Source organism: Vombatus ursinus, unplaced genomic scaffold, assembly GCF_900497805.2.
Source record: "Vombatus ursinus unplaced genomic scaffold, bare-nosed wombat genome assembly UNPS02014841.1, whole genome shotgun sequence".
NCBI lineage: Eukaryota > Metazoa > Chordata > Mammalia > Diprotodontia > Vombatidae > Vombatus > Vombatus ursinus.
The window spans coordinates 22,266,531-22,338,469 of NW_020954619.1; the positions used below are offsets into that span (position 1 = coordinate 22,266,531).

At 39.1% G+C, this 71,939-nt stretch overlaps 2 protein-coding genes across 4 annotated transcripts in view; one reads left to right on the top strand and one right to left on the bottom strand.

Annotated features, from left to right (window-relative positions):
• Positions 1-11,947: 11,947 nt before the first annotated feature.
• FDFT1 (farnesyl-diphosphate farnesyltransferase 1) lies at positions 11,948-48,086 on the top strand. Of its 2 annotated transcripts, XM_027840300.1 has the most exons (8): positions 11,948-12,173; positions 22,460-22,557; positions 26,875-27,058; positions 34,610-34,738; positions 36,736-36,927; positions 38,812-38,988; positions 40,000-40,152; positions 47,211-48,086. In XM_027840300.1, the coding sequence occupies exons 1-8, from the start codon at positions 12,075-12,077 to the stop codon at positions 47,430-47,432; spliced, it is 1,254 nt and encodes a 417-aa protein (XP_027696101.1). In that variant the 5' UTR covers positions 11,948-12,074; the 3' UTR covers positions 47,433-48,086. The 2 variants fall into 2 exon arrangements, with proteins under 2 accessions (XP_027696101.1, XP_027696099.1); XM_027840298.1 differs by lacking the exon at positions 11,948-12,173 and having other exon boundaries at positions 22,051-22,557.
• Positions 48,087-50,307: 2,221 nt separating this feature from the next.
• The window catches only part of CTSB (cathepsin B), a 29,269-nt gene continuing 7,637 nt past the window's right edge, over positions 50,308-71,939 (bottom strand). Inside the window, exons 2-10 of one of the 2 annotated variants that reach the window (XM_027840301.1) lie at positions 58,753-58,903; positions 57,541-57,629; positions 56,967-57,081; positions 56,099-56,217; positions 54,368-54,453; positions 53,441-53,587; positions 52,803-52,919; positions 52,091-52,219; positions 50,308-51,517 (exon numbers count right to left, since the gene is read on the bottom strand). In XM_027840301.1, coding sequence (XP_027696102.1) covers positions 51,423-51,517; positions 52,091-52,219; positions 52,803-52,919; positions 53,441-53,587; positions 54,368-54,453; positions 56,099-56,217; positions 56,967-57,081; positions 57,541-57,629; positions 58,753-58,878 — 1,023 coding nt within the window. In that variant the 5' untranslated portion in view covers positions 58,879-58,903 and the 3' untranslated portion in view covers positions 50,308-51,422. Of the gene's footprint in view, positions 51,518-52,090; positions 52,220-52,802; positions 52,920-53,440; positions 53,588-54,367; positions 54,454-56,098; positions 56,218-56,966; positions 57,082-57,540; positions 57,630-58,752; positions 58,904-71,939 lie in introns of those variants that run through there. The other variant, XM_027840302.1, reaches the window with a different exon arrangement.

Below are 71,939 nucleotides of genomic sequence, written 5' to 3' on the forward strand. Positions count from 1 at the left end.
GTGAGATTTGAGGACTCAGAAAAGTACAACGTGTTTTGCAAATGTGAGATGGCATTGTTCCTTTACTTCGTTTAATAACAAAAACTGGAGGTGTCCTCATACCCTTTCTTGGAGAGAGTTCCTTATGATCTTATCATAGGTGACACTAGGTGTGGAGTTGAGAAGACCCGAGTTAAAATCTAGCCTCAGATACTTACTAGCTATGTGACCCTGGACAAGTCACTTAACTTTGTTTGCTTCAGTTTCCTCAGCTGTAAAATGTGAATGATAGTGCTTACCTTGCAGGGTTGTGAGGATCAAATAAGATCATATGACCTGTTATTCTGCCCTATCAAAAAGAAAATGCTTTTCCTTCAAATTATTCTCCAAAGTTTAAAAAAAAAAAGGGGGGGGGTGTGTGACCCAGTAGATAAAGGTCTGGCCCCAGAAGAAGTAAGACCTAGGATCAAGGATAGCCTGCCCATTACACAGACTGGCATTGTGATCCTTGGCAAGTTACTTAAATATTTCAGTGCCCTAGACAACCATCTCAAGGGAAGTGTAGGATAATAGAAACTGGATTTGGAGTCAAGTTTCAAAGATCTAGAGCTGAAATGGATCTCAAGAAGGCATCTAGGTTAACCCCATCTTTTTTTTGTATATGTAAAATTTTTCTTTTCCTTTTTTCTTTTTTCAACTACATGTAAACAAAAATTTTTAACTTTTTAAGTTTTGAGTTCCACATTCTCTCCCTTCCCTCTTTCCTCCTTGAGAAGGCAAGCAATTTGATATAGGTTATACATGTACAGTCATGGTAAAACGTTTCCATGTTAGCCATGAAGCAACGGAAGACACAGACAAATCCAAGAACATTAAAGTTTTTTAATTTTTTTTTTAATTTTTAACATGTGTTTTTAAAACTTTGAGTTAAAAATTTTCTCTCTTCCTCCCTCCCCATCCACCCTCATTGAAAAGGCAAGCATCTCAATACAGATTATAGATGTGTAGTCATGCAAAACCCTTCCATAGTAGTCCTGTTGTGAAAAACTAAGTATATTTCCCTTCATCCTATCCTACCCCCCATTTATTCTATTCTCTCTTTTGACCCTGTCCCTCCTCAGAAGTGTTTGCTTTTGATTATTCCCCCCCCCAATCTGCCCTTCCCTCATCAATCCCCTGCTCTCCTGTCCCCTTCCCCCCTTATTTTCCTGTAGGGTAAGACAGATTTCCATACCCCATTGTGTATGTTATTCCCTCCTTAAGCCAAATCCTATGAGAATAAGATTCACTCATTCCCTCTCACCTTTCCCTATTTCCCCTCCGCTGTAAAAGCCTTTTCTTATCTGTTTCATGTGAGATATTTTACCCCATTCTACTTCTCCCTTTCTCCTTCTCCCAGTATAATCCTCTCTCACCCCTTAATTTTATTTTCCTGATATCATCCCTTCATCTTCAACTCACCCTATGCCCTCTATCTATCTAGCTATACATACAATTTTTTCCCTCCCACTACCCTAATACTGACAAAGGTCTCATGAGTTACAAATATCATCTTTCCCTGCAGGAATGTAAACAGTTCAACCTTAATAAGTCTCTCATGACTTCTCTTTCCTGTTCACCTCTGCTATATTTTACTTAAGTCTTGTATTTGAAGGTCAAATTTTCTATTCAGCTCTGGTCTTTTCCACCGGAATGCTTGAAAGTTCCCTGTTTCACTGAATGACCATTTTTTACCCTGAAGGATTATACTCAGTTTTGCTGGGTAGGTGATTCTTAGTTGTAGTCCTATCTCCTTTGCCCTCCGGAATATCACACTCCATGCCCTCTGGATCCTTATTGTAGACGCTGCTAAATCTTGTTATCTTGATTGTGTTTCCACAATACTTGAATTGTTTCTTTCTGGCTGCCTGCAATATTTTCTCCTTGACCTGGGAATTCTGGAATTTGGCTACAACATTCCTAGGAGTTTTCCTTTGGGGATCTCTTTCAGGAAGTGATCAGTGGATTCTTTCCATTTATATTTTGCCCTGTGGATCTAAAATATCAGGGCAGTTTTCCTTGATAATTTCTTGAAAGATGATGTCTAGGCCCTTTTTTTGATCATGGCTTTCAGATAGTCCAATAATTTTTAAGTTCTGTCTCCTGGATCTATTTTCCAGGTTAGTTGTTTTTCCAATGAGATATTTCACATTTCTCTTCTATTTTTTCATTCCTTTGGATTAGTGTTACATTGCCTTGATTTCTCAAATTGTCACTAGCTTCCAATTTCTCCATTCTAATTTTTAAGGAAGTATTTTCTTCAGTAAGCTTTTGGATTTCCTTTTCCATTTGGCCAATTTTGCTTTTTAGGGCATTCTTCTCCTCATTGGCTTTTTGGGACCTCTTTTGCTGTTTGGGTTAGGCTATTTTTTAAGGTGTTATTTTCTTCAGTATTTTTTTGGGTCCCCTTTAACATCACTCTCAGTTTTTCCTCTACATTTCTTACTTGCTTCTCAAAATCCTTTTTGAGTTCTTCCATGGCCTGGGACCAATTCATATTTTTCTTGGAGGGTTTAGATGTAGGAGCTTTGACTTCGTTGTCTTCTTTTGGTTCTATGTTTTGATCTTCTTTGTCACCAAAGTAAGATAATATAGTCTGACTCTTTCTGCACTGCTTGCTCATGATCCCAGCCAATTACTTGAGTTATAAACTCTTTGTTAAGGTAGGAGTCTGTTTCCAGTGTGGAGAATGTATTGTCCCAAGCTTCAGGGGTTTTGTGCAGCTGTTTTCAGAGATACTTCTAGGGACCTGTAAATTTTCAGTTCTTTCAAGGTGGTATGATCAAGGGCGAGGTATTTACTCCTTTCCTGGCCTGTGCTGTGGTCTATGAGCATTCACTCTTTTCTGTCTTGGAACTGTGAGGAGGGTTTCCTCTCCACAGCCACTACAAGCTCTACCATGCCGTGCTCCTCCTCACCCCAGGACTGCCACCTAGAATTGACCCAGATCCAAGTACGGGGCAAGAGAGAGAATCCTGCACGAGCAGAGAGATCCCTGCAATCCCCTCTCTGATCAGCCACTTGATTCCCCCCTCAGTCTGTGGGCTAGAAGCTCAGGAGGCAGTCGCTGCTTCGGGGCTGCGCTCGGGAATGGGGCTGGAACACCACTGTGCTTCTCTTTCAGCACTGCAGAAACAGACTTTTCCCACTGACCTTCTAAGTTGTCTTTGGCATTCATGGGTTAAGAAGTCTAGAAACTGTCACAGCTGCCTGCAATTCAGTCCTCTGAGGCCTGCTCCAGGTTCGCTGCAGCCTGCGCGCCCACACCAAACTGCGCTCCTGTCCCCGCCCAGCGTGATATACCTTTCTGATCAACCATCCAGGATGTCTTTGGCTGGAAATTTGTTTCACTCTGTCTTTTTGTGGGTTCTGCTGCTTTAGAATTTGTTTAGAGTCATTTTTTATAGGTATTTGGAAGGGTTTGGAGGAGAGCTCAAGCAAGTCACTGCTTTTACTCTACTATCTTGGCTCTGACCCCCCCCAATATTAAAGTTTAAAAAGTATGCTTCAGTCTTCATTCAGACTCTATCAGTTCTTTCTCCGGTGATGGGTAGCATTTTATAACATAAGTCCCTTGGAATTGCCTTGAATTGTTGTATTTCTGAGAATAGCGAAGTCATTCACAGTTGATTATCATGCAGTATTGCTATTGCTGTGTACAATGTTCCTCTAGTTCTGCTCACTTCACTTTGTATCAGTTCATGTAAGCCTTCTCAGGGTTTTCTGAAAGCATTCTGCTCATCATTTCTTATAATACAATAGTATTATATCACAATCATATACCACAACTTGTTCAGCCATTCCCCACTTGATGGACATATCCTCAATTTCCAATTCTTTGCCACTGTAAAAAGAGATACTGTAAATATGTTTGTACAGATAGGTTCTTTTCCTTTTTCTTTAATTTTTTTTTGGAGTAGACACCTAATAGTGATATTACTAGGTCAAAGAGCATGCAAAGTTTTATAGCCCTTTGGGCATAGTTTCAAATTGCTCTCTAGAATGGTTGGATTGAACTATGCCCAAGGGGCTATAAAAATGTGTATACCCTTTGACCCAGCAACAGCACTTATAGGGCTGTATCCCAAAGAGATCATTAAAATGGGAAAAGGACCCACATGTACAAAAATATTTATAGCAGCTCTTCCTGTGTTAGCAAAGAATTGGAAATTGAGGGGATGCCTATCCATTGGGGAATGGCTGACCAAGTTGTGATATGTGAATGTAATGGAATACTATTGTGCTATAAGAAATGATAGCAGGCAGATGTCAGAAAAACCTGGAAAGACTTGTATGGACTGATGCTGAGTGAAGTTAGCAGAACCAGGAGAACGTCATACACAGTAACAGCCACATTGTGTGATGACTACTTTGATAGACCTAGTCCTTCTCAGCAATGCAAGGATCTAAGAGATCTCCAAAAGTCTCATGATGGAAAATGCTATCCATATCCAGAGAATGAACTATGGAGTTTGAATGCAGATCGCAGCACGCTATTTGCTCTTTTTTTTTTCTTCTGTTTTGTTTTTCTTTCTTGTGGTTCCTCCTATTGGTTCTAATTCTTCTATATAACATGACTAATGTGAAAATATGTTTAATAGGAGTACATATGTAGAGCCTATATCAGATTGCATGCCGACTTGGAGAGAGAGGGGGAGAAAATTTAAAACTCAATGTTATGGAAGTTAATGTTGAAAACTAACAATAAATTAATACAAATGAAATTTTTAAAATTACTTCAAAAATAGATTAAAAAATAGAATGGTTGAATCAGTTTACAACTTTACAAACATTAATGTCCAGTTTTCCCACATCTTCTCCAATCTTTGTCATTTTTCTTTTTTGTTACATTAGCCTGCATCAGATAGGTGTGAGGTGGTGCCTCAGAGTTGTTTTAATTTGCATTTCTCCAGTAGTAATTTAGAGTATTTTTTTATATGATCATCTGAAAACTGCCTGTTCATATCCTTTGACCATTTATCAATTGTGGAATGATTTATATTATAAATTTGACTCAGTTCTCTATTTGAGAAATGAGGCCTTTATCAGGGAAGCTTGCTGTAAAAAAAAATTTTCCCCAGTTTTCTGCTTCCCTTCTGGTCTTGGCCGCATTGGTTTTATTTGTACAAAACCTTTTTAATTTCATGTAATCAAATTATCCATTTTATATCCTGTAATGTTCTCTATCTTTTGTTTGATCATAAATAAATTTTTTCCTTATTCATAAATCTGACAGGTAGAATATTCCATGCTTCCATAATTTGCTTATGCTATCACCCTTTCTATCTAAATCATTTTAACCTTATCTTGGTATATGTATGAGATTTTGGTCTATACCTAGTTTCAGCCAAGCTGCTTTCCAGTTTTCCCAGCCATTTTTGTCAAATAATGATTTCTTGTCCCAAAATCTTCAATCTGTGTTTGTCAAACATTAGATTACTATGATCATTTACTACTGTATATTGTGTACCTAATTTATTCCACTGATCCACCACTCTGTTTCTTAGTCCACATTGTTGTGATGATTTCTGCTTTATAATACAGTTTGAGATATGGTACTGCTAAGCCACTTCACATTTTTTTCATTGATTCCTTTGATATTCTTGACCTTTTGTTCTTTCAGATAAATTTTATTATTTTTTTCTAGCTCCATAAAATAAAGTTTGGTAATTTGGTTATGGCACTAAATAAGTGAATTAATTTAAGCAGAATTGTCATTTTTATCATGTTGGCTTGGCCTACCTATGACCAATTAATATTTCTCTAATTGTTTAAATGTGACTTGTGTGAAATGTTTTTTCCCCACTTAAGAGTATTTTATTTTTCCAATTACAGGTAAAGATAGTTTTCAACATTCACTTATATTATATTAAACATATTTCCACATTAGTCATGTTGTGAAAGAAGAATCAAAACAAAAGAGAAAAACCATGAGAAAGAAAAAAAGAGAGAAAACAGTATGCTTTAATTTGCATTCAGACTCCATAGTTCTTTCTCTGGATGTGGATAGTATTTTTTATCATGAGTCTTTGGAATTGTCTTACTTAGATCATTGTATTGCTGAGAAAAGCTAAGTTTATCAAAGTTGTTCATTGCACAATGTTGCTGCTACTGTGTATGACGTTCTTCTGGTTACTTCACTCAGCATCAGTTCATGTAAATCCAGGTTTGTGAGAAGTGCTTTGCAATTGTGTTTATATAGTTTCTGGGTTTGTCTTAGCAAGTAGATTCCCCAATATTTTATGTTGTCTGAAGTTATTTTAAATGGAATTTTTCTTTTATTTCTTCTTGCTGGATTTTTTGGGTAATATATAAAAATGCTGATGATTTATGTATAACCCCATCATTTCAGAGATGAATGAGTCCAAGGGAGGTTAAGCGAATTGCCCAATCGATCTTGGAGGCATATTTGATCAAACCCAAAACCTGTAGGCCACAGGTTTCCTCATCTGCAAAAGGAGAGGAGTTGATGTCTTAGAAGGTTCCTTCTAGCCCTAAATCTTTGATCCTGTGACTATAAATTGTATAATAGTTGCACATAGTATGGTAGAAGGGAAGAGAGAAAGTAGGAAAGGCTTTGAGCAGAAGATGGCTCCTTGCACCCTTGAAACTAAGGATTCTAAATGGAAAATGTGAAGGAATGCATTCCTTGCATGAGGAGAAACCTGTGTTAAGACATAGAAACTATCCTCTCTCTGCTTCCTTTCAAAGCCTGTGTACTAGATATATCCAACTAGATTTTTCAACAGGTATCGCAAACTCAAGTCCAAAATAAAACTCATATTCCCAGCCCTCTCCCTTCCTCCTCAAAGCAAAAGAAAACAATAAATCAACCTGTTGCTTATAGTAAGCTTTCCTGTTTCTGTTAGAAAGCAACACCCTTCCAAATGCTCAGGTTTATAATCCCGTCTTTATTCTTTACTTCCTCTCTCCACCTCCTTCACCCCTCCCATATCCAATCAGTTGCCAAGTCTTCTGGAATCTACCTCTGCAACGTCTCTTGCATCTACTTAGTCACCACCCTAGTTTTGATTATCACTTTGAACCTGTACTAATGCAACAGCCTGTTGGTCTCTGCCTGAAATCTTTTTCCCAGATTGATTCTTCATACAATTTGCCAAAGTGATATTCCAATAACATCCCACAGTATCACTCCCCTGCTCAAATTCCAGTGATTCATTATTTCCAGAATCAAGTACAAACTTGAGCTTTTGAGTTAAAAGCCTTTCCCAACCTGGCTTCAATTTTTCTTTCCAGGGTTATCATGTGTTGCTCCCCTTCATTTACTCTTCAGTCCAACTAAACTAGCCTTTTTGCTGTTCTACACACATTACATCTTTTTCACTTTGCACAAACTCTCATCCAGGCCTTGAAAGTGTACTCCCCGAGACACTCTCTCTTAACCTTTGGCTTTTGGATTGGAATCCTTAATTTTTTTCAAACTGAGCTCAAGTGCTGCCTACTAGAGGCATTTCCCTAGCTGTAAGTGCCTTCCCGTGTCCCTAACTCTTAACTGTTCCTGCTCTAACATTTTATTATTCTCTTTGGGGAATAAGTGAATCTTTAGGGCCACCTGTTGATTGGCATTATCATTCTTTGAAGGACAAGAAGCTGTCAAGTGCTCAGCCTGTTCAGTTTCTCTTTCTGTTGGAAGGAACTCATTCCTTTAGCTTAGCTCCAAGGCACAAGTATCTTTCTTCCCTTTCTTTCTTGTCACACTTTGCATATTCCTGAAGTAAAGAAGTCCTGTTTGCCGTTTTTTTTCCCTTGTTTTTACCAGTAACCCCTTCAACTTTTGTTAAAGAACAATTTACCTAGAAATTGAGGAGACTTTCCTCTAGTCTATTTACCTTCTTTTTAAAAAGGGAGACTAGCCTGTACTTTGGGCATAGAGCATTTACTTGTCAGTGGAAGATAGTCATTGCAAAATCTGTACAAGCTGTTCTTTGACCTCTTTAAATGACTTGCCCGTGGTCACATAGCTTTTAAGTATTAACAGGATTTCAGCTTGGCTCTTGCTGACTACAGGCCTACCTCCCTACCCAGTGAACCACTTAGTTGCCTCAAATACAGACTCTAAAGACCTTCACAGACTTTCCATAGATTGGGGATGACCCCAATCTGCCATTCCAATATTATTTTACATTATTATTATTGTTATTGTTATTATTATTATTATTTTACAAATGGAAGCAATGATACTTTCAGGAAGAGAGATTTTCAAATCCTCTGTTGCTTCTACCATAAGCTCTTGAGTCCAATGATAAACCTTGATTGCTGTAATGAGTATTGCTTACATTCATATAGCACTGTAATTTTACAAAGTAATTTTTAAAAATTACTTTTAAAAATTAATCCTGCAAGGTAGGTAGTACAAGTGTTATTTTTCTCATTTTTACAGATGAGGAGAGTGGGACTTGGAAATTTTAAGTGGCTTGCCAATTGTGACACAGGAAAGAAGTATCAGAGCCTGCACTCAGACCCACATCTCTTTTAGCCAAAGAAACTAATTCAGTCTTTTGACTGCATTTAGAGAAGATGTCTGCAACAATGGAAGGAACAGTCTCACTCTACTTGTTCCTAGTGATAACACCTCTATGATACTGTGTTCAGTTCTTGGTGCCACATTTTAGGAAAGATATTGACAAAAGAATGTGTTCAGAGTGGGATGAACAGATGGTAAAGATTCAGCAGGGCTTGCGGTTATGTGTATTAGTTAAATGACCTGGGTACATTTAGCATTGAACAAAGAAGACTTTAAGTGTCCAGATTTAAGGTACATAATAGCTGTCTTCAATTGTCTTAAGAGCTATCTTCTGAAAGAGTTATTATACTTGCTGTACGTGCTGAAGGCTGAGCTAGAGGCAGTGGGTGGAAATTGAAGTTAGGTTCAATGTAGTAGAAAATTGCCTAATAAAAGCAGAAGAAATTGTCTGGAAGTTTTCTTGCTTTCTTACCCATTTTTGTCTATCAGTATAATGAACTCTTCTTCCGGTTAAGGAAACTGCCTATGCAGATCAGCCCCTTTGTTGCTTCATCCTTAGAAAGGTGCCTAGGGCACTAAGAGGCTAACTGACTTGCCCAGTGACTTCTTTAAATCACACTGAAATTGTGCTGGTTTAACTGGAGGTTTGGAAAAAAAGATGTCAATGTGGCCTTCTAACAGTTCCTGGAGTTCTCCTAGTTGACATTTCTGCCATGCTTTTCCTATCTCCCAGGGACAAGCCACCATTGGCTATAAATAGCCAAACTAGCTAAAAGGCATTTACAGGTAGGGTAGGGAGAAAGAAGAGGAAACATTCTAAGAAATGAAATGAAGTAGAGAAATGTTTGCTGGACTGTGGCTAGAAGCTAGAGAAGTGGGATTGTTGGTTTGAAGGTAATCTCCGAGAGTGGTGGGTGGTGTCTGGGTGCATTTAAGGTCTCAGGTTTGCTGCGGCCAGTATATTTGAATGTTGGCTTGAGAAGTGCTCATTAGAAGCAATTCCCGGGCTCAGATAATAAATAACTATTCAGAACTAGGGACCATACAAACATTTGTACAAGGAGGCTCTACTTAGTACTCAAAGATGTTCTGGGAATGCTTTTGGTTGCTGCAGAAAGATGGTCTGTAGGGGCAGCTAGGCGGCACAGTGGATAGAGCACTGGCCCTGAAGTCAGGAGGACCTGAGTTCAAATCCAGCCTCAGACCAAACACTTGACACTTACTAGCTGTGTGACCCAGGGCAAGTCACTTAACCCCAATTGCCTCAACAAAAAAAAAAAAAGGAAGATGGTCTGTTTGGATTTCTTAGCCTGTGAACTTACATAGTGCAAGGAAGAGTAGTTTGTGTCAGACAAAAAGGGATTTTATGCATAGGGCCCCCTTATATACTTCTTCCCTTCAGAAACTCTTTGATCCAGCCAAACTGGCCTTGCTGATACTCATTAATGACATTCGAGCTTTGGCTCAATCATTGCCTTTGCACAGGCTGTGACTCCATAGCTGGAATGCACTTCCCTCTTAACTTCCCCTTCTTAGGTATCCCCATAGTTTCCTTCAAAGCTCCGATCAAACACCATCTCCTTTATGTCCTTTCTTGATCATTCTCCTCCATCTGCTGACGACTCTCCTCTTCTCCCCATTACTTATATTTATTTTGTGTCTGATCCATAATAAAGGCTAAAAAATGCCTAAAAATATATTTTCTCTGTATTTGTATATTTTTGCATATATGCACATTGTACATAATCTGTTCAAATTAAATATATATAGAAAAACACATTTGTATACATACATATATACATATGAACAATTTATATATAAATATATAAAGAATGTATATGAATACACACATACACTTTAGTGGCTTGACGGCTAGTCTTGGAATAAGAAAATCAGTTCAAATCCTACCTGCAATCCCCAACATGACTCTTGGCAAATCACAACCTTTCAGTGTACTAGGGAACTTTTTAATACTAGAAATTTAACAGCAATTGGCCGTCTGCGCTGAGGAAGTGGCCTCTGCTGGGATTTTCATTAAAAAAAAAATGCCAGAAAACTAGAAACAAAGTAGATAGATGCCCATGGATTAAGTAATGACTAAACAAATTGTGGTACTGTGAATGTAATGGAATATTATATTATGCTGTAAGAAATTATGTATGTGATGAATACAGAGAGGCATGGAAGGATCTCTATGAACTGATGCACAGTGAAGTAAGCAAAGCCAAGAAAACAACATATACAGAAACTACAGCGTAAATGTTAAGAACCATCGCAAAACAACAAAAAAGTATTTCAAAGAAAGCACACAGAATAATTTTGACTGCAAATAAGAGATATGAGAAGAGTCCACGGGTATGGAACATTGCATATAATTTTAGATTTTTTTTCCTTTTAAAGAAGTCTTTGTTATGAGAGATGGCTCTCCGGGAGGGGCTAGAGAAGGGCTACAGGGTCGAATCTAGACGTGAAAACAAAAGGTAACAAGTATTTAAAAAAACAGATTTCGTTTATACCCATTTGGCCTCTACTGCTATGCCTACGTCTCCCCTCACATACTGCCTTTGAGGGCCGGGCCCGTGTTGATTTTGGGCTTTTGTCTCCCGCGGCACCCAGCAGTCACCGTTCCGACTCCTAGCGGGAGCTGAATCAATGCCGCGTGACTCGGGGCTGCCTGGAGACACTGGCCACGAACGGCGGTGCTCATCGCTCCACCGATGCATTACGTAGCGGCAGTGCGGGGAAAGGCAGGGAGGGGGCTGGGGGAGCATCACCATTGAGCAACAACCGGCGGCAGGCTGGGAAATCGCTCCAGCTTTCAGAGGTTCAGGGTTACCCCGAGGCCCGGCTCAGGGCGGTCCTGATTCGGACGTCCCACCCCCGTCATCACCCCGGGAAAAGAGGGGGCCGGGAACTCGTTAACGCCCTCACCCTGGGAAAGAGGAGCTTTAGCGCCGTTCTTCGGGCAGCCCGAACCGGCTTACTTGGCGGGCGGAGCCAAGGCCAGGGGGTGGGGAGGGATCCGAACCCAGCCCGCTACCTAGAGCTCCGGGTCAACTCGCCATCCAACACCCGGCACCTTCGTACAGTTCCACCCACACCCCAGCCTCTGGCCCGAATGCCCCGCCCTTCTTCCGCTCTTCAGACTCCCAGGAGTTCAGAGGTAGGAGCCCAGAGGCCTCGGTATGGAAGCCCAAGCCGGTCGTCCAATGGGCTTCGGGAAGGAGCCCGTCACACCAGACTCGTCCGGTTTGCCTATTGGCTAGCGTCTTCCTGGTGCGAGCAGCATGAGCCAATGAACACGCGTCCTTCCACCCTGCGCTCTCGGGAGGGGGCGGTATCTCGAGCTTCAGGCACCGGTTGGTGGCGTGGTGATGGAAGGGGCGTGACTAACGACTTCGAACCTCCTCCGCCCGCCGTTCATTTCTCGGGGCTCCGCCCCTTTGGTTTCAGTGTGTTAGTAGCCTGTCAGTCACGGCGCCGGCGGTAACCAAGGAAGGGAAGGGAAGCAGGCTGTTAGGCTGACTGACTGACTGACTGACTGGAAGAGGAGCCCGTCGGCAGCCCCGACATGGAGTTCGTGGAGCTGCTGGGGCACCCGGAGGAGCTTTACAACCTCCTGTGGTTCAAGATGGGGGGAGCCAGGAAGGTGATGCCCAAATTGGACCAGGTGAGTGGGGCGTCGCCCGAGGCCCCCGCCGGGCCGCAGCCCGGGTCCGATGCGCGCCCTCCCCCTCCCTCCTCCTCCTCTTCCTCACCGCAGACCAGCCCTCTAGTCTGGAGCCCCTTCGGGCTGTCAGCCCGCCTCCAGCCTGGGACAGGTGAATGATCCTCTGCAGCTCCTCCCAAGGTGCTTATTGTGCACATCCAGCGGTGCCGCCCCTCCCCCTCCGCCCCCAACATAATCCCTGGGGCGTAGTAGGCGCTGAATAAATTCTGATTGTAGTGGGTTCCTAGTTTTCGTAGATGGAAAGGAATTTGGAGATCATTTAATTCCAGTTACCCTCAGCCTCTACATCCCCCACCCCATTTTACCAAGAGGGGAAATAGTAGGCATCGTAGAGCTGGGGAGATTTTCAGAATCATCTAGTCATAGGATCATGGGGACCTCAGACTCAAGGTCAACCACCCTCATTGTACAGGTGAGGTCACGAAGTTTTGAAGCCAGGTCCTGACTTCATATCCAGAACTCTTGTCCAGGGTCAATGTAGCAGAGGCAAAATTCATGATAAAATGAAATTTCAAAGTGAAATTGAAAAAACAAAAACATCAGATAAAGTGGAAAAAAGCCTTGTAAATGAATTTAAGTCCGGTTTTTCTAATACAGGCTCTTCTGAATGTTAACTCAGGGTGACAGTTTCCTCCTTTGCAAAATAAATAGTATGAGCCAGTTATTTTTTTTTCTTTTACATCCTTTTCAAAAATTTAATAGTATTTTATTTTTTCCAGTTAATGTAAAGACAGTTTTCAATATTTAACCAGTTAATTTCTAAATCTCTTTCACCTCTAAATACTAAGCTGCCAGGTTCAGGGCTCTTGCCCTGATACTGGAGCGTGAAAAGAGAACTATTTCCTATGAATTAGTCGAAGAATTGGGTTGTAGTAAGGGATTGGTCACCAGCTGTGTGATCTTGGGTAAATCTTCTTTTCTCTCTGTTTCCCCCATCTTCCGTAAGATGAAAGGGTAGATTTGAGGATGTCCAGAACTGGGCATTTGAGAGAATTTGCTTTTGAAAGGCTAGAGAGTCGCTCTTGAAGCCTGGAGATACTAGCTTAGGTTTCTACAGGAATTTTTTTGAAAAGTCTGTCACAGTCAAATGAACTTTAGCAGAAGATTGTCCAGAACAAAAGAAATACAAGGAAACATTTGTCCTTTAGGAGTTTCCTTCTAGAGTTATTCACCAGAAACAGCCATTTACTTTGTTAAACCACAAATTAAGAAATTGCAAGGTTGAGTGGTAAAGATTAGGATTACCTAATGAATTAAAAGTGAGGGAAATGGGGCAGCTAGGTGGCTCAGCGGATAGATCACTGGCCCTGGATTCAGGGAGACCTGAGTTCAAATACATCCTCAGACACATAACACTTACTAGCTCTGTGACCCTGGGCAAGTCACTTAACCCCATTGCCTAACCAAAAAAAAAAAGTGAGGGAAATACTAAGCAGATTTTAGAGGGCTAGTTTTTATTTGAACCTTGAAAGTTGGGCAAAATTTGGATTGTTGGAGAGGAGGGCAAGGGCAAGGGTCATTCCATTAAGAGCATGAGAAAAAACATGGAAGTGGGATTGATCTTGGTCCGTTTGTGAAAAGATATGGATACCACCTGGGTTTTTGAGGAACAGCCCTGGGAACCCTGAGGAAGCTCATAGAACATGAATGGAAGGTGGAAGATTTTGAAATTGATGTGGTAAGCAAAGCAACAAAAAGTTGCCAGATGGGGAGTGATAATGATGAAAACAACTGGTCAAGTGTTAAGCACTTAACTGTGTACCAGGCATAGTGCTATACAATGGAATGCGAAAGGAAAAGCAAAAACAGTCTTTGTTTTTGAGGCTCTTTCATGCTAGTGGGGAAGACCACATATATAAAACATAACATATAAGATAAATGCAAAGTAAATAGAAGCTAACCCCAGAGAGTATGGCACTGGCAGCTGGGTACCTCCTAGATTAAACAGAGCTTGAAATGAGCCTTAAAGGAAGCCAGTGATCTAAGAGGGGGAGGTTAATAAAGAGTACCTCCCAGGCACAAGGAGCAGACTGTGAAAAGTCACTTAGATAGGGTATGGAACGTTATGTTCAAGGAACTGCAAGTAGGCCAGTTATTAGGAGGTAGTAGAATCTAAGGAGGGCAGGAGAATGTAAGAAGATAGGGAAAGTAGGTGCCAGGTTATGAAGAGCTTTAAATACCAAACAAAGGGGTTCATTTTTGACACAGAGTATATGTAATATGATCAGACCTGAATTTAAGAAAATTTACTTTGGCAGCTGAATGGAAAATGAATTGAAATGGGGAAGGAACTTGAGGCAAGGAGATCTATTAGAAAATTATTGTAATCGTCTAACAAAAGATTATGAGGCTTGAACCATGGTGCCCACTTTGTGAGTAGAGAAAAGAGGACATAGCAGAGAAGAGATGTGAAAGCAGAAACAACATTTGGCAACAGATTGGATAAGTGGAGTGATTGAGAGAGTAAATAGAGGTTGTGAATCTGGGTGACTGAAAGGTTGATGTTCCTTTCATAGGACAGTTTAGAACAAGGGTAGGACTTGGGAGAAAAGATACTGTTGTGTTGTTGAATTTGAGATGTGAGGTGAGAGTTGGGAGTTAATGATATTGGAGTGTTTAAAGCCATAAAAATGGATGCTTATCAAGGAATCCTTGAGAAATGCTTAACCTCTGGAGAGCAGTGCTAGAGACAGGAAGATTGCAGGATAAGCGTTATTACTGAGGCAGTTTGTTATTAATGGGAAAGTTTACCAAACTATATTCTTTACTTAGTTTCTGCTCCTTAAAATACTTTCCCCTCATATAGGGTGAACAAAGAGTTAAGAATGACTCAGTTTGCAATCCTGAGTGACTAGAAAGATATTGGTACCCTTAACAGAAATTGAGAACGTATAAGAAAGAATAGGGGGAGATATTCAGTAGGTAATTAGTGATATGGGACTGGAGCTCAGGAGAGAAACTAGGGCTGGATATATAAGTCTGATAGTAATCTATACGGAAATAGTAACTGAACTACTTTGGGCTGCTGATGCTGCCAAAAGGGTAGAGACAAGAGGGCCTAGAACAGAGCCTTGGAGGTAAATCCATATTACTTTGTAAGTATTTGAATGAATAGGTGACTGACATTAGATGATCTGTCAAAAACCTATACTTCAAAAACAGATTTTGCAGATTTTTTACTTTTATAACAAAAGGGTCCTTTTCTCCAAAATAAAAGTTTCACTTGTTGGCAATGGTCCATTAAATGGTGACCACAGTTAGGCTGCTGCTTATTTTCATGCTTTCTGATGGATCATCAGTGTAGCTAACTCCTTCCACTTGTGCTTCTACTCCTTTTCATACTTTGTGGTTCTTGTCCAAGGCACTGGAGGTTTTCTGGTAAGTGTTCAAGGAGGACTAGCACCTCTGGTGTGAGGGTTTGCTGAACCCTTTTCAGGGCTGCTTATCCACCTTTGTTGTCTACCTGGCACTCCACTCTCACCCATGGCTCCAAGAAGCTGTAGCATGTGAACACGCTTTGGCAAACTGTTTCGACAGACAGGCTAAACCAGGTTGAAGATAACCAGGGGGCCTCAAATTGGTCAGTGCGTTCTAATAGAGGGATGTCTACCCCAACCACGTGAAGACTTCCCCTGCTGGAATGGGCATATGAAAACAATTTGTTCCAACAGCGATGAAGGCTGCTGAAGCAGGTGCTCTGGAGCCCTTAGAGCGTGGTCAAGGCATCAGAGATGCCAGGGTCATCCACAGCATCCCCAGCCATTGCTAGTCATCTTGACTTTTGTCTTGCCACTGGACTTCAATGACTGAAAGCGTGAGGCACAGAGAGACTGTGTGATTCTGCCTCACTTAAATCCATTTCTTGAATGAGTCAAGATATCACTCTATGATGTCATTGGTCCTCTGAAAACGAAGGACAAACAATATTCCGAAGATGTCTCTCCATCTCTGTCACTACACGACCACACACACCACCTTGTTTTCTAGTCGTAATGTTGCCATGAAGTCTTTTGTTCCACTTCTTTGATGTTGTCTACTGCCATTTGGATGACCTACAATTTTGATTCTTTAAAACTTTTGGTGTTTCTTGATTTGCAGCCATTAGTTCATCACTGGGGGGATTATTGGAATTAGAAAGACAGGCTTTGGTAACAGTGAGCATCATACTATCCTTGAGAACATTCTTTGTTTTCCAAATGCAGTCCAGTCTGTTCTTCTCTTGTTCCATTCTGAGCCTATCTCATTGTTCATCTACAATGCTTGCCTGAAGACAAATGTAATGTTGGTTTCCTATCCAGTTGTATTTCATTATCTGGACAATATCCATTACTTTTCCACTTTGTTTTTTCTATATGGATTGCCATACCAGTTTCTTAGGTGGCTGTGGATCTCAATGAAGAATCCTTATGATGTTCTGGGACACTGAAGCAATTGGTACAGTATTGTCTACAAAAAGGAGCATGTCATCCTTATTGTATTTAAAATGTTCTCTTCATAGAAAATTTTTAGAATTACATTCAGTGTGCTATCTACATTTTTAAGCAGTGAAACTATCAGAGCTTTAATAGAGAGGTCTTTTGCTCTTTTTATTTTCTGATACAGAAATCTTGTCTGATGTATATAATATTTAGTCCTAGAAACCTCCCATCTTTCTACAGTGAAAGTATAGATCTGTTTTTAGCACCTACCTCATAGAAATGTGAGGATCAAATTAGATAACATCTTCAGTACATTGTAAACACTAAAGTACCATGTAAATTCTAGCTGCTATCATCATCATTATTTGTTCTCAAAGACCTACTGTAGTTTTGCATTTATTCAATCTTAACTTCCTTTTAGAGATTCTTATGTTATTGTAGCCATTCTATATATTGATCTTTTTTTTTTTCGGTTCTCCTTATTTTGCTTTTCATAATTTCATAAAGATTTTTCCATGTTTCTCAGAATTTCCCATATTTTTCATTTCTTGCTGCACAAAAATATTTAATTATATTCATATAAAGCCTTCATTTTATCAGTTATTCCTCACACAATGAGCACCCTCTTTAGTTTAGTTTTTTGTTTTTTGGTTTTTTTTTAAGTGAGGCCGTCGGGGTTAAGTGACTTGCCCAGGGTCACACAGCTAGTACGTGTCAAGTGTTTGGTCTGAGGTCACATTTGAACTCAGGTCCTCCTGACTTCAGGGCAGGTGCTCTATCCACCACTATGCCACCTAGCTGCCCCTGTTTTTATTTTTTAACCTCAAAAAGTGCTTCCATGACTATTCTGGTATATAAAGAGCTTTTCTTTCTTTGATCTCTTTGCTTGGGGTATATGCTCAATAGTGAGATCATTGGTCAAAGGATAGGAATAGTTCAGAGAATTTTCTCTCATAATTTCAAATTCTTTTCCAGAAGGGTTAGATTATTTCACAGCTCCACCAACAGTGCATTAATATACTTGTTTTGCTGTGGTCCCTCCAGGATTTGTCATTTTCCATTTTTGTCAGCTTTGCTAATTCAGTGTGTATCAGTTGGAATCTCAGAGTTGCTTTAATTTATATTTCTCTAATTATTTGTGATTTGGAGCATTTTTATTTGTCTATTGTTAACTTGGATTTCTTCCTTTGAAAACTGCCTGTTCACATCCTTTGACCGTTTATCAGTTAGGGAGTATTTCATATTATACATTTGAGTCAGTTCCCTATATATTTTGGAAATAAGACTTTTATCAGAGAAATTTGGACAGTTTTTTTACCCTGTTGACTATTTTCCTTTCTAATATTAGCCTCATTGAATTTATTTTCTTATCTAGCCCTAACCTTTCTTCTGACCTCTACTCTTGCATCTCTCAGCTATTTTAGACATTCGGAACTAGGTGTCCCATAGATAATTTAAACTCACCATGTCCAAAATTGAACTCCTTATTTTTCCTCCCAAACTTTCTCTTCTTCATAACTTTGTAATTAGGGGATATATCACCTTCCTGATCACCCAGGCTGGAAACCTAGGTGTTATCCTTGACTTCTCACTCACTTTCACTTTGCCATATTCAACGTATTACCAAGGCCTATCAATTTTATCTTTGAAACTTATATTCTCTGTTTTATCCCCTCTGACATTGTCACTACCCTAGTTCAGGCCCTCATCATCTCACAGCTGGATTATCAAAGCAGCCTTCTGATTGGTCTCCCCTGCCTCAGTTCTCTGCCTCCTCCAGGCTATCCTTCACACAGTTTCCAAAGTAATCTTCCTAAAGGCAAGTCTCACCACATCACCCGCTTGTCTCCCCCTTACTCAGTAAATTCTGTTGGTTCCCTATCCCCTCCAGAATCAAATATAAAATATTCTATTTGGAATTCAGTGCCCTTCTGGTGACTTTGATCTCCTGGCTTGCTATTCCTCTTATTCTTTCATATTCTCAACTTTGAGTATTTTTTTACTCCTGTATTCCCCTCTGTCCACATGCCTAGAATTCTCTCTCTTCTTGTTTCCTGACTTCCCTGGCTTTTCTGACTTCCTTCAAGTCCTAGCTAAAATCCTACTTTTTGCAAAAATCCTTTCCAGATCCCCCTTAATGCTGGTACCTTTCTTTTGTAGATTATCTTCAATGTATCTTGTCTGTATCTTGTTTGTGCATAGTTGTTTGCAGTCTTCTCTCCCATTAGATTATGATCTTGTGAGTAGGGACTTTTTGCCTTTCTTTGTAACCCAGCCCTTAGCACAATGCTTGGTACGTAGTAGGTACTTAATAAAATGTTTATTGATTGTACAAAAATTTTAAATTTTACACAATCAGAATTTACCGTTTTATTTTTTGTGATCCTCACTGTCAGTTGCTTAATCATGATCTCTGCCTTTCTCCACAGATCTGAAAGGTAATTTCTTCTTGCTCCACTAATTTGTTAATAATATGATCTTTTACATCTGTCATGTATCCATTTGGAGCTTATCTTAGTATATGCTATGAGCTGTTGGTCTATGCCTATTTTCTTCCAGACTGATGCCCAGTTTTTTCCCCGCAGTTTTTGTCAGACAGTGAATCTTTCCTCCAGGAACTAAGTCTTTAGGTTTATTTTATTTTTCTTTGCTTTTTGGTGAGGCAGTTGTGGTTAAGTGATTTGCCCAGGGTCACACAGCTAATAAGTGTCAAGTGTCTGAGGCCGGATTTGAACTCAGGTCCTCCTGACTCCAAGGCTGGAGGCTGTATCCATTGTGCCACCTGGCTACCCCAGTCTTTAGGTTTATTTAACACTATGCTACTTGGTGTTTACTTCTATAAATTGTTTATCAATTAGGACCAAATTGCTTTGATGCTTTGTAGTACACTTTAAGATCTGGTACTGATATAGCCCCTTATTTCCCACTTTTTTTTTACCCCCACAGTTACCGAGATTGTTGACCTTCTGTTCCTTCATATGGATTTCATTATTTTTTCTAGTTCTATAAAATAATTCTTTTGGTAGGTTCATTAGTACAGCAATGAATAAATAAATTTAGATAGTCATTTGTATAATATTGACTTTGCATAATTGTGAATAATTAATGTTTTTACAGTTACTTAGGTCTGTCTTTATTTCTGCAGAGAATGTTTTGTAGTTGGATTCATATAGTTCCAAATATAGTACAGCTTCTGTTAAGTTTTTGTCAGCACTATTTTAATCAGTGTTTTCAAATCATCTTATCCGTGGTCTTTTAATAAGACATTATAGACAAGATGAAATCCATCCCTATGTAGTTGAATGAACAATGAATTTGGATTTTATTTTAAATATTTTTTCATTTATTTCATTAAATATTTCCCAATTATATGGAAAAAATTTTAGCATTCATTTTTTTTTTTAATTTTGAGTTACACGTTTTCTCCCTCCTACCTTTCCCCCCACCTTAGAAGGCAAGCAATTTGATATTGATTATACATGTGAAATCATGCAAAACATTTCTATATTAGCCATGTTGCAAAAGAAAATACAGTCAAAAAATGAGGAAAATTTTAAGGCATGTTTCAGTCTGCTTTCAGAGTATTATATATATCATTTCTCTCTATGGATATGGATAGCATTTCTCATCTTGAGTCCTTTGGATTTGTCTTAGGTTTTCTTTTGAAATCACAGTTGATCGTCCTTAAAATATTGCTGTTACTGTGTGTACAGTGTTCTCCTGGTTTTGCTTGTTTACTTTGCATGATGAGCAATGGATTTGGAGCCTTGAGTTGGGTTCAAATTCTTAGTAATTTACTACCTGTGTGATCTTGGGCAAGTTGCACAGCATCTCTGGGTCTCGGTTTCTTTTATCTCTAAAATAAGATCATCTCTAAAGTTCATCTGTCTCTTACTTCCTATGATCCTACTGAAAATAAGGGGGAAAGAGTAGGGGTATAAGAGATACAGGAAGGGAGATAACTTCTGTCCCTAGTTCTGGAGATGCAAGATGTATTAAAATATGGTATAAGGAAAAGTACAGCCTTCTATAAGAAAGTGGTTTTTAGATATGGTCATTTGGATTCAGTCAGAGCATGAATAACTAGATAGAGTTAAGGAATAGGTGAATTTACTATTAAAATAAAAATGAAAGCTAATGTCAAAAAATGAAGGCTAATGTTAATTTGTTTATAGGAAAGTGTTATCAAGCTGATTTTTTAAGTGAAACAGAAGTTGATTTCATTAACATTCCTACCCTTTCTATTCATTCTTCTTTGCTCCTTAGATATGAGACGGAAATAGTTGATTCCTGGAATTTTTTAAGTATTCTAAGACTAAAGTTACTTTAAAAATGTGTGTGTGTACTTTTTAATATATATATATGTGTATATATATACATACATACATACATACATACATACATACACACACATATCTCCCAGTCTTAATTTTTGCTAGGAAAACATTTAGCTTGAGCAGTTAGGGAAGTTGGTTTGAAATTCTTATCAGATTTCTCCCCCCCCCATTATATTTACATCAGAAAAATTGGTAGATAATACTTTTTCTTTTGTACAATTTACCTTTATTCTTTTCTTTTTGTTATTTACTCGTGTCTGACTCTTAGGGACCTCATTTGAGATTTTCTTGGCAAAGATACTAGAGTAGTTTGCCATTTCCTTCTCCAACTCATTTACAGATGAGGAAATTGAAGCAAACAAGGATGAGTGACTTGCCCAGGGTCACATAGCTAGTAAGTGTCTGAGGCCACATTTGAATTCAGGAAGATTAGTCTTCCTGACTTTGAGCCTGGCACTCTATCCACTGTACCACCTAGCTGCCCCTTATTTCTTATTGAGGGAGGATAAATAGTCTAGTGAGCTACCAGCCTGAATTGTAGTCAAAAAGGGAAGGTAGTCAAGTACTATAACAGGAATATCCAGCTTTCTGATAAGTTCAAGTCTTATTTTGTAGGGAGTAGCAGCTGTAGTATCTAGGCTTAAGGAAATAGATTATTCAAGAAATACTGAACTTTTTGAGAATAACACATGGTGTTATTTTTTTTTTAATGAGAATAACAGCATGGTGTACCATAGAATTAACACTTGTTTTGAAGTTGTGAGACCTGTGTCCAAATATGTGACCCTCAGCAAAAACTCACCTATTCTGGTTCTCAGTTTCCTTTTGTGTAAAGGAAGTTGGATTAGATAAATATCTATACGGACCCATCAAATTCTCTAAATCTGTGAATTTTTAATAAGGAGGTAAGTGTTAAAGTTTAAAGTGAAAGGAACTAGGAGTGCTAGGTCCTTCAGTGGGTTTTAAGGGGTTAAGGAAGTGGGCACTTGTTATTCCACGTGTGGGGGCGGAGCATGGAGTGGAAGTGGGTGTCCCAGGCCTTTTGGCTGTTTATCTGGCTGCAACTGGGGAGTGTGTGTTTGTTTTGGGGCCAGGAAGTCAATACCGCCGTATTCCTAGTCTGTCGATCCTCTATCCTGGAGCCATGGAAAGGAACTCCTGACTGCCTCTGCACTGAACCCCACCTCCCATGGCTGCTGCCTGCTGCACCAAGGCTGGGGCCCTTTTCAAGCTCACGATGGGGCTGACTCCTGCAGCAGCACCCAGGGCTTCTGGGATAGGGGTTGGGAACTCCCAGCGCTGTTATGTCTTTGCCTTCTTCCCCTGGACTACTAGTAGGGATTGGTGCAGAGGGGAAGGAGTGTATTATTGGCCCCCTGCTATCTCTCGCCTGCCCCAGCACCGTGCCTCTTCAAGTTCTACCTCCACCTCCACCTCCACCTCCACCTCCACCTGTCTTCTCTGTCCACAGGACACTCTCAGCGATGGCCTGAAAACTTGTTACAAGTACTTGAACCAGACCAGCCGCAGCTTTGCAGCAGTTATCCAGGCACTTGATAGCGAGCTTCGGTGAGTACTATCAGCTACTGTGTACTTCTTGGAAGGAGAACCTCCTTTATGGGGTAGTTGACTCATCTCATTTATGTAAGATAGAACTGAGGTTGTTGTGAAGAGTTGACTTGAATGCAGCCTAATATTCCTTCTTTTGTGCAACGTGTCTTGTCTAGATTATTTGCCAACCCATATAAAAGTGTCCAGAGTTGAAATTTCCACATTTTTCATAGGAATGCACCTTGAGGCACCTTGACATTTAATGAAGTTTGAAAAGGAGACTAGCATAGTTCACTTTTAGAGGGCAGTGGCAATTTTATTCCTGCAGGTTTTGTAAGTTAATTTTTTTTGGTCAGTGCCTCTGTGTGCATGCTCAGTGTTTAAACTAAAATCCCTTTATGTCTCATTTTCTTGACTGCAGAGTATTTGTAACATTTTGTATGCTAGCCCTGTGTATATTTCTTTTTAGTTAAATATAACTAATTGTGTGGGGATAGTGATAACAGCCAGTTATTAGTTAGAATCAATACACATGAATAAGGAAAACTAATACAGGTACAGTTAATTACAAAGAAAACTTTAGGTGGATTGTAAATTTTCACATGGTTATCAGTCAGAGGGTGTTGTTGCATGTAAAGGTGGGGGGCTGTAAGCCAGGAGGCACTCCTGACCTTGAATGTGTGATATCCAAAGTTTATTTATCTTTTGTTCAGTTTGAAATCTTTCTCTGTAATCTGATTCTTAATATATAAGATGTGCTGAATGGTAAACCAAACACAACTCATGAAAAAAGAAGTTTACTGTTGAAGGACTTAACTGCCTTTTTGAGGGGGGGTGCTTTTTATGATTTGTCTTTGAGTCATATGAGTATATTTCTTTAATATTAACATACATGTTTGAAAATCATATCAAATTCCTTCCCTCCTTAATGGGGTATAATGTATAGAGCACTCTGTCTACACTGAGGCTGCAAAAGAAAAAGAAAACAGGCTCTGTCTTAAAGGAGTTTACATTCTAAATTAATATTTTGGTTAGCTGAAAGTTATTCATACCTATTATACATAGATTACCAGTTTTTCAAAACTGAACATTAGTGAATCCTTGCTTCAGAAGGCACTTCAGAAACCTCTCAATACCTCATCATCCACTTGAACTAATGCAATAGTCTCTTAAAAGATATTCCCACTTTTATCTTTTTCCCTTTCCAGCCATTCCTTTACACACCAGACTACTTTGCTTTTGCATAGATTTAATTTGTTATTTGCTCAAAGCCTCCCTATCAGCTACTAAGTAAAATGTTTCCTCCTTTGTCAGGCATTCATAGACCTTCGAATCTGGCCTTCTACTTTTACAGACATTTCTTTTTTGTAATTTACTTATTTTCCTTCTCTCTTGCTCCACTCTTTTAAATTTTAATTGATATATTTTGTTTTAATTTCACCCTCATTACCATAATATTCCATCTCCTTCTCCCCAGAGAGGAACAAGGAGTAAAAAAGAAAGAGGGAGGAGGGAGTAGCAGTTCATTAAAACTAGATCAATTTAATCTTTAAGTATATGCAAGGTTCCCACCCCCACTCCCTCTGATGTTCACCTCTGCGAAGAGGGTACATGTCCATTTTCCTGTCTCTTTTTCTGAACATGCTTTGTGATTATAAAATAAAACCATTGAAATTTTTTGGTTGTTGTTATTTCCATTTACATCGTTTAGTCATTTTTGAATTGTTTTCCTGGTTTTGCTTATTTCACTTTGTGTTAATTAGTATAAGTTCTACGCTTTTCCATATTCTTCATAGCCAGCCTTAATTTCATAGTATTCTGCTCTAATCTTCTCTATGCTTCAATCAAACTGGATGATTCCACCCCTTCTCTAGAGACCTAGTAATTTCCCCACCTTGATAACCTTTATTTGCCCTAGTTGTTATTCTTGAAGTGTTCTCTCTTCTTCTGTCTTGGAAATTCTTCCATTTCATTGAAAGCCCAAAAGGAAAGGTATGAGGGGAGGGATGTTTAAGAAGTTTCAAGAACATGACACGTCCCAAGGAAATTGCTGGTGGTAATGCAGCCTCTCACAAGAGTGGTCCCTCTACTGGAAGGGTAAAGAAACCTTATCATTACATGCTGGGTACTGTGACTTTCTGTGAAATCAGACATTATCAGAAGCCCACTTAACTTAAGATTAATAAACTTCTCTTGTAGTGTTTGATACATAGAATTGCTTAGGACTTCAAAACAAATCTGTGCTTCCAGAATGCAGCAGTTGGTGCTTTTCAGGAGGCAAGTGAAGCCTTTCTGGCTGGCCCATATGAGGTTACCTGCCTATATGCTTTCCAAACCAAGTGTCACAGTCATGGCAAAAGATAGCCAGCATGCTGCATATGTGGAGAATGTGCTTAAACTCCACTATGTGGAAACTTTCTTCATTATCAAAACAGAAAAAAAAAGACCTCTTCTTCATGTTATTGGTAGTTTTGAACATTAGATATTTTCCCCCATGGGGTCGAAAGGTACTTAAGCATATGATTGTGAATGGGGAAAATGGGGGTTAGAAATCAAGTATTGGTAAGTTTTTTTCCATTTTCATTTATGTGCAAATTTTGAGAATAAATGCAAGGACATAAAGCATTAATGCAATCAAAAAATGTTTCCATGAGAAGTTTCAACAATTCAACTTTATAACAATTATAAATAAACGTGTTAACTTTGTCTGGACAGTGCCCACATTTGGGTTTTTTTTAAACAAGTAAATTTCTTATTGGTGGTAACCGAAGGGTGTTTGTAGCATTTTTATCATACAGTAGATTCTATCCATTTACTATACTTTTCTGAGTTGTTTTACATGAAAGTACTTGTTTTTAATATGTCTGACTTGTGTGCTGTTCCTGTAAGTTTACTATTAAAATATATTAAACTACAAAAAGAAAGATGGAAAGAAAGAAAGCACAATTCACATGCCTTCCCCTCCATAAAACTTTCCCAGATTTTCTCAATTGGTAACAACTTTTATTCCCTCAGACCCTATGTAGCACTTGGCACCTCTATAAACTTAAGGTGTCTTTTTATTGTAGAGAGAGGGGAGAGTGTGTGTGTTTGGGGGGGTGTGGGGGTGATTTCTCCCTGCAGGTCTACAAGTGTCTTAAAGGCAAGGGACACCCCCCAGGCCCTTAAAAATGTTCATTGAGTTGAATTTACATAGTGTTTTTACTTTACATACATTGTCTCATCTGAACCTATAGCCGCAATGGGAAGGAGGTTGAGTAAGTATTATTTTCCCCACTTCACAAACTAAAGCTCAGAGACAGATTAAGCAAGTTGCTCAAGATTATATAAGTACTCAGTAGTGGTGTCAGAGCTCAAATCTGTGCCTTCTGAGCCCTCCAGTCTGGTACTCTTTCTCCTGTACCATGTATAGGTATAGGACATAGTATACCACGAAAAGTGCTGAATGAATATTTGGTATGTATGAAACCTTTTTTTCTTTCTTTAATTGCTGTGGGGCATATGACCAGTAGCAAAATCATTGAGTCAGGGGGTATGAAGGCAGCTAAGTGTTGAAGTGGACAGAATGTGGCCTGGAGTCGAGAAGACTTCAAATCCAGCCTCAGATACTTAGTAGCTATGTAACCTGGCAAGTCACTTAACCTGTATTTGCCTTAGTTTCCTCAATTATCAAATAGGGATAATAACAGCACTTACCTCCCTACATTGTTGTGAGGGTCAAATGAGATAATATTTGTAAAGCACATAGCACAGTACCTGGCACATAGTAAGTGCTATGTAAGTATTAGCTATTAGCTATTCTTAAATGAAGTTATTCACTTGGTTAGCATAATTTCACAGTATTTTCCAGAAGAATTGGAACAGTTTATAGCTTTAAGTGTCAAGTATCTGAGGTTGAATTTGAACTCAGGTCCTCCTTACTCCAAGGTCTATCCCCTGTGCCACCTAGCTACCCCAACACTAACAGTTTGTCTTTCATTGTCTTTTCCTATTTGAATATAAGGTGAAATCTCAGTTGTTTTATTTGCTTTCTGTCCCCACTCCCAACCCCCACCGCAGATTTTTATTGCTATTTTTTATTTTTATATTGCCCATCTTTCCCCATTGTATCCCTTTTCCTACCTCCCTCCCAAGAGCCATCTCTTTGAAACAAAGAATTATTTTTAAATATTATGAGTTTTGAATACATTAATTTGCTGTTTTAAATGCTAGTGTTAATATTATATATGACATATCATTGAAATATTTTGTAGCTTGTGGAATGCCCTAGTAGATAAATTTCTTCAGTCAATACCTTGAGATGTAAATATTTCTACCTCTTTTTTTTTTTCTCAGCAATGCTGTGTGCATATTTTACCTGGTTCTTCGAGCTCTGGACACTGTGGAAGATGACATGACAATCAGTATGGAAAAAAAGGTCCCATTGTTGCAAAATTTTCACTCTTACCTGTACCAGCCAGATTGGAGGTATATGGAAAGCAATCAAAAGGATCGGCAAGTCTTAGAGGACTTTTCAACGGTATTAGAGCTAAAAATAATCCTCTTAGTTTACTGACAGATGACTCATTGTTGCCAGCTAATTGCCAAAGGCATGAGCCAACTCTGTAAGAAATTATACAGGGTTCAGAATTGATTTTTGGCATTGTAGTAGGGCAGGTCCCAATTTACCAAAATGTCCTTTTCCCATTAAAAACAATAAAATTAATATTGAATAAATTCTAAGGCCACAAGAGCCTGTTTAATTACATAGTTGAATGTTTGTACTAATAGCCCTGAGTACCTTCCTGACTGTCAAGTACCTTCTGAACTTTACTTTCTTTGAGCCTAGTAAGCAGGACAGCTTTAGGTAAGTGCTTTTGGGAAAAGAATGGAAACTCCAGTCGTGGGAAATCCAGTGATAGAATAACAAGGTTTTCTAAGATGGCAGCAGGAAATGGGAATATAGCCAAATACTTTATACGATTTTTTTCTTATTTCAAGTTTCAAACTTCCTGTATGTTGACCAAAGGCTTGGATGATATCTATTCTTTAAAATGAGAAATTTTCCAGTGATAATGTACTTTTAAAGTGTGGAGGTGGTTAAATTGTGTTACTTTAAGGAATTCTTTTCCTGGTTCTTGAGTCACTTTTTGTGATTGCAAGCCTTTTTTTTTTTTTTTTTTTTTTTCCAAGTCATTTTCTATATTGTGGAATTGCAGATCCTTTGGGTTTTTATTCAAGCTGTAGGACAAGGGTTCTTAACCTTTTTTGGTTTTTAAATATTTTGCTTGTTAACTGTATTTCAGTATGATTGGTTTCCTTTGTAATCTTATGTATTTTATTTTGTGCATTTAAAAACACTTTGACAAATAGGTCCATAGTACTTCCCTGTACTGCCATAGGGGTCTGGTAACATAAAAAGGAATTTGGGGTGAAATGACAAGTAGAAGTAAATTTGAATGCCTTGTGTCAGGAGAAATTTTTGAAGAAAAGGGACAGGGTTATAAAATATTAAAGAAGTTATGTGTATCTTTTACTAGGGCAGTACTAGATTTTCTTCTGTTAATCTCTTTATACATCCTTTTATGTACCCATAATGTCTTAGGTTTGGGTTAACTAAAAGATTTGACCATCCCTCTTAAACCCAAGGAGGAAAATAACAGAACTAATACCACATTAGTATGTTCATTATATGTACAACTAACATTGAATTAGTTGAACTTTGAACATTTAGAAAATTGATTATTTTTTATACTTAAGTACTTCAGTTGTCCCTCCAGTGGAATAGATGGCCACCCCTTCATACCTTTTTATGCTTTCTTCTCTTTGTCTTTCATTTCAGCATATTAGAAGCCACTTTTCAGGTCTTTGAACATTGCCTGAGTAGCAGTATACCATTCAAGCTCTTCTGTCATACCTTGCCATAGCTACATGGCCGGCCTACCTTCTCTGATCAGAGATATTTTTATTTTTGTATGCTAGGCACCACTGTAATAAGATATGCTACTTTAATCAGCACCTACATCTTTCCTTTGTCCTTTAGATTATTCATAATTTTTATTCTCTATAAATTGTTTTACTTCATAACTTGCAGCCACCAATAGGAAATTTGATTTTAAAATGGAGTTTTGTGTCAAGAGCTGCTTGGAATCATTACAAATGCTGCATCATTATTTTTTTTTCAGGTATATACTTAGATATTATAACTACATAGCAGTCAGGATTTTTTTTTCAATTTATATTGTAGCCATGCTATGTTTTCCTGGTTCTGTTTATTTCACTTTGCAGCAGTTCATATAAGTTTTCCTATGTTTATTTGAATTCTTCATAGTCATTGTTTCTTGGGGTGTGGTAATATTCCATTGCATTGATGACCCATAGTTTGTTTAGCCATTTCACAATTCATACATATTGATTTTGGGTTTTGCCATGCATTTCTTCTTTTTAAAGAAGAAAATTCTTCTGTTGAGTTCTGATTTTTTTCTCCCATCCACCTCTTCCCCTACCCATCAAGAAGGCAGGAAATGTGATACCTGTTTTTACATATGAAGTCATGCAAAGCATAGATCCACATTAGCCCTGTTGGGGGGGGGTGGAGGGAAGTAAGAAAAATAAAGAAGGGGGAAAATATGCTTCAATCTGCAGTTTTGAGTCTATGTTACTTCTTTTTTGGATGTGAATAGCATTTTACATCATGAGTCCTTTGGAATCATGGTGGATCATTGTTTTGATCCAAGTTATTAAGGCTTTCATAGTTGATAATCCTTACAGTATTGCTGTTACTGTATAGATTGTTCTCCTGGTTCTGCTAACTTTATTTTGCATCAATTCACGAAAGTCTTCCCAGATTTTCTGAAACTATCCCCTTCATCATTTTTTAAGCACAATAGTATGCCATCGTATTCGTACACTGTAACTTGTTCAACCATTCCTCAATTGCTGGGCATCCTTTCAGTTTCCAATTCTTTGACACCACAAAAAGAGGTGCTATAAATATTTTTGTACATGTAGGTTCCTTGGGGTATAGCCCCCAAGTCATCTTCCAATGTCATTGCCTGTTCGTTTTTTATTTAATGCCTGCTTGTGGTCCTAGAACTGTAAGACCTGAAAAATGGTGATTGTAATACGTTAAAGAATAGTTATTTCCCATTCTTGGTGAAATAATAGTTCACATTTAACTGGTTTCAAAGTGACTGGTGGCACAATGGATAGAGCAGTTGAGTCTGGGGTCAGGAAGACCTGAGTTCAAATTTGACCTCAGATAGTTTTTAGTTGTGTGACCCTGGGCAAGTCACTTCTATTTGCCTTAGTTTCCTCATCTGTAAAATGGGGATAATTATATCTGCTTTGCAGGATTATTGTGAGAATCACATGAGATAATATTTGTAAAAAGCATTTAGTACAGTGATTGGCACATAGTATATGATTTATAAATACTTATTCCCTCATTTTCTTTTCTCCTTCTCCTATATTCCCAGTGCATCTGTCAGAGTGTTAGGAAAATCTAACCAACCACATCACCCCCTTAACTCAGTAAAATCCAGTGACTCTTTTGTTTTACCAAACTGGTTTTCTTACTCTTACTCATACATGGTACTCCTTGGTACACTGTTCTCCATATCTTAGAACTGGCTATCCCTATTTCTGGAAGATATTTCCCTTCTCACTCACCTCCCCTTCTGTAGGTCTCATCTCATCAAAATCTTTTCCTGATAGCTTATTATAAAAGGCCTTCACTTTCTTCTCACTCTCTTTGAAACCTCTTATTAATTTGGCTTCCAATCTCATCATTCCACTGAAACCATTGTCTCCAAAGTTGCCAATTATCTCTTAGTTGCCAGATAATTTCTCATTTTCCTTGACCTCTCTTCAGCCTTTGACACTGATCACCCTCTTTTCTTTGATATTCTCTTACCTCTGTTTCGAGATATCACTGTCTCCAGGTTCTCCTACCTATTAGAGCACTTCTTAGTCTTTCTTGATGGATTCCCTTCTGTGTCATGCCCTCTAATGATAGGTGTCCCACAAGGTTCTGCCTTGGGCCCTCTTCTGTACTTTTTCACTTGGTGATCTGATTATCTCCCCTAGACTTAATTATTGTTTTTATGCTGTTGATTATCAGATCTACCTAGTCCTGCCCTAACCTGTCTACTAACCTTCAATTTCACATTGTCAATTGCTTGTGTGATATCTTGTACTGGAGGTGCAAGAAATATTGTAAATTCAAAATGTTCAAAACTGAACCCATTGTCTTCTCCTTGAAACTCTCCCTTTTGTTTTTTATATTCCTTTTTACTATAGAGGATAACACCATGCTCTCAGTCCCTTTAGGCTTGCAACCTAGGTATCACCTTGAACTCCTCACTGTCTCTTACTTTCCATATCCAATTTGTTGCCAAAACCTATGGATTTCACCTTTGCTCGTAACAGATCTCTCAGATCTCTTGCCCTTCTCTCTGATAGTGCTACATCCCTGGTCCAGGCCCTCGTTACCTTATATTTAGAGAGTCTGCCTGCCTCAAGTCTCTCCCACTCCAATCCATCCTCCATTCAGCCACAAAAGTGATTTTCCTAAAGCACAGATCAGATTGTCACCTCCCACTCCTTCTCCTGACTTTAAACTTCATTGACTCCCTGTCACCTCCAGGATCAAATACAAAATGATGCATCTTTAATTTAAAGAATTCTTTAAATCTTAATCAAAATGATGCATCTTAAATTTAATATTTTATTGTAAATTTGTGGGTTTTTTTCCTGCATTGTCATTTTGGTGATGCAATATTGTGTCATGTAACAGTATAGTATTGTAAACAAGTCATTACATGCACATATTCCTGCTGGTCCATGTTGGACTTCCCGACAATGCACTATACACTCACCTACCAACACTTGCTTGTCACGACCTATCAACGGACTTGACCACTGATCAGGTATAACTTGTATTTTGTGAGTTTATCTGGAAAATAATGTAATCACTATGACTTTAAGTCTGTTAGACAACAGATGAAACGTGTACTAACGTTTTTTCAAAAATTTCTTCTCTTCTTTCCTTATGCTTCCACAACCCCCTTATTTTTTTATTCAATGCACCTGCAATTGCACCCAACTACTGCCACCCCCCTGGATCGTTCCAGCACTGCATGGGGGCGGTATCACCCACTTCGGGAACCTTTGAGCTAGAACATACTTTATACAATATGTCTGTAAGATTGGGGCTGTTTCACTTTTTGTCTTTGTGTCCCCAGCACCTAGCACATAGTAGGATGAATTTATTTTATGTGGTGTCTTACAATTTCCAAACTGCTTTCTGATGTAAGAGATCTAAAATGAGGGGGTTGGAGTAGATAACTTCTACACAGTGACCCTGTGAAAGAGAGCAGCTGGGGTGGCATGAGTACCTTGGGGAGTGTGTACCTCATGACCACTCTGACCTGGAGTTTTGCAAGCTCAGGGACTCATTTTTATAAGTTTACCCACTGGTGATTAGGCTCTCCAGAATTGACTAACACTAACCAAACTCACAATCTGGATTGATAAACTAGATTTCCAGTTTATTACTTTGTAGGGGTTGACATACCAGAAAAGAGAACTAATGCTGAACCATGTTGTGAGCTTTTTGGTGAGTAAATCCACTAAGGAAACCAACTTAAAAAAAAAAATTAATTGGAAGTTGATAAGCATACGGTTCAGACAACCAGAGTTAGACTGTCTTAAGGGAAGTTTGCATCATTAGGATAGTTGGAATTTCCATTCTCTAGGGATACTTCTGTTTATGGAACCCTTACTGGTTGCCTAGAAACAGCATCCTCTCTCCTAAGCAGTGTTAGAGAAACACTGATGTTCTTTCTCTAGGATCTTTCTTTTTTCTCGACTCCATGCAGGCCACCATTCTTTATTATGACAGCATTTCCTGAGTGTGCAATAATAACAATTAAGTATATGGCAGTGTTGTATTAGTTATATTGTTATTTGTATTCTTTCTGAGAAGATTATGGAACATAACCTGGTTCCTCTGATTGGCTTTGGAAGACTGATTTATTGCTTTCATAACACATAGAACAGTACAGAATTTGCAAACCAACTCTTAGAGTGGGTTTCTTAGGACATTGGCTGATCAATTTGATATTAATTTTTATTGACATGAAATTTTTTTCTTTTTGAAAGTTTTGTTGATATTCTTTTCTTTTTTTTACATTCATAATACTTTTCACTGACAGTCTCCCCATTTCTGTCTCGATGGACGCCTGTCAAAGAACCTTCCCTTTATAACAGTTCAATATCATACTAACATCTTAGAGTCAGTTTCTTAGAAAGACATTTACTAACCTCTTTAGTTGTGAGACATAAAATATATTTGGAGCTTGCAGCACTCTGCACAGGATTCTCTAAGGGAGCTTTGTGGATAAGTAAAATATAACAGAATTGTTTCTATAATTATGGCCCAGAGGAACATTGCTTTTGTTTTTATCAATTATAAGATGCCTACAAGAAATTATCCTTTTATCAGTGCTTTCATTGATCTCTTTGTAAATAAATTTTTATCCCTGATTTTGTTGTATTTGTTACTTCAGGAAGGGATGTGCTATAAAGTTGAAATTTCAGGGAACATGTGCTATAAAGCTGAGATCTTTACATTTCTTTGCTTTGTAGTCTGGAAGCAATTATTTTTCATTACCTCTCAGCTCCTCTCAAATACTCGCTGAAATAAAGATAAGAAAAAATAAAAGTAACTAGGAATCAGGAAAAACAAACTTCTGGGAAAAATATATGCCTACTGGATGAAAAACCCTATTTCAGTTCAAATATTTATTGAGCTTGTTAGGTACTGTGTGTAATTAAAGAGAAGTAGGGAACAGCCTTCTTGACCTTACCATTTGTGTTAGAGTTGTATGTGTGAAACTGAAGACTGATGCTGGTCTTGGCTATATTTAAGGAATACTTAAGGTTATCCATCAATTCACAGATTTCTAGAGTAAACATGCAATCCAGGTTGTCACTTTTCTCAAGATATATTTTGTATATAATAGCTGCTTACTAAAAGTTTATTGGATTGGCTGACGTGTAAGGAGCTAAAAGGTAATGATGTAAAGGAAAGGATTACTTTCAGGAATGAGTGAACCCCATCCTAACAGTATTACTTTGGAAACTGTTCCCAATCTATCCTTTCTCCTGTGAACTTTTCCCTTATTATAAATAGACTGTCTTGGCTAGGAAAAAACTGGAGAAGCATAGTTGCAGGAGGAATCAGTGAACCTAATAGGCCTATTTTATTCCCTTGGGCAGCAAGAGTCAACTGTGGAGACTGGCTTGAGATACATGTCTCCTGAAAGATTGAATAAACTGAGCTGGTATCATGATGTATTTGGGGTTTTGAGTTGAAAGAAAATCATTTGTCCCAAATAGTTCAAATATTTAAAATAAACCAAAAAACCCCTTTTTTCCCCCTATAGGCACAGTCAAGAGTATGTACAAGTTATTGCTTAAACAGGGTCTATTTACTATTTTCTAGTTTGGATAAATAATCTGTTAATGTTTTCTAACATATAAATTTTTCATGTTGCTATTGTGCAAGTTGTTTATAAGTATTTCAGCTGTTTTTAAATGTCTGAAGTAGCAACAAACCAACCTAAGATAAGCAGCAGAAACATTACTTTAAACTATTCATCCATTAGAATATATATCAATCTAGAAAGAAAGATATTTGGTGTGCTCTACAGTCAAGTGGATTTTTTTAAAGTCATGTTGAGCAGAGAATCCAAATTTTTAGTTCAATTGGAAATATTATGCCATGCTTAATGGTGTTTAAATATGGGAATCAGTAGCATATAGCCAAAGGCATTCTCTTTTAAATTGTGTGTGTGTGTATCTGAAGTTGTCATTTATTACCTTATATTGGAGAAATCACTGTGTTGAGTGTTTGAGTGTTTGTTAAGTATTTGTTGAGTGTTTGAATGTGTGGAAACTTTAGGCTGAGCCAAGTTGAACTTTTATTTTAATAATCATTCTGATTTTAAAAAGTCATTTCTCCCAATAGCCCTGTAAGTGTCATGCTGGTTCTCATGGTTTCTATTTTTTGTGGATTCTATTACAGGTCTCCTTAGAGTTTCGAAATCTGGCGGAGAGCTATCAAGTGGTGATTAATGACATTTGTCAAAAAATGGGGCATGGAATGGCGGAGTTTTTGGAAAAGAAAGTGAACTCCGTGCAGGAATGGGATAAGGTTAGTGATATTTTAAGTGTGTCAAGGGGCATTTTGTAGAACAGTGGTTATACCCAGTTCCAAGGAGTAGAAACAAAACTGACAGCTTCTATCTGTTATATGCCTGTTTTACACACACACACACACACACACACACATGCATACACATTTTTTATATACATTTACATATATGTGTATATGTTATACATACTAATCATAATACTCAAAACATCTCAAAAACGGATTTCTGCATATTGTTGTTCATACCTTGAGGATATTACATATTTATTTGATCAAATTTGATGTAGCTTAGTGTGACTCAGGCATCTAAGCATTAGACTATATAAGAGCCATATAGAAGTCTTAATTATTACTGGAATCTACTGTTAACTTACAGTGTGATGATAGGTAAATTGCTTTTTGCCTTGGTTTCTTAATCTGTGGTAATAGGGGTAAAAACAGTGGCTTTCACATTTTTCTTCTCCTATCAGTTTAGTACCAAGTACTTGTGTTGCTTCCTCTTCTAACTAATTTCCAGTCACGCCCTTCACACAAGTTTCATTCAAACTTGAGGTGCTGGAACCAATGTACAGCTATTGGTTTTTGAAGATTAGATTAAAATGCTAATCCTATTGTGGAACATATAAGTGTGTTCCTGGCTCTCAGCAGAGAACTAAAGGAATGAATGGGCCAAACCTACATATTGTATGAAGAAACTATAACTTCTGGCTTTCTTCTCTTCTGTAACCTCCTTCCCCTTTTATTTTCTTCTGAAACTTAAAAGGGGTGATGGAAAGTGGCTCCAGAAGTAGGTGTTGAAAGACATGGAGGGAGTTATGGCTATCCAAAAGGAGAGAGGCAAAATAAGTTGTTTTGGAATAATCAGTGTAAGAAAATTATGAACCTAGGGGAAACAATCACAGCTTTTACATTACGTGATTTGACCCTTGATGGGTAGCCATCTTTGGTCCATCTTCAGCACTTGAATACACAAGATATTGAATGAGTGTTTTTTATATAATAAAGTTTACAGATGTGAAAGATTAGCAGAACACAACCTTGTAGGATAACACACATAGTGGACTGAGGTAGCTGATAGACGTTTGAAGCGTGTGCATGTGTATGTTTTATGTATTTGTATGCAGCTCGATTCAGCTGAATGCAATTTTCTGTGTTCGCCTAATGTTTCTTGTGGACGAAGTCATACATAAACAATTGTGAAGTATGTGTTATGTTCAGAATGTTCCCTTAATATATCAATTCTGTTGGAACAAATTTACATTTTCAAAATAAGCATTATAGCAAAATTGACTGTACTTTTCTCATTTGCATAGTACTGGAGTCACATGAATACTAGTACTATATTCCAGCCATCCTTTTTCTGTGTTCCATATGGATTTAGGTAGTTTTACTTCTAATTTCCATAGCACTGCCTAATTTTATTACACTTCTAACCCCAAATTCCTTCACTCTTGGATGCCATGCTTGTGTTGCTATTGCAATGTGCCTTCTAATACTGTTCTCCAGGTTTGTATTTAATGTCAGCCAGGGAGAATGTTTATTGTTTGCCCTTTGCGTGATTTACTGACTGCCTTTTCTGTGGTATGTTTTGGAGTCTATTTTACATTGGTTGTTATTCACTTCTGATATTTTTGGGGTGAAGGGATGGGGGTTGGGGTAGGATGAGAGAGAGAGTTTGAGAGTGAGTGTATCATAGTAGTGATTTTCCCATAGTTTGGGATAAAAAAGATGTTTTTTCTTAACCAACTTTTTGCTTATACAAATAAGATTTTTCTTTGCTTAGTCAGCCATTATTTAAAATAGAAATCTGTTAATAATTAGTTCCTTGTTATCTCCTTTACAATGATGATTATGACTGAATTTGAATTCATTAAAGATGTAAGCTCAATATAAGTTAGTTTCTACTAACAAGGATATTTGATCATAACATTGCATTTACTGACAGTGCTGAATAACAAAGAATTTACTGTAGCTCTTTAAAAAATGATCTTTTACAGTACTGTCACTATGTTGCTGGACTAGTAGGAATTGGCCTTTCTCGTCTGTTCTCGGCTTCAGAGTTGGAAGACTCCATTATTGGACAGGACTTGAAGCTTGCCAATTCTATGGGTCTGTTCCTACAGAAGACAAACATCATTAGAGATTATTTGGAAGACTTGATGGAGGGGAGAGAGTTTTGGCCCCAAGAGGTAACCGAAATCGGGAGTTGTGAGAGAAAACATTCTAGAGAGTTAAAAAAAAAAAAAAGGATTGTTGTCCTCATTTAAAAAAAAACACATATTAGAAAAAATAATAAGATTCAAGGAATTTATTTTCTAATTTTTATTTGCTCAACCTTTTTACCTTCCTGTTGGCTTTTTTAAAAAATTAGGTTATACTTAAAGGTAAGTTAAATTTTTTTCCTTTCTTTTTTTGGTAAGTGACTTGCCCAGGGTCACACAACTAGTAAGTGTCAAGTATTTGGTCTGAGGCCGAATTTGAACTGAAGTCCTCCTGACTTCAGGGCCGGGGCTCTATTCGCTGCGCCACCTAGCTGTGCCCCTAAGTTAAAATTTTATCATATGGAATTTTGTGGATTAATGGGATACATACTATATAGTTGAAGAAATTTAATTCTTTTGCTTCAAAAATTCTTTTGTGAAAATGTGTTCAACTGAAGATGCATATAAACTTTTCATCAGTAGTATGATGTTTTAAAATTTTGAAATTGTCCCAATGTAGTTTAATACTATAAAACTGACTGAAGGCATTACAGGGGATTAAACTTACAATCCAATAAGTCTGTTTTTTTTCTCTTGTCTGATGAAACTCAATGTTTTAGTTTTACATCTTGTAGAATACTTTTGTGTTCAGGAGTCAAATTGTGATGGAGCAGTTAGAACATTTTCCTTTTAATTGAAATATCTTAAGTAGTCTTACTTCATATCACAACTCTACAAGAGAATAAATGATATTTGAAAAAAGAGTATTTATGCTCTTATTCCAAGAACTAAGTTAAAGTTATATATGATTTAAATTTGTAGTGGCCATTTTTCTAAATGAATGTGTTCTTGGATCCAGTTTCTTTGTATCTGCATTTATATGCACTTCGTTTTGAGTATAGAACTGCTTTTAAAAAAAAAAATCTGCATTTTAAGTTACTAAATTTTGGCTAACTCTGAGAAGACTTCCTAAGACATTGAAATCTAGAGCATCTCCTTTTCCAGAGATTTTGAGGAGAAAAGGATAAACATGAGTTTACCTGATATAGTTAGGTATTGTGTGAGTTAGGGCCATGAATTTAATTTATTTCCCGGGACCTCTTTCAGCATTTGATTTATTTTTAAACCAAGCTACATACTTAGTAAATGAACTGCTTATGGAACTCAAAAGTATCCTTTAGGTATATTTAGGCATAACAGAATTGGATAGATTTGAATCCATATGGTAAAATTGAGTAAGGGTGAATTTTAAATGCCTTAATTTAGGCTCAAAAACAATATCACAAGTGCATAGATGCAGGTTTACTGGAGCATTACTGAATTATAGCACAAAAAGGAAATTCCTGTGTTTCTGGGAAAACTTTAAATAACAGGGCAGGAAAGACTCAAATCCTATTATTTTAATTACATTAATTTTACATCAAGGTTATAAATCTCATTTTGTCAAAGGAAAAATGGAAAATATTTTCCTAGGAAAGGTCCAATTTATAATCCCACATCTGTTTGCGATTATTTCCTTGAGGAAATCTGATTTGACATGTTGGTGATTGTTTGAACTTTTCACAGTATCTTTTAGAAGCTGCATTTCTATTTGTAGTGTACAGTATGCCAAAACAGTAACTTATTAATGTTGTGATGTCTAGAAGTAGTATGTACTTTCTCTAGGTGCCTGCCTACCTTCCTTGTCAGGGCATCGTTTGCTCCAAAATGTAATCCATTGAGAGATCACCTTTGTTTGGCCTTTAGGTAGTGTAATTCTGTCAAATGGACAGACTTGAGTTTTAGTAAATATTCAGTATTGTTGCATAGATTCTTCTACTCTTTCTTAATTTTCACTTGTGTAATGATAGTTTTTGCATCATTTGTCTCTAGGTTTGGAGTAGATATGCCAAGAAGTTGTCTGATTTAGCCAAACCAGAGAATATTGACTTGGCTGTCCATTGTCTCAATGAACTGGTTACTAATGCTTTACAGCACATCCCAGATGTCCTCACCTATCTTTCCCGACTAAGAAATCAAAGTGTGTTCAACTTTTGTGCTATTCCACAGGTATGCATGGGGCTATATTGAGGGTAGGGGTTGGAGATGGTCTTTTGCCTAGGTCTGCATTTATTCATTTCTCCTCTTGTTTGGGTTTATGGTTATGATTCCTTTACAAAAAAGACAGTAACTTGGTTTTGCTTACGAGGAAGATTCCTATATATCTGCTCTTTTCTTCCCTTTTTTTTCATAAAGATCTAGTTCTATAGGATCTTCTTTATGGCTCTTTAGATTATCAACTTCTAAACTATCCATTTTTCCCTTTTTTAATCAGAAATAAAGCTAATATTAAATAATTTTTGGGTTAAAATAATCAGAACATAGTTACTATATTAAAGTACTTCACTGTTCTTGTCCTCAAGACAAAGAAGCCTGTCCCTATATAATGCTTCTTAACTTTGCTTTCTAGGAATTAAAAATGTGGTTGAAACTTTTTTGTTTTAAATAGATAATCAGGTAGGATAATGTGCTTATTTGTGTAATGGACTGTTAAGGCTGATTTTTGATACATAACTGTATTTGTTTTAATTAAATACTTTGCTGTTGAGTGTGAGTGGGGGAGTTAACTGAGGTAGTAAGAGTGAGAAAGTTGCCTGTTTGGTCACTTCAGCATTTGCCTTTGGTGGCTAAGGATGACAAGGTGGGGATACAGTAGAGAGTAGGGGCAATACAAATTGCATGCCTGCCCCCATTTTCCATTTACTTTGGATACACACAAACACGTGCACATATTTGCACACAGTACACATGTTTGTATATCTCTATGCTATATAGTTGGTTTTAGAATAAGAAGTGTGATTCTATGTCCTTTCTAGGCAGGGTTGAGTAGAGAAAGAAAAGGGGTAAATGATATATTGATTTTGCTTCTTAATTAATTTTTTCTTGACATTCATCTTATTTCAGAGGGTGATCTCGCTCTTTCAGTAGAAATGACTACGTTGACTTTCCTTGTTTCTTTCTGATTTTGAGTTACAGGATTAATTAAGAAACTTCTGAAGGTTTTTTTTGGTTTATCTGTAGGTGATGGCTATTGCTACTCTGGCTGCCTGTTATAACAACCAGCAGGTGTTCAAGGGGAGGGTAAAGATTCGGAAGGGGCAAGCAGTAACATTGATGATGGAAGCGACCAACATGCCAGCTGTCAAAGCTATTATATACCAGTATATGGAAGAGGTAAAGGGTGGGTGGGTGGGGGTGGGTGTGTGTGTGTGTGTGTGTGTGTGTGTGTGTGTGTGTGTGTGTGTGTGTGAGATAGGTTTACATTTAGTATTTGCTTGATTTATCCTATGTATTTATAGCTTATTTCAGGCCTTTTCATAGCTTTTCTCATTGGTAATGATAATGTTTATATTTCTATAGCAGTTTCCTTTTTAAAACATTTAAGAAAATTTTTTCTACATTCAAAAAAAATTTATTGAGAGGTACTGAAGACTGGTGTGTAGAGGGCCAGCCGTGGAGCCAGGAAAACTGAGTTTCAGGTCTCACTTTTGATATATCCTGGCTGTGTGACTCTAGGAAAGGTACTTAAACTTTTATTAATCCAGGAAATTCTTGAAGACTCTTGGGTAGCTGACAAGGTGCTAAGTTGTGCATTGATAGAGGAAGTTTTCTATACTAGTAAAATAACAGGTCCAGTCTCTATCCCTATCCTTTAAAAAAAAATTATGAACTGAAGATCATCCAGGAACATGAATATTTCTAGACAAAAAGGAGACCAGAAAGTTGGGATTATATGTGAAACTTTGCATCTACTACATACAACTTTTCTTTCAGGATATTTTATGTTTAACATGGTAGTACCAACATTGCCTTACTTGTCTGGAATCCCCTCAGATCATCTTTATCTATTTTAAACTACAGTTTCATTGTGAAACTTTTCTTTAATCTCTTCCTTTTTTTTTTTTTATCACTATCATTACCCCCTCCTACTCTTCCTTTCCCCTCCCCAACTTCCCCAAACTTCCAGTTAAAGCATTTTCCTATATTTATGTCATTTGATTGTGGTAGCCATGAAGAAGGAGGCTTTAGTCTCCATTTTTACATTTGAAGAAACTGAGATGCAAAGAGGTAAAATGAATTTGCCTGAAGTCACAGCTGTAAGATAATAATGCTTACCTAACATTTTGTGCTTTATTTATAAATGCAATAACAACTTTGATGAAGCATGTAATTGTTCATTTTAGTAGTGAGAAAAATGAGACCCAAAGAGTGATATCATAGCAATCTAGGGAAAAGTAATAATGTAGGATTTGGGACCGTGGGTCTAGAACATGTTACCCCTAGAAATCTGCCTCGGTACTTAAAAGCATTGTGATGCATTACTTCTCTGTTTCTTTCATATTTATCCGCTGTGGGAAGACATGGTTGCTCTTGGCTCAGCTGTATGACCTTGGACAAGTTAACTTTTTCTAAGTCTTAATTTCTTATCTTAATCTGTAAAATTGGGGTGGAGAGTAATACTTTCTATTACTTAGAGCAGCTACTATTTGTCAGGCACTGTGCTAAGCACTTTACAGATATTTATCTCCTTTGATTTTCATAACAACCCTGTTGTTATTATCCCCATTTTACAGGTGCGTAAGCCTAGGCAAAAAGGTTAAGTGACTTGCCCAGGGTCACACAGCTAGTAAATGTCTGAGACCAGATTTGAACTCAAGTCTTTCTGACTCCAGGACACTCAGTTGCCCCTGCCACCTATTAACTCACTCAGCAGTCTGAAGTAAGCTGAAAAACATTAGAGTATTACTAGCCTTGAAGCCTGAAGTTTTTGCGTCTAGGCTCTGACTTTTACTAGCCATATGACTTTGGGTAAATCACTTAATCACTATGAACCTTCATTTCCTCCTTGTAGGAATGAAGATAGTAATTCTTACATTAATACTTCTTCACAGGGATTTATAGGGAAAGTAATTTATGAATCTTAAAATGCTATATAAATGTGAGCTGCTATTATTGTTAAGTAATAATATTAAGACACCAACATTCTCAAAACACTCACAAAGTCCTGTGTCTTTTCCTTCACTCCTTCCCACTAGGGAAATTTCCTCCACCTCTCAAAAGTTCTAGGCCCAAAGGAGAAGAGTGTGGTATATGAATATATTTTAAGTAATTACTTTAGGAAGGAGTCTGAACATTAGCCACATTTAATCTACAGATTAAGCATGTGATTTCTAATGATATGTTCATTTTAATGAAGTTTCAATACAATACTTTAGAAACAGTATGGAGCCCATCAAATGGGATTTTCTGTGACCTCTGTACCAAAATTTCCATTCCTCTTTTGTACTTTCCTTTGGTTAAATTGTTTTTAGGCATTATCATCAGCCTCTCTAGCAGAGGGCAATTGTAGAGGGGAAGGAGACCAAATACAAAACAGTCAGTTTGCCTACACTAATTTGTGTAGTTCTTTCTACTGAAACGGGTGAAAAAGCTCAACCATTATCTAGAAGGCAGTACCTAACAACCAGTCTGTTGGATATACTAATTCATGGTAAACACACACACGTACCAGTTTTCATTGGTGGGGCTCAGACCTTTCAGATTGCTTAATGGTAAATTTAGCCATTTACAAGTATGCTTTAGAATAAAAGTTTTTGAATGCTACTGAACAGATAACTATTTGTGGATTCAACTTGTCTAATGTTGATTAAATGAAGAGATTTGAGCCGAAAGAAAGAAATATCAACTTGCTTCAGAGACTGTTTTGGTATTCTGATATTGTTTTGGTTCCAGTTTTAGAAAAGTTTTCTTTTTCCTACAGATAACCCAGTTTACTTTTTTTTTTTTTAAAGGACAATTTTTGTTTTGGTTTGCAGTTAAGAGGAATTTGATTTGAGTTCAGCAAATTTGTGTAGTTCATTCTGGATTTGGGTTTATAGTTTAGATTAGCTCAGATGACTGACCCTAAGGTTCTATGATTGAGTTATCCTGACACTATATGGTTGGTAACTAGACTTAAGTGTTATTTTACTGTCCTCATTAGAGCTATTTTGAAGTAAAATCTTCTAAATTGAATCTTAGCAGATGCCTAACTTTGGGCCAGTTCTAACTCCATAATTCAATCATTGTTCATCTGGATTCTTTTTCTACTGCCCAATTCACTTTTAGATACCACAGGAGAAACATTTTCTTCTTTAGATAATTAGAAATATACCGGTTGTTGGAACAGCCAGGTGGCACAGTGAATAGAGCACCAATGCTGGAGTCAGGAGGATATGAGTTCAAATTTGACCTCATACTTACTAAGTGTGTGATCCTGGGCAAGTCACTTAACCCAGATTGCCTCCTATGTAGAGAACCTGGTAGACTGAGGGTCCTGTTATATATCCCAAACATAAACAGTTTGTTATTTCACTAGTTTTCCCTTGAAAAGGATCATTCTAGGTGGTGACAGGTCCAGAAATATTTATGTCTTACTACCTAATTTTATTATCTCTAGTTCTAATTTGTTAGAGGTCTTCTGAGTTTAATTCGAACGATCAATACTGGACTAAGTGTGCTCTTTACTAGCTGAGAGCACAGTGGCAGATCAATCTGTCTGTAGGACTGACCTCATTCTTCAGTTATTTTACATGGTACTATTCAAAGCAAGAACTAAGAAGCCAAACATCTGAACGTGTGCCTGTAACAGGTTGGATTTGGTTTAGCTTCTTGAATACCCAGCCACACTCCAGAATTGCCTGGTACTAAAAATAATCTGGATTCCTCTGAGCTGATTAGAAGTAACCAACTGAGGACACAAACTTTCAGACACAAGGCCAGAAACCCTGTTTTCCTGTTTTCTGCCAGCCTCAACTCCTTGAAAACATAAGGCTTTTTGTATGATTTTAGAGGAAATACTGTTAAAATTTTTCTTCTGATCCCTTATTTTGGCTGGCATTCACCTTTGCTTCTCAAAGTTTATGCTATGGCAGAGTCTACCAAGCTGGAAAGGTTTTTAGTACAAGCCTAGTGATGGACTGTGTCCAAGGATCAGCCTAGTGATATCCAGTCTTGTTCATCACTAGAAGGTTGGCTATGAAGTAATGAATCTTTTTGGCCATACCAACTGATAAAACTATTAAGTTGTGGAGGGATTACAATCTGCATTTGTAGAGGGAGTGCCTACACAACCAAAAAGATCTGTATAAAGATCTATAGGAGTCAGTCAACAAGCTTTACTTAAGTGCTTACTATTTGCCAAGCATTGTGATAAGTGCTAAGCATACAAAAGCAAAAGCACACACTGCTTTCAAGGAGCTCCCATTCTAATTAGTGAGACAAATGCAAACTAATGATCCTTAAAAAGGGATATGTAAATGAGGGTGTAATTGGAAGATCTTACCTGAAAGAAACTGCTAATCCTGGGAAGCTAGGAATTTAAGGTGAATAGGGAGACCAGACAGTGCAAATGCAGAGTCAGGAGATTGAGGGTTACGGCAAAAAGACCAGTATGACTCAACTATAAAGTTTGTGGAGTTGAGTATTATCTAAGAAAAGCAAAAAGATAGGACAGTGAGTGAAGAGTTTAAAAACACCAACCAGAGAATTTTATATTTAAAACTACAGTTCATGTGACATTGGACTTTCAGGGGAGGAATTGGTACAAAGGAATAACTATGACATGGTCAGAGCTCTGCTTTAAGAATAACACTTTGGCCCCTCAGTGGGGAGTATATTGGAGAGATGTTGCAAAGGTGAAATCAACAGGCCTTGGCAACACATTGCATATGGGAAGTGAGAGATAGTGAAGAGTCCAAGGAATTCCTAGGTTGCAAGCTTTGAGGAACTAGGAGAAAGATGTTGTTTGCCCTCTACAGAAATAAGAAGGTAGGGGGCAGCTAGATGTCGCAGTGGATAGGACACCTGCCCTGGATTCAGGAGGACCTGAGTTCAAATCTGACCTCAGACACATAACACTTACTAGCTGTGTGACCCTGGGCAAGTCACTTAACCCCATTGCCTAGCCAAAAAAAAATTTTTTTTAAATTAAAAAAAATTTAAAAACAAAATAAGGTAGGAGGGTGGTTAGAGGGGACAGGGTGAGAAATTTAGGGGGAAAAATAACAAGTTCTGATTTGGGCATGATAAAGTTTAATATGTCTGCAAGGCAATTGGAAACTTGAGACTGGAGGTCAGCAGACTTTGGGGCAGGATAAGTGGATTTGAAAATCACCAGCATAGTGATAAATAATTAAATCCATGGGAGCTGCTGAGATCACCAAGTGAAGTAGTTTGAAGAAGAAGAGGGCCCAGGACAGAACCCTGAGGGACATCACGGTTAGAGGGTGTGATAAGGAGAGTTCAGCAAAAGAGACAGAAGAAACTGTCAGATGGGTAGAAGGAAAATAAGGAGAATGGTGTCCCAAAAGCCTAGAGAAAAAAGAATATCAAGGACAGAATGATCAGTGGTGTCAAAAGCTGCAGAGAAGTCAAGGAAAATGAGAGTAGAGGAAAAACCCATAGGATTTGGTAACTAAGGAATCATTAGTAACTTTGGAAAGAACAGTAATGGTGCATTGATGTAGTCAGAAGCTGGATTGTGAGAAGAACGAAAGGAGAGACAGTGGAGGCACCTATTAGAGATGGCCTTTTTGAGGCATTTAGCTACAAAGGGCAGAAGAGATATAGGATGGTAGTGGGGATGGAAGGATCAAGAAAGGTTTTTTTTTTTTTCCAGGATTGGGGAGACAAGGGCTTATTTATAGGCAATGTGAAATGAGCCAGTAGGTGGGGAGAGATTGAAAATAAGTGAATAATGGGGGGTGGGGGGGTGGTTTGCCAGTCTGTTGGAGTAGACTGGATGGAATGGGACCATTTGATTTTTTTTTTTTTTTTGTGAGGCGGTTGTGGTTAAGTGACTTGCCCACGGTCACACAGCTAGTAAGTGTCAAGTGTCTGAGGCTGGATTTGAACTTTGGTCCTCCTGACTTCAAGGCCAGAGCTTTATCCACTGTACCACTTAGCTGCCCCTGGAATGAGATCATTTGAGCAAGTAGAGGGGTTAGCCTTGGTAAAGAGTAAGGCCATTTTGGAGATAGTGGCAGAAGACACATGAGTGATAAGAGATGAGAAAGAAGGGAGAAGAGGGAATTTACAGAGAATGGCCTCAATTTTTTCTTTAAAATGTTAGGCAAGGTTCTCAGCCAAGAGAGTGGGGAGAAAGAGAACCATGGGAGATCTGAGGAGGGATGAAAAGGTTTTAAAGAGCCTCTGGGCTCTTTAAAGAGACAGTGGGATGCTGGGTTGATAAGGGAAGTATAGTAGTAGAATTGCCTAGCAGCCGTGAGGGTCCAGTTGAAGTTGTATAACAGATTTGTAGTGGACCCAGTCAGAATGGCTATGTGATTTTCTCCATCTTCATTCAGCAGCATGTGTGTTGAAGTTGAAGCGATATGATAAGGGGGGCTAGAGATTGAAGAAAGGAAGACAGTATGGTGGGGTAGAGGAATAGGTCATGGGAAGTGAATAGGTTGAGAAACTGAGTGGCTAGGGTGTTTGAGAGAGAATCTATATTGAAGTCTCTTAATTTGAGGGCAGGAGTTGAGCCTACAAAAACCTACAAAATCCAGGTTCTCATTTGAGCCTCACAACAGTCCTGTGAGGTAGCTGAGGAAAAACAGGTAAATGTTATTCATATTTTTCTTATAAGGAAATGGAAGCTTTTACTGGTTTAAAAAAGGAGTTATAGTTTAAGGTAAAGGCAGCTGGGTAGTGTAGTACTGGGCCTGGAGTCAGGAAGACCTGTGTTCAAATCCAGCCTCAGACACTTTCTAGCTGTGTAACCTTGACAAGTTACTTAACCTCTGCCTCAATTTTCTCAACTGGAAAATAGGAATAATAATAATAATAGCATCTACTTCCCAGCTTTGTTGTGAGGACCAAATGAAATGTTTGTTTTTCCAGTATTTGTATTTGCCAAGCACAGTGCTTGGCACATACTAAGTGCTTTATAAATGTTAGCTGTTGTTACAAAGGGGTGTGACTAGATCCTACAGATTTGCTCAGGGTCACAGGTGCTTATTTTATGATGCAGGATCTGTTGCTTATAACTATGAATCTTTTCTGTGTGATATTAGGTAGATATCTGTAAAGGGTGACTTGATCATATTTTGAATCATGTTTCCAAAGTAATATAAAAAGAATACATCTAATCTTGGGGGATTAGGGTGAAGGGGAGTCATCTAGACAATTTGTTCTTTTAAAACAGATTCCAATTTTGTGATTTTTTTTCCCCCTCCTTCCTCTGACAGATTTATCAAAGAATTCCAAGCTCAGACCCATCTTCCAGTGAGACAAAGCAGATCATCTCCTCTGTTCGGAAACAGAATCTTCCCAGTTGTCAACTAATCTCTCGGAACCACTATTCCCCTATTTACCTGTCGTGTGCCATGCTTTTGGTTGCACTAAGCTGGCAGTATCTCAGCACCATGTCCCAGGCCACAGAAGAATATGTTCAAACTGGGGAACACTGATTCAGAAGTCAGCCCAAGGCAATGGAATATTTTTAAAGGAGTTTTTTTTTTCCCCTTTTATCCTTTTAAAACATTACAGTGGCATAAACCCTCAGAAACTGAAATGCTGTTGAGAAGAATGTAATAATAAAAAGTGGATAACCTAGTCTATTACTCTCCTTAGCTGGCAGAATTTCTACAACTTTGTTCAAATGATTACATGTGAGACTGCCAGAGATTTGATTTCATAGGAATCCTCCATTATAGGATTATAATGAAATATATTTAACTGGAAGTGACCCTAGTACTTGGAATTTTGGACACCCAGTCTAGTAAAAGATTCGTATGTGTGTGCGTGCGTTTGTGTTTTTCTATTTGTTTCCTGAATGTATAGTAGATTTTTTTCCTCATTACTCCTTTGTTTTTTTTCTTTTAATGATTTGAACATTGAATGTCATTAATGTTTATTAAGAATAAGTAATTGTCATCGCATGAGGGTCAGAGGCTAATGTTCCCGATTTTCTTTTTTTGAAGGGAGTTTTGTTTTAAAAGAAAAATAATGGCTAATTCCTGTATAGTACCTGATCCCATTCTAGGAGGTGAAGAAGATCTGCTTGCCTCTAATAAAGGCTAAAATTTGTAAAAGTTTCTATAATAAATATTTTTAATACCCTATGATTTTGTGAAAAATAAAAACTAAAGGTTAGGATCCTACAATGGCACTTAAAAATTTAGTCTTTCACAACAAAAATGAGATTAAGGAATGAGATTATAATGTACCTTTAGGTTGCTCAAAGTCAGACACATACCAAGGAATAGAGTGACAAAATATCAGTTACAGAAATCCTTGTAATCCTTGTGGTATGAGAACAAGTGTAGAAAGATTAGAAATGCCTTGTTACCAGTACTACTTTGATTCTTGAAGGATTGTGCTTTCTTTGATGTGGTTACTCCTCCTGTGGATGAAAATTAAAAACTCTCTGAAACTTGGCAGATCTTAGAAGAGTTGCTGTGGCCAAAAAATTCCATTAACCTTTGGCTAATCTGGCAATGAAACCATGCAAGTCTAATTTGTATGTTGTGCTGTTATGACTAGGGAAAAGCCATACCTCACAGAAGCTCTGTTATAAATCTGATATCTAATCTTAAACTGAACCCTCACAAAGAAATTCATCTACCATCTCTACGGTGCCTGTTTTGCATTATATTTTCTTTAAGCCTCTCACACCACACTTACATTCTTTCTACAGAGGACCTCACTTCACATTTTTTCAAATCTGTACAGTTTACTCTTAACGTATCTACATCTGTCTTAATCCTGTTATCTTCTTTGCTCTGGTATTTGAGGAAGAGGCACCTTGAAGGCCAATCTCTCCAGTTGTATTCCCTCTATGATTTTCAACTGTCTATTGACCGTTGCTTGTTGCCCACAACCACGCATATATGCTCCTATAAACTGTCCCATTCCCTGAAGCTATTATCCTACTTCTCCTCTGGCTGAAGTCTTTTTCCCCCCCCTCTTAAAAAAGGATATGTAAACTTGTCTTTGGCCAGCTAGATGGAGCAGTGGATGGTGCTGGGCCTGAAGTCAGGAACTCAACTTTGTGAGTTCAAATCTGGACACATAGCTTACTAGCTATGTGTCTCTGGGCAAGCCACTTAACCTCAGTTTGCTTAATCCACTGGTAAAGGAAGTAGCAAACCGGTCCAGTATCCCTGCCAAGAAAACCCCAAATAGGGTCAGTCAGATATGACTGAAAAAGGCAAGATGCAGTTTTGCACAGCCATAGACCCCCACCTCTGTAGGTTTTCACATACGGTAGGGGATGTCTTTGTTTATTTTGGGGCCAAGCCCTGTCATTTCACAGCATTGTTTGGATTTTTTTCTCCATTTATCTTGTCATTTGTAGAATTTCCTAGTTCTGTATCTGTATCATTCTAATCTTAGAACAGTACTAGAGGTGGCAAGAGATCCATGAATTATGACTGCTAGTTTCTCTACCTTCTGTGCATAAGGTACGTAGGTAAACTTCAGTTCTCATTAAAATAATCCCTAGCTCACATAAATTGAAAGAACCACAAAGCAAAAAAGGATGTAAGACATACCCTTCCTGCTCCCTTCTTTGCAGGGATGGTGTTCACGGGTGTGGAACAACGAACTATCAGATTTAGGGGGAAGGGAGTGAATTGATCATTTTGTTGTTTCTCTAGAATTTGAAGGGATGGCTTTCTGGGAGGAGGGAGAATACAGGTAAATTTAAGTCATTAAATGTGTCCATTGTTATTTAGCATACCAAGAGAAAAAAGATAGTTTGAGAGTAAGCAAGGCTAATTTTGCAAGATGATTACTTGAAGTCATTCAACATTAATACAATTTTATGAACCTGAATCCTTGGATAACCGGTGGATTTTGGGGAGTTGTAGTGAGCTATTTAGATCAGAATCTGCCTATGGCGTTTTAAAATACATTTGTTGGGTGACCTTGGGTAAGTCACTAAACCTTAATTGGCCATGTTTTATCTAAAACGGTGTTGGACTTCATGTTATCTGACATAGTAACTAGATCTATGATCTTATAAAGTAGTACAAGATAAGGTTCATCAGGGCTTGCAAAAATTAAGCTATTTCAGAAGAGTACAAAAGGATATTGTGCTTTCTATTGTGTATTTTTATATCCAAATATGGTACATATTAAATATTTCTATTTTATGGATTTAAAAGCAAAATTCTGAGAGGAATCCTCGGGCTTCAGTCTGGTAAAAGGATCCGTAACACAAAAATAAGAATCCTTGGCTTAGTAATAAAGCACCTATCATTCACTTCCATTTGGGGAGAAACACCTCCCCTCAACTTCTCCCTCCGCTAACCACCAAAAAAGAAAAGGCCACCAACAAAGTAGTTAGGAGAAATCTTTTATTGGCACAAGGGTTCTGGGTTTCATTCAGTCACTAAAACCAACATTGAGGTTAAATTGCTTGACAGGTAAAGAAAAGTAAGAGCTTATTTCTCCTGTGGACATCAGCAGCCTGCTCATCCTCCACCCCTTCAAGGGCATTAGCAGAGGGAATACTGCTCTTGGGATAGTAACCACCCACTCAGCCTTCCCTTTAAAACCACAGGGTCAGGCTTCTGTTGAGTACAGCTGATCTGGCAACTCTTCTTTGTACATTAGCCAAGGCACACTAACAAAAATAGAGATTGATTTACTTGAATTTTGCCTCAAGACCTAAGGGTGTGTGCAATACTGCAAAGCTTGATAGCTTCAGGCGGACTGGCACTAAGTGGCCTAAGTAAGCACAGTATGGGATTGTTAGCAGTGATAATTGGGGCAGATTAGGATTCCAAAGTCTTGTGGCCCACCCCACAACACCACCCCCTCCCCCAATAAAATCATTTGGGAGTCAAGTAGACTCCTGAGAATCTCTACCTCCTTCCTACAAGACATAAAAAAAAAAAACAAAACCACACACACAACCTTGTTTTACATTTCTGTGGGATAAAACCTTGGAAAAAAAAAATCAGACTCTTCCCTTGAATTATTGTTGGTTCCTGGCTATTTCAGGCTCCTAAAAGATTTTGGGGCAGAGGGGAAGTTGCAGGAGACATTAACAGGGAAGAAATTTGGAAACACTCATGGAAAGAGACCTTTTTAATAAAAGCATCAGGGCTCTGAAGTGTAGTACACAGCCTGCTGGCCAGCAGTGCTATGTGCTATTCACAGAATTACTTAAAACTGAAATGGCATGCATTAGGTGGAGTCAGACCAAGAAGAATGTACCTGTGTTGTTATTGATGGAGCTGGCTGACTCCACAAGTATTCAGTTCAACCAAACTCTCAAAGCCCAGTGATTTGTCTAAAATCTCCCCTTAATCTTCCTGTTTAAACAAAATATGAATGATTAGAGAGCCATCTCTCTCCAGCTCCAAAGTCTTTTAAAAATATTCATTTCTCCCATTCCCCAGTTTTTTTCTTTTTTAAAAAAGAATTAAAGTTGGGCAAATGACAGCAGGTTAGTTCCTCCAATATTGATCTGTTCGGGGAATTCCAGCCACAATTTCAGATTCTATTCCACAGTGATTCTTTCCACGGAGAATTTTAAAGAAGCCTGGAAAAAAAAAAAAAGCCTGAAATTCATCCCAAAAAGTACTTCTTGCCCGATTGACTGACATGCTTCATTCCCACTTGTCAAATTAAATCAGCCCATACAAGTACCTCTCTCCCAGTCCCTTTTTTTCTGGGATAGAGTTCTAGGTCAGCTATCCTTCATCTCAAGTCACTCAACCCCTTCCAGCTGCCTTCAGGAAGTTCTATAGAGCAGTTCTCGAGGGGTAAAGATATGGGAAAATAAAATCTTTGCCCTGGGTTTTGTATCTAGGACATGAAGACTTCATTTCCACCTCCCTCCCCCACCCATAAGCTCCTAGCTGGCTTTAGCTCCTTTTTGGTGAGATGGTAAGCAGGGTGTTGTTAGGTTAACCGTTTTCCAGAGCATCTTGCTATTTTTTTAGGGCCAAACTTGGCCTATGATAGAAAACTAGGTGGGGCTGGACTTAGGTTACTTCTTGACTAAATGGATCCCAAATGATACCGATATTTGGATCTGCACTATTAAAAGACCCTGGAGAAGAGAACAGGTATTCTCAGGAATACATAGCTTCTAGCAGCTCTTTTTACTCACCATTATCACCCCAGTCTGTGTTCCAGGAGTTAGCAGCCAGCCAGTAAGGGGTACCATCCTCCACACCCCAGCCTAGGACACGAATGGCATGGCCTCCAAGCATTTCTCCAGTAACGTGCTGGTAAACTCCTGGGAATGGTACAATGGGGTGATTGATACTGGCTCATGGTTCAAGGCAATTATTCTCTGGGCCTCCCCCCATCTTCATATCATCTTCCCCCATCCCCTGTAAAGGACATTTGTCCTCAGAAGTAGCCATTATGTTTTCTCAATAGGCTCAAGGTTCTTAAATCTTAAAGTAACATTTATGAGCTCCCATTCTTTAGTTATAAAGGGAAGGAGCTTCCTTCTCATAAGGAAAAGCATGCAGAATGAATGGAGCAAAGAAGGAAGACCTGGAATCTTAGGCAAGGAAGAGGTTTGTGGGCTGAGGCCTTATCTTCTGTGGTCATTAATCAAGTCTGTTTGCCAGAAAGTTTTATCGTTAGGAAAATAACAAGAAAGGAAAGAGTAGAAAGAATATTGGATTTGGAACCAAGAGACCAGGTTTTTAATTCTGGTGTTGTTACTTAACAGGTGTGTGTGGGACTGAGAATAAGTCACGAATAGTTTTGTGGTCAAATGGTCATTTCTGCCACATCATTTACCTGACAGCCTCTGACCTTATCCCACTACCTTCTCAACTGTAGCAGGCATAATGAAAACAACTCACCAGACTTGTACTGGAGGAAGTCAGAGTACACAAGAAAAGCTCCTTCCACAGGGCCATTCTTGTAGATCTCAGCCATGATCTCCTCCTCACTTGAAGGTACACTGTAAGAGGTTGATCCTGAAAGTCAAGACAGAATAGTCAACTTGGGACTGAAGGGTTCCAAAACTTGGGTTTTGTCCATTTGGGACTCAACAGGGAAAGGGACTTGAAACTCCATTCCAACTCCTCCCCCTGCCCCACTTTCACCTAGCCTCAGCATCCAGTGCAGAAGAGTTAGAGTTTTGTTCTGCTAGGACTGTCCAGTATTCTGCCCAAGCATTTCTAAACACTGAGCACTTACACTGAGCACATTGGGCAAGGGAGAAGGCTGTGTGTGTGTTCTGAGGCCTTAACTTCTGTGAATATAGACCAGCCAACTACAAGAGCTACATGGGAGGCATAAAATTTGGAGGTCAAGATGAGTCTGCCTTTCTACTTTCCCTTGTTTTTATTGCCTTGAGAATGCCTAGTCAGCCTAGAGCTTAAGACTTGAGTTTGTGTAGGATGCAAAACCACAACCCCACAGGCCCTTAATGGAAAGAGATAGAAAGATTTATGGCTAATTGTAGCCCTTCATACAGACTCTCAGTCCTGCTCACCATAGTGTTTGTCATCTTTGTAGTCAAGAGAATAGCCTGCTTCACATTTCTTGCTGCATTTGGGGGTGTTTCCTGTCTCTCCAGTACAGGCAGGGCGAGAACCATTCACATGGTGCTCACATGGAGGGATGGAGTAGGGTCGGCAGCCTGACAGAACCAAACAGCAATGGGGTTAAGATTTTAGTCACTTTACTCCTACTCTGGGCCTTGGGTCCTGGGAAAGGCCTTCCTGGAATTAATCTGTCCTGCCTGCACTCGGTGTATTTTTCCCATACTTTTCCCACACTGCATTTCTCCCTTTGGCTCAAAAGCAAGTTATCCCTGACTTGCATAGGGATCACTTGCGTTTCTTAATATTATCTCTCCCCATTCCCCTAGCTAAAAAATCATCTCTTCTAACAAAGGAAAAATAGTTCAGAAAAACCAAATACCAACTTAATCATGGTAGACAGAACATTCTACATCCCCCACCTCAGCAAAAAAGGGAGGGAAATTACAGATCCCACTCACCCTAGGGAACAAGGGACAGATATTGTTGCCATTTCATAGAAGAGGAAAAATGGGACTTGTCCAAGGCTATAGCTAAAAACTCAAACTTAAGGCTTCTGAATTCTAGTCTAATGATCTTGTGATCTGATACTCTGCACTAAAGGACCAAAGGAAATCTTAACCTCTCTCCCTTAGAAACCAACTCAAATAACCAGGACAAACCCAAGCTCTTTCTTCCCCTATCACAAGCAAGGCCAAGTAAAATGGGTACTTTCATTGCTTGCAAAGAAAGCCACACTTGGAGATTCATGAATATACCAACAAAGCACTTTAAAGGCAGGGCTTCTTAAACTTTTTCTACTCTTTCAGCACTTTCTTAAACTGTGGGTTGAGACTATACGGGGCTTAAATTTAAGAATTTAAGGAATGGGTACTTACCTATATGGGAATCATAGAGGCCACCAGATACAAGGCCTTTCTTGGTCCAATACCTCCAAGCTCCAGAAGGAAAGCCGCCATTACAGCTAGGAGACAAGTCCAGGTAAGAACAAGCTGTTTCAGTAATTAGTAAGGTGCCTGTCACTAGAAGGGTCTGGTAAGGTAAGGTTAGATGAGAGGGGAGATGGAGATGGAGATATGTAGAAATTGCAACTCCTTCATCTTATCCCCAAAACCTACTACCATATCCCTATCCCTGCTTCCTGGTTCACTTCCTCCATGAAGAAATATTTCTACTCTAAGTCTACCTGAGGCCTTCAGATAGTGTTGGCTAACACTACAGACACCCACTATCTTATCAAAAACCAAGGATTTGTTAATCCAATCTGCAGTGAAAATCAGATTCAGAACATCAGAACTTACAAAAGAAGGTGTTAGATCTAATGCTCTAAGTTCTAAGAAAAATGTCAAGCTCTGAAGGATTAGAAGACGGACGTGGCATAAGGTTGGGATCATAGGATTCCTTGAATCCCTCTGCTTGAAGACCACCAGTGACAGTGAACTTGTTTTAAGGCAACTGATTCTACTTTTGTTAGGAAGCTTTTCCTGAAATTGATTTGAAATCTACCTTTTACTTTTGCCTGTGGCTCCTAGTTCCACCCCTAGGGCCAAGAAAAGTTAAGTGTAATCCCTTTCTACACAAAGGACCTTTATACACACACACACACACACACACACACACACACACGCGCATACACACACACGGACATATACAAATGTGTATGCATGTATATGTGTGTGTATATATATGTACATACACATATTATAAATAATTATATAACAATTACATTGTATACTTAACCAAACATTCCTAGCTCCCTGAACTAATATTTGAGTGACATTTCATCAGTGTCCTTCCTTAGTGGTGGCACCCAGAAGTGAATACAATAATCAAGATGGGGTCAGACTAGCACAGCAAGACCCATCACCTCCCTTGTCTTGGATGATGTCCAAGATGACACCAGCTTTTTGGCTGCCAAATTTGAGATTGTATTTATATGCATGCATACTTACTAAAGCTTTTTCAAAATTACTGCAAAAACACAAAACAAACAACTTATAGGCTCTGACAAAATCTAATCCTTCTCCTTCGCTGTCTTCCGTAGCCAGATCAGAGATTTGGAGCTGGGAGCCACCTTAAAAGTCATCAAGTTCAATCCCCCTCATATTAAATCTAAGGAGACTGATGCCCAGTGACTTGCTCAAAGTCACCCAAGTATGAAGTGGCAAAGCAAGGATTCAAACTCAGATTCCACAGCCCAGAACTCTTTCCTCTGTACCTTGCTACAACTTACTTACCCTACCCCAAAGAATGAACCTTGATCTTTGCCCCTGCATAATCTGTCTGATTTTAGGGCCCTCACAATGGGCTATTTCCAAAGCATTTTTTAATTATACTAATCTACTTCAAAAAAAGTAGAGAGTGAATGACAAGGGTACCGCTCTCCAGCATATCCACCTCAGGGCTGATGAACACCATGTGTCAAGACAGGTGGGGGTCTTTAATAATTAAGTGTTCCCAAGGAAAGACAGAGATTCTAATGGTCATGGATTATATAGCTCTAATTGTTTCCTTTTCCCACTGGTTCCTGGGAATCATCCCAGGAAGCAGTTAAAAGCTAGTGCTTTTGCTTGGGCCCCAACTCCCAATGTCTCTTAGGATGGACTCACCCTTCCCCACACTCAAATCCACAGCAGCTAAGCAGGTCCTCAGCAGAGACTTCTACATTGGCATTTCCACCAGTGTGCACACAGATCCTATCAGAAATGGCTTCCACAGCTCCAAATGCCTGTGGGAACAAATCCAAAGATGAATCCAAGGAGAAGCAGAGACTGGCAACATGGAGTGCAAGAAAAACCCAAATGGATGAGTGAGATATCCAAGAATCTGCCAATTAGATGTTACATGAAAGATGATTCCTGAAAATCATTCAAGGATCAGTATCTAAGGGTGATAACTGGGCAACCACATCTGCTACTCCATAACCCGTATTATGCCTAGACTTTGCTTTGGGAAGAGCCGTCTTTCTCTACTGGTGCTGAATTTAAGTGGCTTCATTGTTCAGTCTTAAAAAGGACTTCACTCTGAACAGTAAAGCCAATCTTTCCCTCCCTCCCCCCAAATATACCTTCTCTCTCTAACTTTTCCTGATGCTAGAGTAGGGTAACAAAGAAGGTACAGAGCAATATAGTGGTCATAGCTCACAGTACAGGATGTCTGGCCTGGGTAAGTAAAAGGGAAGCTGAAAGATACCTTAAAGAAATCATCCAGTTCAAAATCTTTATTTTACAGAGGGGAAAAATGAGACCCTAAGAAGGGAAGGGATTTTCCAGGGTTACTGAGGTGTAAGCATCTCATGTTTATAAACTTTAATCATTTTTTTTTTACACTGACCTTGAGAGAGGTAAATGTTAATTCACTTGGTTGAAGCCTCAAGTTACTTTATCTATAAAATGGGAGTAACCTGCCTAGGGGACTCAGGTCTCTCCTTAGTCCATGCTGCCTCCAAATGTCTTGTTTCTAGCCCCCCATCCTTACCCAGCAAGAGCCGCAGGAACCCTGGTCTCTAATTTCCTTGATGGTTGGGCAGTTTGGCCACTGTTCCCGAGCATCAAAGTTTTCTGGTAGCTTCATGCCATCAGCCAAAAACATTCTGGGTAAAAAACACAACTTTGTTTCAAGAGGCCAAATGGGACTGTTCTGCCTCTCTCCACATCCCTCAGATTAAAAGAAGGGGGTAGGGCAAGGTAGGGAAGAAGGAGGAAGATGAGTCTTAAGACTAAACAGCCAATCAGAAACGGTGTGAAGGGAAACAACAGTTTGCCTTATACCCAAATGACCCTAAGACCTAGCAGCCTTTTCCTGGTCTCAACAAAATCTCATTGGCTGGCCCCAGTGTATTCTCAGGCCTTAAGCCTGATTTCATATGCATCGAGTTAAAAACTTCTGAGAGACTAGTACTTAAAAGAATCAAGTTATAGTGGAAATGAAGTAAATACCTAGATGAAATCTTGGGGTCCTGTGCTCTGAATGCTCAAGAAGATGGTCATGGTATCATGACCCCACCCCTCTCTTCTCCCTCAGGTTGTGTACCCTTCCCATGACCCAATACCTCTGAGGTAGCAGCTTGGCTCCACCCATGAAGGTACCACAGAGTTTCTTTACGTAGCTCGTGTCCGCATTACGGAAGTTGTGCCCAGCCTAAAACAAAACTTACTGGTCATTATTGAGCAACAGAAAAAAAAGTCCTTCCCCCCCTAAAAAAAAGACATTAACACTCACTAAGTGGGTCATGTTAGTTAGCAGTCATTGCTGGGTCATTGAGTTTGTCCCACTGGCAGACAATCATTAGGCGTATGTTAACAAAATAAGGCCCCTTCCTCTACCCAGCTTCAATCTTCTAGTAACAAGAGTCCCACAATTCTTAGAACATCAGCTTCAACAGCCTCACCTAGAGAGACTACAGAAACTGTTCCTTTAAGAGGATTTGAAATTTTGAAGGGTATAGTTAAACTGTCATTCTATAGGGAGTTTGTCGAAAACTGGAAGCTCAAATGTCATTCTGGAGAGAGAGGTGATGGACCAGAAAGAGGATGAAGTGAAACTTTTGCAGTCTTAATGGCTGAACAGTGGGACACATACATTGAGTAACTGCTTAGGGAAAAAGGTTTCTCCAGTTTGTCAATATTTACTAAGCTGGCATGGAGGCTTAGAAGCTAATTCAGTGACAGTTACAATTTTAGTTATAAATGAAAAAATTCTCTTGAAGTACTTAGAACTCAGATGACCAGAATGAATATGGTAAATAAAGCAGAATAAGGAGCGGACCCCATGTGGGCTATGTGCGAGTATGGTTAATTCTGAAACTTTGCAAATGCAGTTCTTTCCTACTGCCTCCAACAACCTTAAAAACTTCACTCTAATAGGGCATTCGCATAAGCCTTAAATAACTCTTGCACATATTTTTTTTTCTTCTGTTGTGTTTTGTTTCCTCTTTCTGGTGGTCCCACCTATTGGTTCTAATTCTTACTTACAACATCACTAATATGAAAATATGTTTAATAGGAAAAAAAATGACAGAATTCTCTGTCAAAGATTTATGGGAAGACAAGGGTACAAATTAATAAAGGGTTGATGGGTTGTAATTTGTACCACCAGAAAGCTCACGTTGATGAGCTCATGAATCAATTAAAGTATTGAAAAAAAAATAACTTCCATAATAACAGCTTGTATTTCCACAGTGCTTTAAGGTTTTGTTTTGTTTTTAATATAAAAAAAAAAGTTCTTCTCCCAACAGCCTAAATAGTGGCTGCTTATTACAAACCTGCCATGTAGTATTGAGCTTGTTGACATAGTTAACCATTTCATCTGAAAGAGGAGGAAAGGACAATCTGCTCCAAGCACTGGTCAGTACGACCAGGCTGCACAGAGTGGCCAAGAACCGCCACATTTTGGGAACTGAATTCCTGATTTACCTGGAAAGAGAGAAAAACCTCATGAAACCTTTCATTGTCTGACTTATAAATAAACCACACTGCTTCTAATGTAGGAATAGAATAAAGAAACTGGAAGTCAAGAGACCTAGGATAAAGACAAGCAAGCCCCTTTCCCTCAGCTTCCTCTTCTGGAAAGTAAGGCAAGACATAACTAGAAAGTTACCTCTAGGTAACCTTAGGGGAGTCATTTAACTCTCTGGGCCTTCTCTATGAAATAAGGGATTATATTAAAAGTTCTCTACGGTAATTTTCTGTATTCAAAATTATAGCATCTGGAGAAAGAACTTCAGAGATCACCTGGTCATTTATTCCATAGATTAGGAAACTGCCTGAGGCCTGATTTTAAAATACCTTTTAAATACAGTCTTTTTGCTATGCCAAAGGTCACGAAGAGCTGAAAGAAGAGTTGAAATTCAAACCCAGGTCTTGACTGCAAATCTGATATATCTTCTAATGGCTTACCATCAGTTTTGCCACTGGGAAACGGGGAGAGGGAAAAGAGCAAGCATTTATAAGCACCTACTATGTGAGAGGCACTGTGCTAAGTGTTTTACAAAGATCATCCTCACTATAATTCTGAGATGTAGATATTATTATTTTCCCCATTTTACAGTGGTGGAAACGAGGCAGGCAGAGGTTAAGTGACTTGCCCACACAGCTAATAAGTGTCTGAGGTTAGATTTGAACTCTCTAGGCCCAGGGGCCTAGATCCACTGGGCCGCCTAGCTGCCTATGTTCTCCAGACCCCTGGAAATATCTTCTGATCTAGCAACCCTAGGGGGGTTTGATATCAACCCAATCACTGTACCCTTAGGACTTCTGGCCCTTCCATCAAGCTGCCCTGTGGCCAAACTTTCTTTTATGTGTTGCTATCCCCTCCAATTAGATGAGCTCCTTGAAAGTGGGGAGCTGTCTAGCCTCTTCCATTAGTAAATCCCTTTTCATCTATTTATTCAGCAGGTTCCATGCCCCCATCCTGGGCAGTCTCTATCTCTTAGAAGAGCCCAAAGCTAAATTTCAAAGAAACCAAAGCTGTGTGTGTGGCCCCTACCAAATCTGTTGTAACAATCTTGCCTGGCTCCTTGCCACAAAGAAGCTTTACCCAGCTCTGAGCTGTTGCTCAAGAGATGATTATGTATCAGTTTGCTCTTTACAAGACAGGCTTACTAACAAAGTAACATGATCTGAAAAATCACATTACTCGGGCCACTAACACTGCAGAATATCTTCGTCTCTGTGCCACTGCTGGGCCCTAGGGTGGCATTTATATTACTTGTGTTATTGGGAATCTGTTAAAAAAAAATGTGGAAAAAATCTGTACGTGCTATTATCCCCATTTTATGGATAAGGAAACTGAGGCTGAGAAGGTAAGTGACTTGTCCAAGGTCACACAGCTAGTAAGGATTAAAGGCAAGATTAGAAATCAGATTCTATCCACTGTGCCACAAGTATAATCTGAATGCTGTGCCATTAATAATAAATGACCAAGCTTAGCTCAGAAGAAATTAGATTTAGATTGTTGATGCATCAGATTAATTTGGCTGAACTGCCCCCTACCCCTTAAATCTTTGGTCAAAAGTAAGGGCTCCAGAAGTTAGGGTTGCTGGTCAGTCAATTTTGGAGGTATTCTTGGCAAAGATACTAGAATAATTTGCCATTTCCTTCTCCAGCTCATTTTACAGATGAGGAAACTGAGGCAAAAAGAGTAACTCGCTCAGGGTCACAAAACTATTAAGTATCTGAAGCTAGATTTGAAATCAGTTAGATTTCAATCAGTAAGAGTCCTTCTGACTCCATGCCCAGTACCACCTAGCTACCCGAGGAGATGGGGCAGGGGTTATATATTTGGAAATGAGAGTGATCAAAACAAAAGATAAAAGTAAGTCTTCCCTTATGGGGCATTCTTTAGTGCCTTATTTGTGAAATAAGGGGACTGAACACTCAGCTTGCCAAGGCCTTTTCCAGCTCTGACCTTTTATCTGGGCCAACCTGTTTCCCTGACAATGACGGTAGTTTCCCAATTCACAGGTTGGCTTATGTTTAACCCATCTGATTTTAAGAATTTGATAGGTATTCATTTCTAGCAGGATTTTTGATAGGTGGCAGCTGGGTAGAACACTTGGTATAAAGTCCTGAAAACCTGAGTTCATAACTCATAAGACACTGTGTGTGGGCCAGAGCTTTGTCACCTCTTATTCTCAGTTCCTTTTCAGCACAATGAAAAAAGTCTACCTCACAGTGTTGCTGTGAGGATCAAATGAAATTATATGTTGACCTTAAAAGCATTAACCATTATTATTATTAATGCTAACTATTATTACTATTAGTTTCAACCAGAAAATATTCCAAAGTCCATGGATTCACTGGCCTCCAGAACTATCCCTGCAATAGTGCAATTTCCAACCTTTAAAGCCCAAGTCAAATGCTCCCTTCTCTAATCAATTGTTTGTTCAGTCATGTCCAACTATTTGTGAACCATAGCACACCAATACTGTCCATGGAGTTTTCTTGGCAAGGATACTGGAGTGGTTTGCCATTTCCTTCTCCAGTGGATCGAGGCAAACAGAGGTTAAGTGACTTGCCCACAGTCACACAGCTAGTAAGTATCTAAGGCTGCATTTGAATTCAGATTTTTCTGACTCCAGGCCCAGGGCTCGGTTCACAGAGCCATCTAAACGCTTCTTCCTCTTCTTTAATCAATCAGTATTACTAATAATGCACTATGTGCCAGGCACTTGTACTAAACACTGAAAACAAAGAAATACACAATGTCACTGCCCTCAAGGAGCTTACATTCACAGATGGCAGAGAGGACAAACAGACCTTTATACGGTGTATTTCAATCTCCTTCAGTCATCCTAACACACCCATTTGAAAGGCAGCCTGGAGCCTAAGATTGACCAGTCTTGCAAACAAGAAAACCTGGGTTCAATCTGGGCTGCTGATACTTACTGGACTGTGACAAACCTCTCAAGAGTCCCAGAAGTTACGAGTTGTGTTTCCACAATGGAGAATTCCTCATAACAATCAATTTATAGAACCCCTCATATCTGATTCAGTCAGATAAAGTGGAAAGAAGACTGAATTTACAGTCAGATGGCTTGGGTCAGTTCCTGGAACTGCTCATTACTTACTAACACTAAGTGCCAAATTCTCTGGCCTTCAATTTCCTTACCCGTAAAATGAGAGGGTTGGATGGACTAGATTCCTTCTGGGGTCCTTTCCAGCTCTAAATCTATTCACGTGTAGAATCCTAGATCTATTTTACAGGAGGCATCTCAAGACCAATGACCTGTCTAAGATCACAGAGGTGAGATCTAAGATGTGAACCCAGGACCTTTGACCCCAGAGTCATTTCTTTTTTCTACTGTACCACAACTGTCCTCCTGTATTCCCCTACAAGACTGGGGCAAAACCTTCTCAACTTTCAGTAAACAAACAAACATTAAGTACCTACTATGTGCCAAGCAGGCATCTAGGTCCTGTACAGAGGGCTGGGTCTGGAGTCAGGATGACCAGAGTTCAAATTTGATCTCAGCGAAGAAAATGGCAAATCACTCTACCATCTTTGCCAAGAAAAGATACTCACAACAACCCTGTGCCAGGCAGTATGCTGAGAGCTTGGGATACAATAGGAGGCAAAAAACAGTCCCTATCCTCAATGAGCCTTACAATCTAAGGGGGGGAGGGAGGAGAAGGCAATGTGAAAACACATATTTACTAAGTGAGACAAATAGAGGATAAAAAGGAAATAATTAGTAAAGAGGGCAGCGAGATGGTGAAGTGGATAGAGAGCTGGGCCTAAAGTCAGGAAGACCTGGATCAAAACTTAACCTCAGATACTTTCTATCTGTGTGACATTAGGCAAGTTACTTAACCCTGTTTGCCTCAGTTTCCTCATGTGTAAATGAGCTGGAGAAGAAAACAAACCACTTTGGCATCTTTGCCAAGAAAACTCCAAATGGGGTCCCAAAGAGTAGGACGCAACTAAAATGCTGAGCAACAATTAGCATAGAGAAGACACTGGAATTACGAGGGGTTGAATATATAATTGACATCATATTGCTTACCTTTTCAATGGGGGGGGCAGGAGGGAAGAAAAAAAAGATTTTAAAAAATAAAATTTTTAAAAAAGGAGGGATTGGGGAAAGATTTTAGTTGGGACACCTTAATGGAGGCCAGGGAGGTCAGTAGTTGATCAGAGAAGGAAGACTGTTTAGCCCAGTTGTTTTGCTCCTGGTATTATGATAATGGTCTGTGGGGAATGGGTCCCAAGGCCTTTGCTGACTAAGCAGTGGCTGGAAGTCACAAGGTCTCTGGAGCTGATTCAGTATGACCTCCTAGCAAGTCACTCAGTCCCTTGGAATTTCAACACCCAGTAGGTAAGGGGGTGGGGTTGGGGAAGAGATTGACCTCTAGCCAGGCACTAGGTATTTAAACCTGAATTAAAGTGTCTGAGTTCACCAGAGAAAAGATGCTTAGCTTATAAGCCTTTTAAAGACAGTTGTGTGAATTGACTCTTTTCCCCTAGAAGAAGCTTCCCACAAGTGAGACTTAGCCACCCCCACCCCCAATCTGAGAAGGTAGTTTCATTTTCCTTGTGGTGTGCTAATCGCTCATGTTCTGACAAAGATGATATCCAAAGTTAGGTTTAGTATTTTATAAGGTAAACAGCAACTATCATAGTAATCAAGTCTCAAGCTTACTCTTACAAGTGCTTTATAGAAAATGAAAGCTCCCAGCTACCACCTTCCTAGACTTATTATTGGACAAAGGATTTCTACCTGCCAGAGCCTAGGACGTGAGAGGAAGTGCTAATGACCAGCAGGTCCTCCCCTTGCCAAGCCACCCTGGGCCCAGGGCCTGATTAACTCTCCAGAAAACCATTAATATCTCCCCAACTGGATAATGTCTGAAATACCCCACAATGACTTCCTCTTTTAGAAGTGGGAGTTCAAATCATTACCTATGACCTGGAGTCAGTAAGACCACCAAGTGAAAATTCAGCCTCAGATACTTCCTAACTTAGTACTTGTTTGCCTCAGTTTCTTCATCTATAAAATGAGCATAATAATAACAGCAACCTGCCTCCCAGGGTTGTTTTGAGTATCAAATGAGGTAAGTGCTTAGGGCCTGTAGTATGTGCTATGTAAATATTAGCTATTAACTTAGGCATCAACAAAACACAAAAAACAGTTCAATTCAATCATGTAGCTTCTTAAAATATTTATATTGAATTCAACATGGTAGTAATAAAATGTCCTGTTTATATCCCCTTCTGAACTTGTTTTCTTCTGTGTGTTAAAAAATGTTTTACTGATGTGCTTTCCTGTATCCTCTCTGCAATTCTCTCACCTGAGTAGCTAACATTAGAAATGTTATCCTTTAAGGATGCCCTTAATAGCCACTGAAACCAGATTTACTTGTATGAATGAATTCTTTTGGGAGCAAGGGGTAAATGATCTCCCAGGTCTTCCTTCCTAGGAAAGGCACTTATAGGTAATAACCCCAGGGTAGGTGCAGGCATATTCCTGATAAGTGTTGTTGTTGTCCAGTTGTTTTTCAGTCATGTCTGACTCTTAGTGACCCCATTCACAGTTTTCTTGGCAAAGACACTGGAGTGGTTTACCATTTTTCCCCAGCTCATTTCGCAGATGAATCTCCCAAAAAGCAACGAAGGGAGTTAGATTCCTTCTCCTAAAGAGGACGGGAATTATTTCCATATGCTCTATGAATCTAAGAGCCAGACAAAAAACTACATCACTCAACTGAGGCAAACAAGATTAAGTGATTTGCCAGGGTCACACTGCTATTGAGTATCTGAGGACAAATTCGAACTCAGGAAAATGAGTTTTCCTGATTCCAGGCCTGGAGACTCCATGCACTGTGCCACCTAGCTGTCCTCAATGATAATAGGAACACAGTAGTGAGAGCTGGAAGAGATCATCCAACCCAACCCCTTCCTTTTCCAAATAAGCAATGAAGCCCGACGTAAGTAGCAGAGCCAGGATTTAAATCTACATCTCCCTACTCCAAATCCGAATCACATTTCCTAAGCCTTGGGGTTTGCAAGTCAGCCTGGATGCTTGCCCTTTGTGAAACTCTGTTCCTCTTTAGGGTTCTGACTTTTTTTTCTTTTGTAAGCTAAGGTTATAGTACTAGAAAATCTGTAAGTCTCTATAATCTGCCATTTGACCTTCCTTTTCTCGGATCAGACTTGTGACTTTATTTGTATAGGAAGCTCCAGGTAAGGCAATACCTTTCCTCTCAAGGTAGCCTACTATACCCTAGCTCTGCCAATTGAAGAGTCTTAGCTGAGGCACTAAGAAATTAAATGATCTCCCCAGAATCACACCATAGTATTGGGTCAAGTGAAACTTGAACTCCATTCATTATACTGGCACCATGCTGTATTTTTCAGGTTAATCTAGGATTTAAAATTCAGGGAATTCAGGGAAGCAAAAGACAAACAAGGCAGGTTAATAGCTACAACTTAAGTCTTGAGCTGACCTAACACCAGTCACTGGGCAAAGTCCAAAAGGAAAAGATTCTGTTTTAAAAGTGTTATTTCCTCTCCGTGCTCCAGTATCATCTATGTCAAGAAACCAAGACAACTTCTGTGGATGGGTTTTACAATAATAAAGATGAACCAGTAAGGGAGTGGTCTAGGAAAATTAGAACCAGATATGTCAGGGCTTTGTAAATATTAAGTTCACTCCTCACCTCCTTCCCATCTTCTCCCCCATTTCGCACACTGCCTGGCAAATAGTAATTCCTTAATAAATGCTTTTTTTTTTTAACCTAACAATGCAAGTCTGCCTTGTCACTCGGCTATTTAAACTCCAGTGGCTCCTCTTTGCCTCCAGGATTAAATATAAAATGTTCTCTTCAACATTCAAAACCCTTCATGTTCCCCCTACCACCACCTTTCCATCTTCTTATACCTAATACTACCTGACCCCCCTAGTCTTTAAAGCAGAAACCTTAGCTTCCTTGTTGTTGTTCAGTTGTTTCAGTCATATTTGATTCTTTGTGACCCCTTTTGGGGTTTTCTTGGCAAAGATACTGGTTTGCCCTTTCTTTCTCTAGCTCATTTTACAGATAAGGAACCGAGACAAACAGGGTTAAGTGACTTAACTAGGGTGGTCACACAGTAAGTGTCTGAGGCCAGATTTGAACTATACACTGTGCCACCTAGCTGTCTCCTTACTGTACTCCATTTCCTGATGCTGGACATATTTTCATTGTCTGCCCCTTTCCCTTCTTATTTCTACCTCCTGACTTCTCTGGCTTCAAGTTCCAGCAAAAAAACAAAACAAAACAAAACAAAACAAAAAAAACCCTACCTTCTAGGAAGCCTTTCCTGATCACTCTCAATTCCACTGTCTTTTCTCTTGATTATTTCCAATTTATCCCATATATAGCTTGTCTGTATATAGTTATTTGCATGTTGTCTTCTTCATTAGATTTTGAACTCCCTGAGAGTAGGGACTGCCACCTTTCTATCCCCAGTGCTTAGCACAGTGACTGGCACATAATAAAAATGCTTAATAAATTAACAAAAATAATAAAAATTGATCAAGTTATCTTTCACAAAGATGCCAAAATAACCTCCCTTAAGCACAAGTCTTAACTGGATCAGCAACCATCTCAGTCTTTTGGCAGTCATGAATGCCTCTGGGATAACACACAGAACTTCTGCATCTGGTATTTGTGTCCTTTCAACATGGATTCCACTATCTTTTCCAATCTTATTTGATATACTATGCAAACTAGCCAAAATGAATTATAAGAATTTCCAACCTGACTGGGGACAAGTCTCTAATTCCTACTTTGTAGAATCTTGTCTTCCTTTAGGACTCAGTTCAGCTGCTACCTCCCAACTATAAAAGTCCTCCTAGATCTCCTGGGGTGAGGTGAACTCTTCCCTTAAAGATAACTAGAATACTTTGACTTATCTTGGCTGTCAAGTGTTTGTTATCTGCATAAGAACAGTTAGCTCCTAGAAGGTAGAAGGGACTAGTTTTAATCTTCATTTCTTCAGGGCTGAGTGTATTTAGAGTTTTTTTAAAAATAACATTTTAAAACAAAATATGACAAGTTTGTGGTTTTTTACACAATCATTTTAAAATTATTTTTTGTATGTTGGAATATTTGCTGATTGTTGTAAAGTTCATAAGAAAAACAAGTCCCCTTCTGCCCCAAAGTCACTGGGACTTGGAGGCCACATAAACACATGGGTGGGGCAAGTTATAAAGCAACAGCTTAATACGATCATGGAAACCATCCAGGAGGCAGACAAACCATGATGTCACATGCATGTCTGGTTATAGTTTTATACTACTATAGCCTAAAAGGATCCCTCTCCCCCCCTTGCTTCTCCAGAACTGCAGCAGCAATCATTAATTAGCTATTTGCTATCTCTGCTACTTACTAGACCTGCAAGGCATGCCTGGGACTTAGCAACTTCAAGAGCTTCACTTGTATGAGTGTCAGAGACTAAAAATTTTCTAAGATGTCTGAGATACTCCTGCACTTCAGAGGGAGCAAGGGGTCTCAGTTTGGAAGGTCTCACTGAGGCTAGGATGGCAACTAGCCCAGATCAGTCAATGCTATCTACAAAGGAGAGGACATTTCTAGGCTTTTTTAAATATACTCTGTCCATCCTATGTGCAGAGGAAAAGATTAAAGCCTTTCCCAGACTTTAAAAGGCTGAGAAACTGCTTTCACAGCATTAATTAGATAGAACTTAAGCCACCCACCTCATAGCCATTCTTAATTAGCACCTAACTAGGTTTCCAAGCCTTTTATTTTCTGGGACCCAGCCACTCCAAAGAGTTCTCATTCTGAAATGATTGTATAGGCCTAGCCAGCCAGCTCTGCTATAACCTCACCCCACCCCCACCTCCAAGTCAGGAGGGGAAGGGGCCTTAGTGGCCACAGTCTATAATTTGGCCCTACCAGTCTGTTCCTTACAACTATTACTGCACGCCCACGCCTGCCCCCGACTCCCCCTCCCCCTCCCCCTCAATGAATTATACTTGCTACATAGACCACATTTAAATCAAAGTTGTGAAACTCAATTTTTTTCTTCTCTTTTAAAATTCTAAACTTAATAAAATAAGAACTTCAATACTAAAAGAACAGAAGGAAGATTGTACAAGAAACCCTGATTCTCTGTCACACAGCCTACCCTTTCCTTATAATTGAATGAACAATTTTCAAAGTTTTCTTAAGTGCATCAAAAAAGCTTCATCTGTCTCTCTCTCAACTCTAGCACTGGCCTTTCTCTCTCCTACTTCTCCATGGGGGGAGGAGTAGAACCGTGTAGCACATACAAGCAGAGATACAGTCAAGCAAAACCAATTTCCACATTGGCCTGTCTGAAAACATATTTCTTACTCTCCATCTTGAGTCTCTAACCCATATTGGCAGCAGGGGGCTGCTGGGAAGTGTAGTTTTTCCTCGTGTGGAAGGAAGGATAAACTGAAGGGCAGAACTCAAGCCAGTAGTGGCTCGACTGGCTTGCTGATCTGCCTGGACATAGCTTTCTAGGACCTGGTAAATTTCCACCCCTTCTACTACTCCCCCTCCCCCCTTCATGCTGCCTGTACAATTTGGAAACTCTTGCTTTTTATACAAACTTTGTTTATTTGCAGACTGTGTTTTAAGGTCCCCTCTGATAAAGATAAGCTAATATTACACTTTTGAGAGTTGCCTGCTTGCTTTGGAAAAATGGTTAAGAAGGGGAAGAGTGAGGTAGGAGAGCATAAAAAGGAACCTGTGTGGAACAAAGTGAGCCCACCCACTACAAAAAAGGCTTCAGGGCCCAGCTGTCATGTAAGAAGGCAGCTAGCATGTACTTATTAATCCTCTGGAATCCTGGTCCATGATTTCACTGGCCAGAATTCCTAAGTCTTTCAAGGTTCTTTTTCCTCAAAATGCCATTGTTATTATAAAAATTGTCAGAGTCCTTTTCATTTCACTCTGAATCAATTCATACCAATTTCCCAAGATTTCTCTGCATCTGTCATTTTTGTCATTTCTTATGGCACAATGCTGCTTTGACCTCCTCTATATACCATGTATCATAATTTGGTTGGTTACTCCAATTGTCAACTTTTGTCCAACCCTGTGATTTCATTGGCAATTTCAGAGCTGCCTGGAACAGAGAAAGATTAGATGAGTTGCCCAAGGTCACAAAGTCAGTTTGTGTCAGTAACAGGACTTCAAAACAGAGATCTTCTAGTCTGAGGTTACAGCTCTTTCCACTATACCTCAATGCCTTGGAATCTCAGATTATTTTCAAAAATAAATAAAATGGAAACTAAGGAAGTCTCTGGTTGCTAAAGAATCTGTCAAATAGATTAGGAACTAACAGACACTTTATAGCTGTGTAACGACCCTGAGCAAGTCTTTCTGGGCCTCAATTTCTTTGTAAGATATGAATAATGAGATACCTATAAATATCTACCTACATCATGGTGTTACTAAAAGGACGAAATGAGAACTTATGAAATGCTTTGCAATCTTTGAAGCACCAAATAAAAATTGGCTACTACTATTATAATGAAGCATTTCACATACATTATTTCATTTGATCTTCAAAACCCTCTGAGGTTAAGGGTAGATTTTATTAGCTCCATTTTTCAGAGGAATCTTCACATAGATTGAAAGGGCCAGGGGCAGGATTCAAGCCTACATCTTCTAGTGACAAATTTGGTGCACTTTCTGCCATACCAAGACAAAAGCTCTGTCTTGAATGCTGAAGGAAGGGTCTCAATAGGCCCCATCCCTTTACCTTACCTTTACCTTACCTGTGCCTTTGATGGTTTGCCTTGGTTTCCCTGCCTATTCTGATCCCATTCTGGCTCTAGACTACATTCCCATTCATTTATGAATCTGGAAAACGTGAAGTGAGAGACAAAAGACCTCAAAGTCAGAAGATGGGCATTCCAATCCTGTCTCTGACACTTGCTAGCTGCAGAACTCATCTAATACCAAGTCACAGAGCAGGTTCTGAGCCATTTTAGTAGAAGCTCTTACTTTGGCAAATAATCATTCCAATGACATTGCAGGTCCAGGAAAAGGCCAATGTGCCATGGGCTGTGCTGGAGGTTAAGATGCCAGTCATTAGGACCTACCTCACCACACTGAGATGCGGGTGATGCAAAGTATTATCACTTTTCTCAGTTGAGAAGTGACTTGCCCAAGGTCACCGAGTTAGGAAGAAGCAGAGCTGAATTTGAACTCGGGTCTTTTGGCTCTTCTATCACTTTTCCCACTATATTCCATCATCTGCCAAAGATTGTGCTACGGAAAGAAAAAGCTCTGTCCTTGGTAAATCTGTCCTCCCTGTCTGCCCTACAGAAGGCACAAGTCTTTTCCAAATCACTATTAAGGCTAGGTTTTTCATCAGGATACCAACAGTAGTAGAGATGTCAAAGGCACTACAAGGCCTACAAAAGACCAATTTCTGTCACCAGGCAGATTGTAACAGGAAAACCAGTAAATCCTTCACCCGCCCCATGCCACCCTTCCCTCCACACAAAGCCGTGCATCTGCCCAAACACAGCAGATACTGTCTACTGCACCATGGATCCTAACTTCTGAACACCACCCCCAGAAAGATGCAGTGACCTACAGCCAGTGCAAAGGTCCCCCTGCCCTTATCAGTAAGGACACTGACCTTTCAGGTATTGCTTCCTGGCCTCCCGTCCCCACCCTTTTCTGAGCTATTCCAAGAAGGCATCTATCTAGTCACAAAGGAAGCCTATGTAAGTAAGGAGATTCAATAAAAACACAGGGCTTCTCAATCGGTTCAGAAAGCCTATGCTACCTCTCATTAGGAACATTCTATCTGGAGCTTGAGAGGAGTGGACACTTAAGATTTCAAGAAGCCCTCTTTTCACTGGTGTAGGTACTTCGCCTAAGGACACAGGCAGCAGAAGTTACATGAGTTGCTGCAACCCTTCCAAATTCATACCAGCTAACAGTCCTCTCCATGCTTGAGGGATTGGCCCTCAGACACCAGGTACACACAGTCTACTGCTGGGCCTTCCGAGCTTGGCAGAACCATATAAAAACCCAGAAAATTATAAACTATTCCTCACTTTCTAAGAATGAGGACTAAAACATTCTGGTAGGAGAAGCTTTTTCCAATTACCCTTGCTCATTAGCGTTTTCTTCCTCCTCCAAATTATACTGTATTCACTTACAGGAATGAAATGCTTCAAGCCTGAGCATTTGTAGAAGGTTCTTCTCACTGATTGAGAGAATTACTCCTCACTTGGTGCCTGTGCGAAGGGCACACGCAGTAAACTGTAATTTCTGGAAGCTGAGATTTCATTGTGGTTGCCTCCTTAGGACCCAGTATGTTGTAAGTACTTAAAAAATGCTTGTTGAAGGGGGCAGCTAGGTGGAGCAGGGGATAGAGCTCCAGCCTTGGAGTCAGGAGGACCAGAGTTAAAATCCGGCCTCAGACACTTGACACTTACTAGCTGTATGACCCTGGGTAAGTCACTTAACCCCCACTGCCTTACCAAAAAGCAAAAAAAAAAAAAAAAAAAAAGCTTGTTGAATTGTTATATTAAACTGAGAATTGACAAATTGCAAAGAGACAAAATCTAAGCTTGATATGAAGAATTTCCTAAATGGAGTGGGCTAATTTTAGAGGTAGTGGGTTCTTCCCTCTCACTAGGTTTTTCAAAATTAAATACTAAATTTATTAAACTTCCAAATAAACTTTAGTTGAATTATGCACCATGTGCCAGGTGTCCTGCTATAAAGACAAAAGAAAAGTACCAGCCATCAAATACATTATACCAGTCATTCAAGTGAATAAGCAAAAATGAACTATATACAAAATAAGTGCCAGGGGATGGGGGAGGAGGATCTTGGAAGAAAAGGAATATCAAGGCCTCATGAAAGAGGTGACATTTGAGCTGATACTTGAAAAGAGGTAGGAGTTCCAAAAGGGGATGACAGTAAGGAGGGAAAGAAAGCCCATTCCCTA

Excerpts from the sequence above, each read along its gene's own strand:
- FDFT1 (XM_027840298.1), top strand. The coding sequence starts at position 22,178 with ATGGCTGCTGCCTGCTGCACCAAGGCTGGGGCCCTTTTCAAGCTCACG. Across the intron at positions 22,558-26,874 it reads GCACTTGATAGCGAGCTTCG|CAATGCTGTGTGCATATTTT; the intron begins GTGAGTACTATC and ends TTTTTTTCTCAG. Across the intron at positions 40,153-47,210 it reads TATACCAGTATATGGAAGAG|ATTTATCAAAGAATTCCAAG; the intron begins GTAAAGGGTGGG and ends TTCCTCTGACAG.